The sequence below is a fragment of the Lycium ferocissimum genome, chromosome 3, assembly GCF_029784015.1.
Source record: "Lycium ferocissimum isolate CSIRO_LF1 chromosome 3, AGI_CSIRO_Lferr_CH_V1, whole genome shotgun sequence".
NCBI lineage: Eukaryota > Viridiplantae > Streptophyta > Magnoliopsida > Solanales > Solanaceae > Lycium > Lycium ferocissimum.
In genome coordinates, this window is record NC_081344.1 from 4,096,770 (window position 1) to 4,167,878 (window position 71,109).

At 35.0% G+C, this 71,109-nt stretch overlaps 5 protein-coding genes and 1 non-coding gene across 12 annotated transcripts in view; 4 read left to right on the top strand and 2 right to left on the bottom strand.

Annotated features, from left to right (window-relative positions):
• LOC132049345 (uncharacterized) overlaps window positions 1-2,800 on the top strand; it is a 6,622-nt gene extending 3,822 nt beyond the window's left edge. Inside the window, exons 2-3 of one of the 2 annotated variants that reach the window (XM_059440101.1) lie at window positions 1,121-1,633; window positions 2,221-2,800. In XM_059440101.1, the coding sequence (XP_059296084.1) occupies window positions 1,121-1,633; window positions 2,221-2,475 (768 nt within the window). In that variant the 3' untranslated portion in view covers window positions 2,476-2,800. Of the gene's footprint in view, window positions 1-1,120; window positions 1,634-1,862; window positions 2,187-2,220 lie in introns of those variants that run through there. The other variant, XM_059440102.1, reaches the window with a different exon arrangement.
• A 1,588-nt stretch (window positions 2,801-4,388) lies between these two features.
• LOC132049346 (DNA polymerase delta catalytic subunit) lies at window positions 4,389-23,656 on the top strand. Of its 2 annotated transcripts, none has more exons than XM_059440104.1 (30): window positions 4,389-4,674; window positions 7,670-7,780; window positions 8,376-8,482; window positions 8,602-8,761; window positions 9,625-9,820; window positions 9,914-10,049; window positions 10,133-10,270; window positions 10,940-11,017; window positions 11,423-11,514; window positions 12,147-12,213; window positions 12,317-12,388; window positions 12,955-13,041; window positions 13,592-13,711; window positions 13,775-13,873; window positions 14,190-14,297; window positions 14,448-14,543; window positions 14,621-14,686; window positions 15,943-15,999; window positions 16,166-16,253; window positions 16,364-16,443; window positions 19,319-19,432; window positions 20,270-20,384; window positions 20,597-20,769; window positions 20,886-20,957; window positions 21,338-21,412; window positions 21,499-21,588; window positions 21,663-21,823; window positions 22,448-22,521; window positions 22,682-22,769; window positions 23,020-23,656. In XM_059440104.1, exons 1-30 carry the CDS (start codon window positions 4,434-4,436, stop codon window positions 23,105-23,107), a joined length of 3,249 nt encoding a protein of 1,082 aa, XP_059296087.1. In that variant the 5' UTR covers window positions 4,389-4,433; the 3' UTR covers window positions 23,108-23,656. The 2 variants fall into 2 exon arrangements, with proteins under 2 accessions (XP_059296087.1, XP_059296086.1); XM_059440103.1 differs by lacking the exon at window positions 4,389-4,674 and adding an exon at window positions 4,952-5,081.
• Window positions 23,657-27,552: 3,896 nt separating this feature from the next.
• On the top strand, window positions 27,553-34,895 carry LOC132049347 (protein DETOXIFICATION 24-like). 2 transcript variants are annotated; one of them, XM_059440105.1, is made up of 9 exons: window positions 27,553-27,850; window positions 30,938-31,190; window positions 31,908-32,449; window positions 32,983-33,069; window positions 33,160-33,216; window positions 33,322-33,560; window positions 33,931-34,049; window positions 34,421-34,507; window positions 34,619-34,895. In XM_059440105.1, exons 2-9 carry the CDS (start codon window positions 30,942-30,944, stop codon window positions 34,694-34,696), a joined length of 1,458 nt encoding a protein of 485 aa, XP_059296088.1. In that variant the 5' UTR covers window positions 27,553-27,850; window positions 30,938-30,941; the 3' UTR covers window positions 34,697-34,895. The 2 variants fall into 2 exon arrangements, with proteins under 2 accessions (XP_059296088.1, XP_059296089.1); XM_059440106.1 differs by lacking the exon at window positions 27,553-27,850 and adding an exon at window positions 30,260-30,399.
• A 6,436-nt stretch (window positions 34,896-41,331) lies between these two features.
• On the bottom strand, window positions 41,332-47,973 carry LOC132049348 (uncharacterized). The gene is made up of 9 exons (XM_059440107.1): window positions 47,539-47,973; window positions 46,507-46,609; window positions 44,195-44,304; window positions 43,986-44,054; window positions 43,276-43,391; window positions 43,129-43,183; window positions 42,170-42,290; window positions 41,645-41,787; window positions 41,332-41,558 (listed from the first exon to the last, which is right to left on the bottom strand). The coding sequence occupies exons 1-9, from the start codon at window positions 47,677-47,679 to the stop codon at window positions 41,457-41,459; spliced, it is 960 nt and encodes a 319-aa protein (XP_059296090.1). The 5' UTR covers window positions 47,680-47,973; the 3' UTR covers window positions 41,332-41,456.
• A 4,315-nt stretch (window positions 47,974-52,288) lies between these two features.
• Window positions 52,289-59,902, top strand: LOC132049350 (uncharacterized). Of its 4 annotated transcripts, none has more exons than XM_059440108.1 (10): window positions 52,289-52,577; window positions 53,678-53,732; window positions 54,525-54,560; window positions 54,651-54,695; window positions 55,364-55,447; window positions 55,621-55,686; window positions 55,885-55,923; window positions 56,368-56,467; window positions 57,401-57,609; window positions 59,364-59,902. In XM_059440108.1, the coding sequence occupies exons 1-9, from the start codon at window positions 52,375-52,377 to the stop codon at window positions 57,562-57,564; spliced, it is 792 nt and encodes a 263-aa protein (XP_059296091.1). In that variant the 5' UTR covers window positions 52,289-52,374; the 3' UTR covers window positions 57,565-57,609; window positions 59,364-59,902. The 4 variants fall into 4 exon arrangements, 1 of the variants encoding a protein (XP_059296091.1); XR_009413075.1 differs by having other exon boundaries at window positions 52,290-52,577; window positions 57,401-57,666; XR_009413077.1 differs by having other exon boundaries at window positions 52,438-52,577; window positions 54,446-54,560; window positions 57,401-57,666.
• On the bottom strand, window positions 58,096-58,167 carry TRNAC-GCA (transfer RNA cysteine (anticodon GCA)). The gene has a single exon. It is a non-coding gene; the product is annotated as a tRNA-Cys (tRNA).
• Window positions 59,903-71,109: the final 11,207 nt, after the last annotated feature.

Below are 71,109 nucleotides of genomic sequence, written 5' to 3' on the forward strand. Positions count from 1 at the left end.
TTATGCCAAGAATATTATAACCGTCAAGCAGTGTTATCAAAAGCTAAAAGCATAAAATAGCTCTAAGGTCAGCTGGGGCTTTAAGCGCAAAGTGCTGGCTTTAACGAAAAAAGGCGCAATGGTGCAAAAATACAAATATATATATATATATATATATATATGTTTAGTCCAAGACTAATAATAATAACCATGATTAACAAATATATGGACAAAGAAATCATAAAAACATTACGATAAAGTGAAATATCAATTATCTAGTGTCACCTCTTCAAGAGAGGCTCATTGGCAAGGAAAAATATGTCTTAGAGCCTTGATGATGACACTGAAGCGCACATAAAGCAAGGCAAAGCGCTCATCATGTTTTGAGCCTCACTTTAGTGCTTAAGCGCGCCTTTGATAACACTGCCGTCGAGGCTGGTCGGTAACCTACTGCAATTTCTCTCTTCTATCAGTATCAGTGTTTACCGGCTACTCGCAGCTGACACATGCGGAGTTCATTTAAGACTCTGTATTCGACATTGAATATTGGCTTGTAGCTGCCCCCTTTTCCTTATCAAGAGTTATTTGCCTTATACTGAGTATAGATGACAATAGTTTTCCTCCAGCATGTCCTGGGTCTTGTTAGATATTTTTTTTCCTTCTGTATAGCATGCATATCTATGTGGGTTTATACAAATGAAAATAACATAATGTGTTTTTAAGCACCCAAGGGCGTGGTCTAGGGGTCAACGAAATGGGTGGAAAACTATGAGGTCTCTGGTTCAAATTCCAGCGGAGGCAATAAACACTGGATGATTTCTTCCTTCTGCTGAAGCCTTGGTGCACAAAATTACCTAGTATCTGTGTTAGCAGGTACGCCGTTGAATAGCTGAGGTGCGCGTAAGCTGACCCGAACACTACCATCACAAAAAAAATATAATGTGTTTAATATGTCTATCAGTTGGTTTCTTCATCCTTTTATATCATTTTGTGGGCATGTATGTTTTGAGTAAGCTGATTAGGGCTATTGTGGTTTACCTTTTAAACTTGAAACTTGACATACGGAGTTCCAAGTCTTCCATTTCTCTTACCCACTTATTGAAAGCGTAATGAAATGTGTATTTCCTTACCATTGAAACAGGAGAATTTAGATGGTGCTGCTGCTGAAGAAGCTCCAGATGAGGGCAACAATGCAGCTGCAGAGGAAACTTTGTCAGTTGTTGCAGCTTCATTGCAGTTGTACAGAGATGCTTTAGCAAATAATGACGATTCAAAAGCTGCAGAGATAGAAACTTCCCTCAAGTCCTTAGAAAATGAGAAAATTGAACTTCAGGCAAAAGTAGCCTCATTGACTCAAGAATTGTCAAGTGAGAGGGACCGGGTTCTTAGAATTAGTGCTGACTTCGACAACTTCCGTAAGAGAACAGAGAGAGAAAGAGCTTCTCTTGTGACGAATGCACAAGGGGAAGTTGTAGAGAAACTTTTGTCTGTTTTGGACAATTTTGAGAGAGCAAAAATGCAAATCAAGGTGGCAACAGAGGGAGAGGAGAAAATTAGTAATAGTTATCAGAGCATTTCTAAACAATTTATGGAAATCCTTGGATCTCTTGGTGTTGAGTCTGTGGAGACAGTTGGGAAGCCGTTCGACCCATTGGTAAGTTTCTGAAACCCGTGCCTCTATTTTAAAAAAATATAGATGTATTCCAACATAGAGAATCAGATGCTTGAATATTTTAAAGCTGCTCTGTTTTCTTGCACTGTGGTGCTTGTTTGAATAGATAGGTAGATATAGGTTGTATTGTTCAGAGAAAACAAAGTTTTGATCTGCCATCTTTTGTTATTCACTTAGTGATTCTTCTATTTTATCCTTGGCTTTAATGCAGGCCAGTTCCCGAGTTGGCTCAAAATTCAGTCGAATTATTGATGAACTTTTTCAAAAGCTGTATAACTTCTATTCGGTTTTTAGGAAGACCTCGACCTGATTTTAAGGTCAATCTAAACCTGCATTGTTTTGAGCCAACTCGGTGAGTTGCCGATGTATAGACTTATAGTATTCTTTCATCAAGGGATCTAAACAAGAATTTGTTTCCTTCAAGTTGTATACAGATCTAACATTGAAATCTGTTTGCGTCACACCTTGTTATTGTAATGCTGGAGAAAACTTTTTCTGTAGTTTTATGCCAATAGGTGAAACTGTATTACCTGTCTCTATTTAGCATTGACTGGTCTCCCCATGATCAGCTGCATGAAGCTATAATGCGTGAGGATTCCTCAGAATTTGAAGAAGGTGTTGTAATCGAAGAATATCGCAAAGGTTTCAGAATTGGAGAAAGACTCTTACGTCCTTCAATGGTGAAGGTGTCGGCTGGCCCAGGGCCGGCAAAACCAGAGACAACTGAACCTAAAGAAGAGGAGCAAAACGAAGTGGATGAGAAGAGTGAGGAAGATACTGCTGAAACACCACGTGATGAAGGGACAGGTGAGGAAGGTAACTAACTACCAGGTAATGATGTGACAAGTGAGGGATGTAACCCGTGATTTCGCTTTTGTACAAGCAAACAGAAGAACACGTTTCCGCATGGATTGAGGTTGGGCTAGGTTTTTGTTGGTATACCTTTTAATTACTGTTTGTTTGAGAGGACATCATTAAGGTCAGTTGGCTTATGAGTGCTGTCGTAAACATTATTTTTTTAGGCTTTGGATAGTGAGGATCCATATAGCTGACACCAACTATCTTGAGATCGAGGCATATTTGTTGTAACATTCTGGAAACAAGTAAGGCTGAATGTCATGTCCAAATGTGACTTGAATTTGAACTTCAGTCTCTCTAGCCAAAGAGTCCCTCCTTTGATCTGCTCTTTATAAAGAAAAAATTGCACTGCTCCAATTGATGCTTAGATATAATATATTATTAAAAATATCATCAAAACAGTGATCGATTTGCCATCATTATTTTAAATCCTTTATAATTTTTTTTTTTTTTGGAAATATTTTTCACTTCCAATCAAAGACCGGATAATATTTTTTCTAAAAATGTCTCCGTCATACCAAATACACCAGGTCGGACATTTTTATTGGGCAATATCCCAACAAATAGTTTAAGTACGCTACTTTTTAAAATACTTCTTTTACAATCCCATTCATAGACATTTTTTTCGTTTGACAAAAACTAATGTAACTACAAAATTGTACTGATTCTTGGCGAAGAAGAACGAATGTAACAAGTGTGTTTTACGAATAGAAAATGTCCAAGAGTTGGGACATTTCATTTAAGCTAAATTAAATTGCATATTTTCCTAGTAACCAGTACAAGGGCTAAGTTGATGAAAACAAAAAAGTAAAAGGGCTAAGTTTCATCTAGTCCCTTACATTTTGAATTGAATATATCAATTTGGTCATTAACCTCTCACATTTGACCAAAACGGTCCTTTACCTCATTGACCATCTAATATCCAACCTCGACTCTCAAGTGCATTGTGATGCTAAAGAAAGAGCATGAGTGAAAATGGAAACTGCAAGCTATAGCCTCTAAGTATGAAGAAAAACAAAAAATTAGTGAAAAGTAAAAAGCAAGAAAGAAAGAGTGAGAAAGTAAACAATTGTCTAAACAAACTAGTAGTACTTAATTAACACACGAGGAGAAGCAATAATTTTACAGAAAGCATAGAATAAAGAATTCATTCCTCTAAATTATATTCTATCTACTTCGTTGGCTCATCCTTTATTAACATCACTAGAGAAGGTTCACTTAAGCAAAGTTTGTAAATATACTTATTTTTAAATCATTTTATATTTAAAAAGAGGAAAAAATACAAATATACTCCTCCTCTTTGTGATTTATATACCCTCTTTCCGAGGACTAAATCAAAAGGGAAAGGGTCAAAAATATTTGGAAAAAGGCTAAAAATATCCTCCGAACTTATTTTGGGTCAAAAATATCCTCTCATCATTAAAGTTTCATATAAATTATCCCCAAAAATAATGAAATGCAACTCGCCCATCATTTAAAAAATGATGATCCCCTTGTTTCCCCAATACGTAGGTATGAAGTTTGAGGGAATGGGGAATAAGTGGGATCTTAGGGTTATTATTTAGTTGGCTAGTTAAATGATAGAACGGGGTTTAAAAAATGATTTCGAGTTATTTTGGGTAATTTGCAATATTTGAAAACTTTAAGGATGAATTCCCCAAAATAAGAATATTTTTAAATTTCCTTTTTCCAAAGTAGAGGGGTATTTTTGACCCTTTTCCCAAATCAAAATCCACATCAAACACTTTCCATATGTAGATGATTACCTTCACTCCTTGAGGGACCATATTGACATTCATAAGAAACTATAGGTACCAAACGTACAATTCCACTTCTTTCCTCTGCTTAGATATACCCCATGAAATGGCGGGAATTTGCACACAACTAACTACAACTTCTAAACCCTTACTTACGGCGAACCACCATGAACTCAAGGAAGAGATCGGCGGCAACGCCGTCACCTCAACAGCAGCAGAAACACCATGCCGCCATGGAAGAGGAAGACGTAGACGAGGATGTTTTTCTCGAAGAAACATTGCTTCAGTACGAAGAAGATTCACAAGTACTTCGTGAACTCGAAGAACAACATTCACTTAACGAGCGTCGTCAGAAATGGAAACGTCCTAATCTCTCTCAAGCTTACATCTCTCAAACACAAAGCATATGTAAGAAAAATTCGTAATTGAACCAAAAAAAAAAAAAATCATTTTAAATTTTCGATTTCAGGCGATTTTTGTTTCTTTTTGGTTTATTTATAGATTTTTTTTTGTTTTCTCGGAATTTAACTCATTTGGTGAATTTTGATGAGTCTGACTTATCGTGGTGATAATGTTTAGGGTTTTGGGGGGAAAATTACGCTCTATGTATACTGAGAGAATATATTTACACGTCTTGGCCCATATTTTGTGTATAAACACCTTTGATACACTATTATACAAGGTTGATACATTATGTATAATGCTTTCCCAAGTCCTTCGTGAACTCGAAGAACGCCATTTGCTAAATGAACTTCTTCAGAAATGGAAACGACCTAATCTCTCTCAACCTTACATCTCTCACACACAAAGCATTTGTAAGAAAATTGTAATTGCAAAATATAAAATTCTTCTTAATTATCAACTTCATGCCTTTTTTTTTTTGGGGGGGGGTTAATTTATAGGATTTTTTTTTTGTTGTTCTGGCATTTTTTTGTTTACTCATAATTTTAACTCATTTGGTGAATTTTGACGGTGTTGAATGTTTAGTTTTTTTTTTTTTTTTTTTTGCTCTCTTCAACAATGTGTGCGGGCGGATCTATAAAGGGATAATTGCGCTGTATGTATACTGAGAGAATATATTTACACGTTTTAGCCCATATTTTGAGTTTGTTACCTGGTTTAGCCCATATTTTGAGTTTGTTACTTGGTTTAGCCCATATTTGTGTATACACACCTTTTCTACACTATTATACACTTCCATACAAGGTTGATACATTATTTATAATGCGTTCCCCCCAGGTATAATGTTGTATAATATTGTATATTGGGCTACGTGGCGTAATAATTTTCAAAAGCTGTATGTTTTTGAGACTTTCCTGGATTTTAACTCATTTGGTGAATTTTGATGAGGTTGACTCAATTATGGTGCTGAAAGCTAGGGTTTTTATGAGTGTGGATCTTTTATTTGACATAATTTGATAATTATGTTCGGTGTGCGTTTAATTTAATTATACACACACACACATATATATATATATATATATATATATAAAACTTTACACTACATATAGTTTGACTTAAAAGAAATGAGTGAGCCTACACTCTTCGAAATGATAAATCTCTCAGACACAAAGCATATGTAAGAAAATTGTAATTGAAATGTATAAAATTCTTCTTAATTTTTGACTTTATGCATTTTTTGTTTCTTTTTGGTTGATTTTTAGATTTTTTTTGTTCTGGAAGTTCTTTTTTTTATGTTTACTCATAAATTTAACTCATTTGGTGAATTATGATGAGGCTGACTCAATCGTGGTGCTGAATGTTTAGGTTTTTTTTTTTGGTGAAAATTTCAAAAATATACAGCCCAACACAAAATATTTGCCACGTAGCCCAATATACAACATTATACCTGGGGGAAAGCATTATACATAATGTATCAACCTTGTATAAAGGTATATAATAGTGTGTAAACACAGGGTAACAAACTCAAAATATGAGCTATGCGGCGTAAATATTTTCTCCCAGTAGATAGAGCGTAATTTTCCCTTTTTTTGGTCTTAAGCTTTTCTCAAGAAGGATTTAAGTTAGCTGGTGCAGAGTAGCACTGTCCTGACTGCTCTCTTCAACAATGTGTTCGGATTTGTCATTTGATGTAATTTGATAATTATGTTGTGCATTTAACATTTAACTTAATTATGTATATTTTAAAAACTTTACACTATATAGTTTGACATAAAAGAAATGAGTGAGCTTACACCTGTTGAAAAGCTAATCTGCATTTGCTCTTTAACTTGGGTTTTTACAGTTGAGATTTAGTCCCTTCTATATACTTTTTAAAATAGTTAAGCTAAGCTAGGCTAATTGTTTATATGGGGAAGCTATTTTCGTTTAGCACTGGATCTTTCTTGTATATTATTCTTTCCTTGATTTGTAGTCCTGTAACTAAATGTTCTATACTCAATTAAGGACTATAACTCAACATATTTTTGTTTTCACTGTTTAATAAACTATTTCCTATTTATTTAATATCAGAAACCGAAAACAACTAAATTGGTTTTTGAAGACAGAATAGGAACAAAAGAACCTACTTTTGGAGAGTTCAAAATTGATATTAGTCTGACTCCTCTTCATTCTCTAAAAGCTAGATGTTTAGTAGTTTTGTTCAGTTGGAGCTTTCACTCCCCTGTTAATAGCATTGACAATAACCTGGACTTTGTTAGCTCCATGGTTCTTGCATAGTCTAACTTATTTTCCTCTCCAAAAGCTTACTAGCTTTTGTTTTTGCTCCAAAAGCTCCCAAGCTCTTGCTTTTGTAAAATGGCACCTTCCAGTTGCCTTTCTTAATGGAAACTTCTAACTTCATCAAAAAAAAAAAAAAAAAAAAAAAAAAAAAGCAGAAACCTGTTGTTGCTCCCAAAATTTTGAAGCTTTCTTTTACCAATTAAAAAAAAAAAAAAACAAAAGTTTGAAGCCTTTTTGTGCTCTTGGTATGAGGAACAACTATTTTAGTTCCTGAGCTCACATGGAATCTTATGTCGCAAGTTGATATATTGTCACACTTGCTGGAAAACGATGTATGATTCAAGCAGAGTCACATGCACGTCTCTTACTTATCTTTCAAAACTTACTTGGATGTTTACTAATGAAGCTTTTTGACTTATCCAAAAAGTTTGTATATTGAGTTGAGGGTAAGATATACATGTGGATCTATATAATAATACAACAATAACAACAATGTACCCAGTTCCCACAAAGTGGGGTCTGGGGAGGGTAGAGTGTATGCAGACCTTGCCCCTAGGTTGGGTAGGGAGGCTGTTTCAATATAATAATACAGTGAAAATTTTAAAGTTAGATATTTAGATAAAACAAAGAGGTTTCAAAATAGATCAATTAGTTTCAATGAGTTCTAACTTTCACGACCGCATTCTGAAAGTTTTGTTGAAATTTGGTGGTCCTTTCTCAGTGTTTCAGCAGCTGGAAATTGACTACATTATCGGAGACAGCCATAAAGAATTGTTGCCTAATTCTTCTGGTCCGGCTGCCATTTTAAGAATCTTCGGGGTCACCAAGGAAGGTTTGTCAATGTGTAATTCATTGTTCCCATATGCATTCACAATTCTCGTTGTTGTGTAGTAGATATGGTGCTATTGATCTGGAAAGAAGATATGATTCTGCCATTCAAGTAATATAATAGTCTCTTATAGGTGTAAATGCATGTCTTGAAATGGGAGTAGTTCAGTTTTTTTATTAAATACAATTAGAGTGTTCTGACGGCTGCAAGCTTGGTGAAGCACGCTGATACCAAGCACCATTTGGAGTGTAGATTTTCTCTTGACTGTATAAAATATATTGCTACATTTATGAGTTGAAGTTGCATCTAGTGGATTTCTCCAGTTGTAGTATTTTTTCTTTTTGTTTTTCTGTTTCTGTTTGTTTAAAGAAGTTTTTATGCCATTTCTTTATAGAAGGAAGTTATAGCATCTTTTTTAGTATTTGCCATGCTATCATATTACACTAGATGTTAGAAATCAACATGAAAAGGTTAAATAGATTGAAGAGTTGAGTTCAAAAGGGACACAATAACTTGTCATCCATCATTAATGTATTTGTTGATGTCGACGTAGCTTGTCTTCCACTTACTACGAAATGTCTGCTTATGTCCTGGTCAGGAAATAGCGTCTGTTGTCATGTACATGGATTTGAACCATACTTCTACATTAGCTGCCCTCCTGGAATGGGCCCTGACGATATCTCCCGTTTTCACCAAATTCTTGAGGTATGTTGAGTGTTGACCTGCTTGTTTGAATAAGCATGCGATGATTGAATTCTTCACCAGTTTGGTTTATTAGTGGCCAATGCTGTATTTTGCTATATTATTCTTGTTAATTGCTGTAGGGCAGGATGAGAGAAGCGAATAGGAACAGCAATGTCCCTAAGTTTGTCCGTCGCATCGAAATAGTTCAGAAAAGAAGCATCATGTATTACCAACAGCAGGCTTCTCAGCCTTTTCTCAAGATTGTAGTGGCATTGCCGACAATGGTTACCAGTTGCCGTGGTATGCTTTCTGTTTCACTCATTAACCCTTATACTGTATCTTTCTGATAAAGGTGCTTTTCTGATTTAGGTCTTCTCTTTTGTGCTTGTGGAACACGTGTGCACACCGACACATAGTAAAAGTTTTATTGATAGAAATATCAAGAGCTAAGACAGTGCTGGAAAGTACAATAGGATATTCTCCCCAGTTACAAAATCTGATCAATTTTGGTATCAAGCTAGTGAACTCTTATCATTTCATCCTCCTCATATGTATATTTTAAATTATAACAGAAATTAACAGGCTAAGTCATTCATGTTTCAAACTGCAAACAGCTGCAGTTTAGCTCTTTGAAGTTTAGCTGGCTCATTTCCTTCCAAACCACCCAGCACAGCTGAATGGTTCTCCAAATCATCCTCTGTTCATTCTCATTTTACATCCAGCCCAGCACCAAAAAGTTCTTAGGCTGTCCTTGGCATTACCTGTTTCGTCTGAAAAGTGTTTAAAAAGGTTTCTAAATTGAGCCGTAGACGTGGGTTTGTGGTATATTTAATATGGCATTTTGCTTGCCAGTCTTGCCTGCTCTTGCCATGATAACTTAGTGTATTACTTCACATTGAGCCATAGTTTAAAATAATATACCTGCATCTTATGCTTCCTGTAAAATTGCTCCTTAATCTTCTCAATTTAGGTCTATAATACAAAGTTTGTTACCTGTTCAAAAAAAATGGTTTATGTTCTTCAACATCATTGGATGCACAAGAGTTGCGATAAAATGAGACTTTTTTATGATTGTTTAACTTCTGATTGATTTTATAGAATTGATTCTATTACCAATCTTTTTCCCTGCTTTTTCCACTTGATTGAGATGTAAAATGTGGCAGGTATCCTCGATAGAGGTATTCAAATTGACGGGCTAGGTATGAAGAGCTTTCTGACCTATGAAAGTAATGTTCTTTTTGCTCTTCGCTTCATGATTGACTGCAATGTTGTTGGTGGCAACTGGATTGAAGTTCCGGTTGGGAAATACAAGAAAGCTGCAAGGATTCTCTCCTATTGTCAATTAGAGTTTGATTGTCTGTATCCTAATGTATGGATGAATCTATGACCTAAGGGTGCATTCTTTCTATCCATAAGGGATCATCACCCTAAACTTCCTTAACATTTTTTTAGCTATTCTGACTTGATCAGCCATTCTCCTGAAGGAGAATTTTCAAAGATGGCTCCCTTCCGCATATTGAGTTTCGATATTGAATGTGCTGGCCGTAAAGGCCACTTTCCTGAGCCTACACACGATCCTGTTATTCAAGTTAGTCCCAGTTTATTCTACATATCTGGAAAATATATATCGTCTACTTTCCTGTTGCTGACAAGATTTTAACTTCATTCTAGGTGGCCAATCTAGTTACCTTGCAGGGACAGGATCAGCCATTAATTCAGAATGTGATGACTCTTAAATCATGCTCTCCTATAGTTGGGGTTGATGTTATGTCCTTTGACACAGAAAAAGAAGTATTGCTGGCCTGGAGGGTAGTCTTTCTGCAGCTATTTTGTATTTTAATTGGATACTATTTACACCTCTTTTCTCTTCTTTTTTGTGGTATGTGAGCAGAGGTTTTGTATGCGGCTTGATTCTTTCAATTTGGCTTCATATGACGGCAGTATTTATCCTTATGAATGGTTTCTTTTAGCGCGAGACACTCTGTTACTTCACTATTTTAGTTTCACATTGTCCGTTTTGTTCTCTGCTCCAGATTGTATGCACATGCAGAAGAGTGAAGAGGGTTTAACAGACATAATTTGGACAAGTGAGAAGTTAGAAATTATGGAAAAAGGAGAAGTTAGAAATAAAAATGCAAATTAAACCTTCATGGGCTATTTACACTTTGCCTGGGCATATGAATCTTGTTTGATTGGTGCTGAGGAAATGGTGTGACTTGGACTTGCTCGTACTTAATATGAATATAGGGTGTTTGAATATGCCATTTCAGTCTTTCATACTTTAGTTTTCACGATTGCATAAAACTATCCCAGATTACTTTTCCGGAAACAAGTTTTATAAAAAAAGATGTCTACACTCTGTTACCTTCCTCAACAAAAAAAAAAAAAAAAAAAAGAAAAAAAGAAAAAAAAAGTCTATACTATTAGTAATACAAATGACCAATTTCCTTTTTCTTTTACCTTTCTCTTGACTTGCAGGACTTGATCCGGGAAGTGGACCCTGATATCATAATTGGATATAACATATGCAATTTTGATTTGCCGTATCTCATCCGGGTAATGAGCCTCTTTTCTTTTTGGTTGGTAAAAGATATTGTGTTCGGGGTAATGAGCTTCTTATGTTGTTCTATGTTTAAATAATGGCTTCAAAACAGTGAAATGAGAGCTAAAATGGATTAAGAAGTGCTGGGAAAGTTTACCAGTTGGCTCGTTAATGTAGTCATCAGAAGTGTTATTTTTTAACTATGAATTGGAGTAAGAGATGAGGAGTACAAAAAGTCCATAGGCAGAAGTAAAGCTATGCAGTACATGATAACTTGCGGTTTCGTTGTGAAGCTGATGATAGAACTGAAGTGGAAAAAGTTGTTTCTGCCCTTCCAAAAGAGATTGGGAAAGGCTAGGTCAAGTTCGTTTTTTCATGTGTATTGTTGAACTACTTAAGGCATTTTATCTTCATTTCAGAGAGCTGAAGTCTTAGGGATGGCAGAATTTCCTGTGCTTGGACGCATCAGAAACAGCAGGGTTCGTGTAAAAGATGCAACCTTTTCTTCAAGGTCATATTATATCTTTTCGTTTGTTATCTTCTGTTTGCTTAGAAGTATTTTTGGGTTTCTACTTTATCTGTAGATAGAAATATTATCATTACAAAACGGCGTTCTGTCACTTGGTGTCTGTTGACTATAACTTTATCTAACCATTGGTCTGTTCTGTTTGCATTCGTATGTTATTGCATCACTGTCTGTGGTTTCTGAAATATGGCACTGTATACAAACCTAAAACGTGTTCCAATTAGCTGCCGCTTATCAGAACCGTTCTAATATTTCTCCTTGTAATAGGTTAGTGAGATGGAGTAATTGGGATCTCCCATATTTTGCTTCCTAGAGCAGTGTTTTCATCTCCAAAGGTGGACCTTTTGCACTTAATTCAAACATTTCCCAAAATTTCACACTACTGAAACTCAAATATCAGTCTTCAATTAGTTGCTTGTGATCATAAAAGCAAATTCCCTCAAGTCTATACTGAGACCTTCATTTAATTGTTTGTGATCATCAAAATCTTAAAGAAAATATCGCTAGGGGTGACAAATGCACGCAATTGAGTTTTGCGGTTAGTGAAGCTGACTATCCAAAAAAAAAAAAAGGAGGCTTGAGAAGTTATGGACTGATATATGCATTTTGTGTTGCAGACAGCATGGGACAAGGGAAAGTAAAGAAATAACAATAGAAGGGAGAGTTCAATTTGATTTATTTCAGGTTTTGTTCATTATGGCTTTATCGATAACCTGTTCTAATTGCTGTATATAAAACTTTGCCCAGTAATGTATGTCTGTAAACCTCTTATACTCTTGTTTCGCAGGCTGTTCAGAGGGATCATAAGCTAAGTTCTTACTCACTAAATTCTGTCTCAGCACATTTTCTTAGTGAGCAGGTTGGATTTTGCCCTTCTATCTTTAGTTTCTCGTCACATACTCCTACATCTGCTCACAACCATGTCCCTGCTGCGAATAAATTTGTACATTATTTTGAGCGATGACCCTATTTGCGCTCTTACATGTTCAAACACTTCAATGCTGTTTATGTTTGCTTTATGCGTCCGGTATCTTAAACTCACTGGTCTAACTAATCCTGAGTTGTCACTATAGGGGAAGCACTCCCTACCAGGAGTTTCCCCCATGCTCGAACTTGTGACCTCTGATTAAAATTGGAGGGATCCCATCTATCCCACCTCTCGACTTATGTTGATAACCAAGTTTGAGTGATTCCACTAGGGCCATTGCTCATGTATATATAACATAAGTAGGCCTTGTGGTAATGCTATTAATTTCCTTGTGCACAGGGTTGGTTAGCTTGAATCATGTTGTTTGATCTTTATGACTAACAAATCATTGGATTCTGTTCATTTGTCTTGTTTCCCCTATCCTTATTTCCTTCTGAATATACCTGTCTTGTTTAGAGCAAGGAAATTTTTCTAATGCTACTGCTCTGCGACTGCAGAAAGAGGATGTCCATCATTCAATTATATCAGATCTTCAAAATGGGAACTCAGAAACTAGGAGGCGGCTTGCTGTATATTGTCTAAAGGTGTGTAACTCCATTCCGGTTGAAGGATATTCTTGAATTGGATTTAATTGTGTGCTGAGTATTGCTTATATTTAAGATTTTTTATGGATTTAGACATGCATACATTTTTCTTTAGATAGGTGATATACACGTAAGAGTTTGCTCCAAGAAAATTTAGTTTAAAATTTCTTAATGCCTATGGTGACACCCATTTGGTGTAAAATGCTCCACTCAAAAGACATTTGCATGTAAAGAAACCAAATATAATTTCATTATTTTCATCAAGAAAATACTGATTACAACATCCAAGGGTGTGGCCTAGTGGTCAATAAAGATAGAACTATTTTTTTATTTGGATTATGCCAAGCATTGATGCACCTCTGTCATCATTGTCCAAGTAGTTGGACCTAATGATCGTTTCATGTAGATAATGAGCAATTGGTAGTTTGGCCAATGGCTAATAGAATATAGTGATTGAAATTGTTGATGAATTCGGACGGAAAAGTGATTGGCTGATGTGAATATTCAGTCTCACTTAACAAGAAAACTGAATGCTTTAGTTCCATTACAGGATGCTTATCTCCCACAACGGCTTTTGGATAAATTAATGTTCATTTATAACTATGTGGAGATGGCTCGAGTCACTGGTGTACCTATATCTTTTCTTCTTTCAAGAGGGCAAAGCATTAAGGTTAGTCCTAAAGTTGCATCATTTTCCTCAAGTGGAAATTTAACTAATAGCCTCTATCTTCAGGTGCTTTCTCAACTTTTACGGAAGGCGAGGCAAAGGAATCTTGTCATACCAAATGCAAAACAGGCTGGATCTGAACAAGGAACGTATGAGGGGGCAACGGTAAGAAAATAAGTGTTTATCAATCATATAGCTGAATATTTTACCTTGAAAAGAAAAGCTACGTGCAAAGCTCCTGTTGTGTTAGGCTTTATATTTGGTATATCACTCTTGTTAAACACCAATGTTTGGAGGATTAATCGAGGTGCACGCTAGCTGCCGGACACCATGGTTATCGAAAAATAGCATAGATGGTTGGAGGATATCAAATCCTAACATCACACACCTTTTATTACGTTGATGTTGATTTCCTAGGTTAAAGGTACTGACTGCATGTCTCGTCTCTTGTGTATTTTTTCCTGTCAATATCTGGACACAGGTTTTGGAGGCCCGAGCTGGTTTCTATGAGAGGCCAATTGCAACGTTGGATTTTGCATCTCTATATCCATCAATCATGATGGCATATAATTTATGTTACTGCACGCTGGTAAGTGTTCTTGTTTGAGGCTTGACCATGATATTTCTTTTTTACCTGAATGTTCAATTGATGTTGGTGAAACCCTAGAATTAAGTGCTGAGCATTAAGATCTTCACGTTGCTCCAGTTCTAAGTTTTGGTCTTCTTGCCTCATGTCTAGGTAACTCCTGAAGAGGTTCGCAAACTGAACCTCCCTCCGGAGTGTGTCAACAAGACCCCTTCTGGTGAAACAGTTGTCAAGTCAAATTTACAGAAGGTAAATATAACTGTTGGTGTAATTCCGGCATTTATATTTTTGTTTTGATTATGATAATTTGAATTGTATTTTGTCAGGGAATACTTCCGGAGATTCTTGAAGAACTATTGGCTGCTCGTAAAAGAGCAAAAGCAGATTTAAAGGTGTTCACTAAATTTTTATGATTTATTTTATTCCTGCTATCCCGATTAGCATATTTGCTTTATAATTCTGGTGTTCAATCTTTGTAATTTGCTTCCGTCTAATGTTTGAAAGAATCTTCATCTTGGATTTATTGGGAGCGATTTTTGATCCATCTAGCTAGGGGATAATCAAGGCAATCCTCCAGATCTAAGATAATATGCAGTCGGCATACGCATATATCACAGATGTTTTACATCTATGGTAGAGGAACGAGAATTAAGAGAGTTAAATAAGGGTAGAGGATCCAAAATCTGGGTTTCTTGTTAAATCAGGATACGTGATTGTTGATTGTGAAGTAGGACTTTTAACTTCTTACTTGAGATCTCCTTTTGTTTGTATATATATAGAAGAAGACACACTTAATAATGCCTCCTTTCACTTGATTTAATGGCTCTAAAGTTTTCCTTCTTAATAAGTGATAAAAGGAATTCTTACTGTTTTCATTTGTCAGTGTTACACTACTGCAACCAAGCATTTTGTGTATATCTTTACATGTTCACATCCTAGCACTGACCATCTTATTTCCATAAAACCAGAATTAGATGCTATTGAATAATGCAGAATTCATGCCTTACAGTTAAAATGAGTAAATGTGAAATCTTTTGTACAGAAGTTTGATTGTCATGAAAACTTTTAAAGTGGCTCTGGGCCCTCGTGAAACCTGATATGTTATGGCAAGACGCTAGACTTATAGCTTTTGTTGTAAGATCCATAACTACTTGCAAAGAGCTTTTGATGGACACAATGTAATTTCATGCTATGGAGATTTTTTTAATCCTTAAGCCTTGCATTTTAATAGATGTGCATATTTATGAAATTATTAAACCAACATGTTCCCCCCATGTTATGTCATATTTGTCAATATTTGATGTAATACGATGTGTGCCTTGATTATAGCGTACAAAAGTTCCATTTTACCATTCTCTCTAAACTTCGATCCTTTAAATTGACGTTTGATCCAGGTGAATTCTCAATTTGCCACCGCCATGGCTCCATGTCCGGGTTCTATCAACTGCATTTTGTTTCTTACTTTTCTGATGCATCAAAAACTATAAAGAATACAGTATCTTGAAGTAAAACACATATCAAAAGGCTGATATTTTAACAAGAGTATTAGTCTCCTCACCCTGTTTTGCATATCTAGCAGATGGTGAGTAGATAAATATTTGAGTGATCCTCTGAAATTTGAATTATGACGGTATATTTTGGGTTTTAGGAAGCAAAAGATCCTCGAGTCAGAGCTGTCTTAGATGGCCGTCAGCTAGCTTTGAAGGTAATTCTTGTATAGTTAGTGAATATCCAATTTTTTAACTGTGTTCTTTCACTTTTCTTGGCAGATACATGAATCTGGTTATGTGTTATAGGTAATACAACTGCATTAGGACTAAAAAGAATTTAGTCAAGGTCAATTAAGCTACTGATGTCTTCTGGTTTTTCAGATTAGTGCAAATTCAGTATATGGGTTTACTGGAGCTACTGTTGGTCAATTACCATGTTTAGAAATATCTTCAAGTGTTACTAGCTATGGTAATGCAATTATACTAGCAATTTTGTTACATGACACTGAACTATTGAAACTTTGTTGTATAGAAAGCTAATTCAACTACTTGTTTTTTGAACGTGCTTGTTCTTCCTAGGTCGACAGATGATTGAGCACACAAAAAAACTTGTGGAAGACAAGTTTACAGTACTTGGGGGCTATGAACACAATGCTGAGGTACATTATCTGAAGTCATCCTTTACATTCCAAATCATATATTAACGAGAATTGCAATCAATATCTAAAGTGCATTGTTAGAGTGTCACAGGTTGGTTGAGGTATCAGTTGTTGTCTCCTTATGATGTGGTCTTGGGAAATCCTTACATCAGGAGCTAGCTTTGGAGCCGAGTTAGTTGCTCCATCACGCTTAGTGCATGCTACTACAGTTTTAAACATTGTTGAGGTCAAAGAAAAACCTAAAGTGCAAAATTACTCGAATGAGTGAGGTGGATAACATCAGACAGTTGATAGATGTTCCCAGTTATAAGGTCGGGATCTTAACAAATTAACTGGGACTATTTCTGGGAGTTTTTGGAGTGCATTGGGTGATGCCAAAAGATATGAAAAGTTCATTACAATGCCTGCATGGATGGATTGGTGATTGCAGGCAGAAGTAGATGTGGCAGACAGTTCACTGTGCATAATAGGAACTATTTGGCTAGAGAAGAATGAAAGTTTTTTTTAAAGAGACAAAAGAGCATTTATCTTTTGCAAAAGATAGATCCATGAATAATTGGTATGTTTGGTGTGAGTAGGATATCCTAAAATATTTAGAACAATTAAAAAATATAATATGCTAGAATATTTAGCACAGCCTCTAGACTTTATGGACTCCTTGGTGAAAAGGCTGTCATTGTAGGACTACCTTCTTAGTACTAGCTTTAATGCTATTATCTTACTTTATTTTCAATGAGGGAAAAACGACTTATCTGGGACCACCTATGGGCGTGACTCACAAGGACTATGCAGTATGAAAACCAGGCTAAAAAGGGTGACGAGAGATACTTATTATTAGGGGGGAAGAGACAGAATTAAGCTGAATTTATTTTTGTCTTTTCAATGCTGGTGTAAAGAGAACTATGTTGCAGATGATCTCTTGTAGATTTTTTGATTCCTTATAAGATACATGGCTCCCTTTAATTTGTAATTACTCTTAACTTCCAGTACCACCTTGGTGCTTATGAATACAAAGTTACCTTACTCAAAAATAAAAAATGCTTGTATGGGTGCTTATGGGAAGAAGGGTTGGAGCAATCACAAAGAAACATTTTTATGCCAGTAAGTTGGGAAGTGAGAGAGTTTCCATCTGATTAAGGTATGAGAGACTTGAGGATGTCTAATAGAGCTTTACTTGGGAATGGATCTGGAGAACTGAAATTATGGATATGTGTTTTAGATAAATGTTATTGTTGACAAGGATAAAAGCTACAAAAGGGGAGGGAAGGAAGGGTGGGAGGACCAATGAGATCCCATTTTCTGTATGGAGTGGCTCTTTTGGAAAGGCATAATGAATTTCAACAACAACAACAGCAGCAAACCCAGTGTAATCGCACAAGAGGAATATCATATTTAAAAAATGCAACTAAAGTGGATCAATTTTTTGGAACAGACGGTGATACCCCCTTATGTGAGCTTTTCCAGCCAATTGATATCGCGTAGTGTCTTGTTCTTCGACTTCTGGTACCACCTATGTTTCTTGTGCTTCGGTCATCGCACTATTCGTTGTTGTTACTATACTTTTTCTGTATGCTATGTACTCCCAAGGTAGAGGTAAGGTCTGCGTACGCTCTACCCTCCCCAGACCTCACTTTGTGGGATTTCACTGGGTATGTTGTTGTTGTATGTACTGCTTTCCATCTTCACTTTATTTTGTAGTTACTGCTTTCATTTTCGTATACCCTTTTTCAAATTGCCTTGAGATGCTTTACTTGAGCCGAGGGTCTATCGAAACAGCCTCTCTATCTCTACGAGGTAGGGGTAAGGTCTGTGTACACCTCTGCCCTCCCAGACCCCACTTGTGGGATTACACTGGGTATGTTATTGTTGTCGTCATGCAAAAACCGGGAGATATCTCCTTTTGGATCAGAAATGGTGCAGTGACTTCCCGCCCCCCCTCCCTCTTTTTTTTTTTTTTAAATGAATTTAAAAATTTGACGAAAGGTCAAAATCGTGGCCGTATACAAGAAATATACCCAAAAAAAAAAAAAAAAAAAACCTTACGAGCCCCTTTATATGATGCCATTTCAGCCAATTAATATCTCTAGCTATATAGCTGTATTTACCTTTGCCATTTCAAGAAAGAAGAAGCTATATAGCCATTTTGTAAGGTAAATGGAGAAGGGATGCTATGAGACCTAAAATTTAGGAGAAACATGCAAAAACTGGGAGATATTAGAATTTAATAGCTAGCTTGGATTATTATGTAAACAATTAATGTTTGCTTACGGTCTGAGATAATTAGAAATGGAGATATGAGAAGGGTGGCATGCTCACGCAGTTATTTTACAACAAATTGCTAATAAGGGTAGAAAAGAGATTTCCTCAAGCACCTAGTAAATGTTGTTTTGACATGGCCAGCAGCATGGAAGCCATGGAGAATCTTATGAGGACAATATAGATCTGATGGCGCTTCGTGTGTAAAGTGTGGAAAAAATTCTAAATTTGATACTTCATTGCTTGATTGCATATAGATTATTGTGTATGATGTGGGAAATGTTTGGAGTTGAATGGACGAGGTCAAGAAGTACAACATATCTGCGGCTAGGGTTGAAATTTAGAAGGAAGAGTGAGGGAATTAGCTCATTTGATGCTTGTCTGGACAATATGGAGCGAATATAGAAGAGAGTTTAAATGAGTAGAAAATACCAGTATACAGACTTGTAGAGGTATTTCGTTCTTTTTTGGCATAATTGCGGAACACACACAATAGCCTAGTCATTGTAGACTGCTTGATGATGTTCATCTTGTATGGCAGGATTGCCCCTTAACATCACGTGATTATTAAGTTTATCAAAAAAGTATTCCTCTAATTGTGATTATTTCGTGATGTCAGGTTATATATGGAGATACAGATTCGGTTATGGTGCAGTTTGGTGTGGCTACAGTGGAAGAGGCTATGAAATTGGGCAGAGAAGCTGCTGATTACATTAGCGGGACATTTATCAAAGTACGTCCTATCCTTCTCTTTTTTTTTCTTTTTTCTTTTTTCGTATTTTTGGTATCTTTCCTTGTCCTTTGATTTCATGTTTTTGGTATCTGTTATTTCTTTACGAATCCCGTTGATAATCTTCTTCTAGAAATTGAATTGATGAACATGATTTCCTTTTTCTGCTGAATACATGTCACCCATAAGTAAATGATATTTCATTGCTGGTATGGTTTGGGGTAGATAATCTGTGGTGCTTTTCTAAATCAGTAAATTTAATTGTATCTAAGCACCTTTTCTTAAATCAGTAGTATCTAAACACTCTTTCAGATAGATAACTTTAGTGAAATTTCTTGTTCATCTTTGTCTATCATATTCTCTTGAAACAAGTCTGAGCCTTCTTTAAACCGTAATACATGCCACAAGTACAGTTATGAATGAAGTATTATATTCTCTAATCAGTTGGTCTTGCTATTTGATGATGCCCATTAGGTGGTTTTAGTTTTTCATTGTTATGTCAAATTTGATTAGGGTATATATCATGAAGAGGAATAAGTGAAAAAGCATCAGAAACTAGAAAATTGTCTGTGCTCGATCAGTTCAACTTCTTTTGATAAGTTGTATCAGTATACTTGTTCAACTTGATGGAATTTTGTAAATTTATCATGGTTTATGGTATTTTAGTGAGGAAACTTGTTAACTTGTGAGATTCCTTGCTAAGAAATAGAATCCTAAAATGTTTAAATATTGAGATGTGTTCTCATCAGTGTATTGATGTTAGTCTTGATCTCCTCTTCTGCCAAAATTTCTTCTTTCTTCATTTCGCCCTTCTGCTGATGGTGGCATATTGATTTTCAGCCAATAAGACTAGAATTTGAGAAGATTTATTACCCATATCTGCTGATTAGCAAGAAGAGATATGCTGGCCTTCTATGGACAAATCCGGACAAACATGACAAAATGGATGCTAAAGGTGAGCTCTGTCGATGCCTAGCCTTTTCATCTCCAGCATATTTTTGGAACTTCTGTCACCCTTCAATGCCAACCTTTATTCATATTATTATCCTTGAAAAATTAGCAAACTAAATGTGTTACCTCTAATTTAATAATTCTTACTTTATTCAAATTATTCATTTCTGAGGTGCATATTGTGTTAATTGTTACATTTTTACCAATTTTCACCAGGGATTGAAACTGTTCGGAGGGATAATTGTCTCTTAGTCAAGAACCTTGTGACTGAGTGTCTTAATAAAATACTAGTGGACAGAGATGTTCCTGGTGCTGTTCAATATGTTAAGAATACTATCTCAGATCTTCTTCTGAACCGCATGGATCTGTCTCTTTTGGTTATTACTAAGGTGAGAATACTTTTAAACCAGGCGAACCTGGGGCTTTTGCTTCTTGCAACTTTTTTGAATATTTTAGAATTGTTAGTTTATGAGATTAGCATTTTCTAACTTCTGAAGGTTAATAGGGTCTGACGAAAACTGGAGATGATTATGAAGTAAAGACAGCACATGTTGAACTTGCAGAGAGAATGCGCAAGGTTGGTAAACTCAATTTATTTGTATATTTCTTAAAAGGTTAGTGGATATCTTCAAGAGGGTTCAATTACTTGTGTCCTTTGTCTGTGAAGATCGATGTGTAGCATCTCTTGCACACAAGTATTTGCTGGTTGAAAGTTGTTCGACTTAAGTTGTTAAGTTTCCCATCTAAATTATGTTCCCATTATTTGACATTCATTTAAGGTGCATTTTTCTATAGCGTCGATGTTTTGCTTGCTCTCTTGTAACAGTGTATTCAAGTGGAAGAACGATCTGCCCATATAGCTGTCGAGGAGCTCGCAGAAACCACATTTCTAGGATTCTTATGCTTTCAGTGCACCATAAAAAATGAAATTGATGAAAACTTTGTTTTGATTGACAGCGAGATGCTGCTACTGCACCTGGTATTGGTGATAGAGTACCTTATGTCATCATTAAGGCTGCAAGAGGTGCCAAGGTAATCGTCCAACTGATTTACTATGTGATTACAATCTCCACATTTTGTGTGCTTGTATCTGATCATGGTTATATTATGACAAGCAGGCATATGAAAAGTCAGAGGACCCTATATACGTGTTAGAGAACAACATACCTATAGATCCTCAGTACTATCTTGATAATCAAATTAGTAAGGTTAGTATGGCTTGATTTTCCTTTTAATTAACATACTCATTCTAACTGCTTTTAACGGAAGCGTTTTGTATCAGCCACTTCTGAGGATTTTTGAGCCAATACTGAAGAATGCAAATAAAGAGCTTCTTCACGGAAGTCACACAATGTCCAAGTCAATTCCGACACCTTCAAACAGTGGTATAATGAAATTTGCCAAGAAGCAACTCACTTGCATTGGATGCAGAACACCAATCAGGTGCTCTGTTGTCTTTCTTGTCCCTTTAGGTTTTACAAGAGAAGCTTCTGTTTTATTTATAAGGAAAATCATCCCGTCCTCTCAACATTCTCCTTGACTTGTGAGTTACTGACATAGGATTTGCTCTTCCAACCTTTGCTAGGAGCATGTCTGATAGTTTACATTCTCCAAGCTGTAGATCTATAATTATTCGGTTGCTACTTTTAAGTTCCTGTTGAAATCCTAAGATATCTTGGAAGAGCCAGTGTAGCAAATGTAGGAGCTATACTTGGCTGAATTTCATGCTTCGTCACTGACATGAATAATAAGTGGGAAAGTTGATACAAAAGACTACCTTAGAGTTTGGCAGTAGTTAATATGTTTCAATATGGATATGATGCCATTTTCTAGAAAAACTTGTTGTTGATGGACCTTTTACCCTTGTTTACTTCACCTCCAAATCGGTGCACCTGCTTTATGAAATGGTCATTTGTCCCAATTTATTCCTTTTGTATTTCTCGGGTAAAAAAGTTAAGGTGGAGTGGGTCTCTCTCTCTCTCTGAGTGGATGTATTGTTTGCTTCTTTCTTGGAAGAATCTATAGTAAATGTTGGAGAACAGCTTATTAACTTATCTGCTCCTCCAGTGGCTCTGATCGAACTATCTGCAATCACTGCAAAGAAAGAGAGGCTGAACTTTATTGCAGATCCGTGGCTAATGGTATGCTAGGAATTCATCTCACGCTCCTTAGTAAAAAGTTCTTTCATATTCTAAGAAGGGGGGGATGTGGCATTTCTATTCAGATGTCTCCAGTGAAGAACAGAGAGCTATGAACTCCTTGAACATTGTTTGATAACTGTGTTCAATTGTATTAATGCAGTGGCTGAACTAGAGAATCTTTTTGGGAGGCTATGGACACAATGCCAAGAATGCCAAGGCTCTCTTCATCAGGATGTCCTATGCACTAGGTTCGAGTAGCTTTCTACCTTTACTGATAGATGTTTGGCTTTTGGTATGATGGACATTTTTTTTTTTTTTTAAATATTTTGTGATTTCCTTGCAAATGCTGACTGCTATCATTTCAGATAAAATTTTCAATCCAGGCCCGAAAGCTCTATTTTTTGATTTCTGACGATAATAGACCCTTGCTATTGCTAGTTATTCATCTCATTGCTTCTCTTCCCCTTCATTCTTCTAAATGATCCTGATTTTGAACAGTCGAGACTGCCCAATTTTTTATCGGAGGAAGAAGGCTCAGAAAGACATGGCTGAAGCTAAAACTCAATTAGATCGGTGGAACTTTTAAATTTCAATGCGGGAAGTCTTCATTGCTGCAAGTCCGACCTGTCATTTAGCCACGTATTGTAATTCTCACATCTCTGGTGTGGAAGCAGCAGACAGTTTGGAAATGAACTGAATAACTGAGACTACTATGCACATGAAGAGGTAGCAAGTGCCTTCGAGAAGATGTCACAATCGTTCATGAGCTGCTTTGCTGAAGCCTCTGAACGTCTTCAGAGCCGATATGCGACTTCCTCAAATCCAAGAACCACTAATATATAAAAAGATTGTCTGCGTGTATGAGTTTAAACTCAAAACTGTTGCAAGGATGGGATTCGGACAAACTTTTGTACCTTATAGCTATTAGAGTAACTGGTCAGTGTAAACTTCTATTGATTTAGAGGTGTTCATGAGATTAGATGACTACGGACATAGTTGAGATGTAAGATACTGTTACCTGTATAGGCGTATCTGGAGGAATGTACTGTTTTTTTGTTCCCTTTTACTACTACCAGGGTGAATGCAAGTAGTAATTAAAATTCTTGGCATAGTAAAGCATGTAATGTAAAGCAAAGGGCCCAACAGTAGATGACACAATTAGTTCTGGTTGTTCTCTCTTCTTGGCCAAGCTTATTTCAAAGTGTTTTTTTAATTAGAAGTGATTTCCAAAAAAGTACTTGGAGAAAGAAGTAGATGCAGTCTGGTTAAGTTTTAAAGTGTTTTGGCGAAAAAAAGCTTTTTCTAGCTTATGAAAAATAGCCTGTACTAGTATTTGGAAGCTCTTATTTTATTTTTCTGAAAACACCCCTTTTGGACAAGGTGGATCCGCCATTGGTTGATTGAAAGGATTGACTTCAAACAAATTTCTTGTATTAAAAAAAAAAATCAGTATAACCGTACAAAAGCCACCAACAATATTGGTGTAACAAGTTGTATCAAATGCAAACAGCATGGTTTTTAAAACTATGTATCAAATGCAAACAGCATGGGTTTTAAAACTATGTACATATTTAGAGTTTGGTATAAGCGAATAACTAAGAACGTGCTTTCATTGAAGGGTAATAATGGACATAACTATACTGGAGGGATCATTTCTTAATGCTTGAGACCGAAAAAAAAGAAGAAAAACTTTTGCGTTCTTTTTCTATCCTAAATGACAGTATAAGAATAGGAGAGTCGACATATCTAACCTTTATATTTGAACTTATACATATATTTCTTAAATTTTTCTACTAATATTTATGTATATACAAGCTAGAGAAATAATCATTTTTAGATCATGAAATACTTGTTGAGTAATTCAAATCATGTAGTACAAAACCAAATGTTGGATTCAAAGTTCTTTTTGACAAAATGCAAAACATTCTGGGAATAAAGAGAATATAAAAATGGATGAAATCCATTGAAATAAAAAATGAAGTCAGAAAGCAGCCACGTGAGGTGACTACACCAATAATTTAGTTATTTCAGACAAACCAAATGCCGTGATTATGGCAATATCTTTGTCCACTTATATGTATTCCTTCTTTCTTTAATTTTCTACTTTCTCTCAAAAAAACTTTTATTCTGACAGCAACAGCAAGCCGCCTGTCAGCTCAGTGGAACTCTAAATCTATACCTACGTATCCCCACCTAACTCCATTTTTTTAAAGCTTTACTTATTCTCTGATATGAAAAAAGAAAAATATAGAGAGAATCTTGTGCAAGAAAGTATAGAGTGAATCTTGTGAAAGAATTATATAGGGAGAATCTTTGTTAATGCGGGTTCAGGTTCGAGCTTTAGAATCAATCACGGATGCTTGCATCATAATAAATTATTTACATCATACTCTCTTAGGTTGGGATTTTTCTCCAAACCCTTTGCGTATGGAAACTTATATTTTGAGGTGTAATTTTTGTGATTTCTTTTATTTTTTGTCTATTTTTCAAATTTGATGGAGCTTTTGAGGTGCATTTTCTGTAACGTACTCCCGCAGGTTCAAAATAAGTTTTCACTTAACTTTTAACACGCCCCTTAGAAGATACTGACTTCTAAAAAATTGTAGATAGTTTGATTAAAACTACACTTAATTAAATACTACCTAATTAATATAGTTCTTGGTTACATAAAAATTCACTTATCTAATAGGGGTAATTTGAAAGAAAACAATTAATTCCTTCTTGATTATGTAAGTACACACTTTTTTTGGATCAAAATAAAAAGGCTAAGTGCACACTTATTACGGAGTTATTTTTTTTTACATCTAGTGCAGTTTTGATATTGTGGTTTTTGAGATTTGAGGTAATTTTTTAGATGTTTCTGGTCAATTTTTTTCTACAGTTCCCTAAAAAATCTAACAGCCTACATTTGTTTGATATTCGATGAAAATTAAAAGTGCTCACTTTTGATAAACTTAGAAAATTAAAACTATTTTAAAGAACATTAAGGGATCATTTTGAACCTACGATTCAAAGCGACTATTTTTGTCAATTTCTCCAATATTTGAAGTACTTCTTAGATTCGAAAATCCTGAGATTCTTTCGAAGAAGAAAACAATCTCCAACAGTGAAGAAAAGTACGTGCATGTCCTGGAATCTAGTTGAAGAAATTTAATTAGTTTATGAAAATAGTGTAATAATTTAATTACACTTTGGCTTTAGACATAGACTTGTCGCCTTCATTGTAGGTTAATTAACTGAATTTTAAGTTATTAAATTTCATACAACTTATCATTAAGAAAAAATATTTTGATTGACCAGAGAGTAGGTGAGATCTTTTTGCTTTCGTCCTAAGTGGGAACTAATTTATAATTTGTTCGGAATAAAAAAATTATATTGCCTGTGAAGTTTTATTATATTAAAAAGACTTTTCGGATCTAGCAATGGAGTTTTTTTTTTTTTTTTTTTTTTTCCTTTCCCATTTGGTGGTCACTACTTGTTTTGAGATTAATAATTAGATCTATTTTAGGGGTAAATAATTCCTGCCAAGGTGACAATAGGTACTTAAAATTAACAGTTTCGGAAACTCTCCAACAGGTGAAAATTGTCTTTTGAGTTTCAAAAGTTACATTACAACTTTCTTACAGTAAATCCATAATTTCACACGTTCATAGGCCAAGTTTGTCTAAGTGTCAAATAGAGTATATAAAAGCAAACAACTTTTTCTTTTTCCATTTTGTCATCCTATGTTTGAAAAATTTGTTTGACTAAAGAAGAAAAAAACTAAAATCTACATACTAATATATGATTCGTTGTACAGTAATATATAACACTAAAGTTTGTAACTATTATTTACTTATAATATTATACATTTGTGAAAACTTTCCTGATAATTAATTCTATAAATATTCGTATACCTTTGATCACATGATCACTTTCTTATATGGAATTTACTATTTTTTTTTTTTTTTTTTTTATGATTAGAAGAAAAAGTTTATCTAAAGCAAGTTGCACTCACATTATCATATTATTATTTTTTATTTGTTTTGTCCAAAAAGAGGAGTATAGGTTTGTAGTAGTTTAGTAGGTGTCACATACACACCTAATGGTCAAAGTCTTGTACGCGTCTCAATTTTAGATTATGTGGGTGATAATTAAATAGTACTCCTTCCATTACTTAGAAAAACACACGGATATTGAATTTTCTTCTCAATTAAGTTGGTACATATTTTTCTCCTTCCTAACCTTTTTTTCTCTTTTTTGAGAAATTTATATCGTGCTAAACATAGGTTTCGTAAATAAAATACCTTCTATTCCTGTTCATACAGCATCAACTGATATAATATACTAAATCAAAAATAAATGTGAGTTTATCCAATCAAATAACATCTTATAATATATGACGAGCCCGTTAGCATAATATTTGGTTAAAGTTAATAATAATACCATTTGAAGTTAAAAATAGAAAGAAGTATTTGGAAGCGTTAACTATAATTTCACTTTGAAAAAAATGTTTGACATTGTGTGACTGAAAATCACTATTTCACAATTAGATACTTCATAAAACCAAATTTAACTTCAAATTTTTCTTTTTAATTGAAATTTCACCAAGTAACTACAAACAACAACATCTCAAATTAATAATCTCACAAGCCCACAAGTGGAATTCGGAAGATAAGTATATCGCACTTTATTCTTACCTTGATGAGAAGTTGTTAAAATAAGACTACTACAAATTTCAAGTGAAGCAGAAATACAGTCATGGATTAACTATAAAACAAATATCAAGTTGTAAATAATTATGTCATTAGTTACACATGGTATGTATATTCAAACTATCAATGTGAACACTTCCTCTGAATTTATATGGCACTATAAAATCACAATAATTAATAACTCAAAATAGTTAAAAAGCATATAAAAACCTTCTATCAAAAAAAAACTTCACTGACTTTCGAAATTTTACCGTGTCGCGTAAATTGGGACGGATTGGGACGGAGGAAATAGTTTCTTTCCTAAATAAACATTTGAGTATATTCAAATAAATTAAAATAATGAAAGAAAAGAGCTGTCTTCCTCAACTAAAAGCGCTATAAAAATATGTATATATACTATAGGACACTTCCCTTGGTAAACTGCAAGCTGCAATATCTACAAATCTGAGCAGCTACCTACTTTGCTCGGAGTCTGGTGGTTCCGCCACGTAGCTCCGCCCTATACACGGCGGCGACAGGTTTCCGGCAAGAAGTACAGAAACTTGTAGATATATACACTCCATTAAAAGTGAAATTACTTTAAGCCTAGCAAGAAGCAAAAGCACATATTATAGTATCTATTCATCAGTACAAATGTAAGTGCTTTTTCTCTTTTACTTTCATAAAGTTAAAAAAAAAATCTGCAGCATCTTTATTTCCTTTTTACTTTTTTTTTTTTTTTTAATAATTTCTTATTTGATCTATTTTTGGCAAAACCAATATGAGATGAAAAGTTTAGTCTTAAAGAATATCTTAAATGGTAGTAGTATTTTAGTTTTGATCTGTTTGATTGTGAAATTTAGGAAATAATCTTGGGATGGAAGATTTATGCTACTGGAAATGATTTTAAAAAAAATTAAGCTTTTTTAAACCAAATTATACTTACCTGTTCAAAAGAAACAAATCTTTTGGAAGCATTTTCGTTTTAACATTCTTTAAAGGAACTGCCACTCCTCCTTTCACTTTTTTTTTCCCCTTTTGATTGATCTGCTTTTTCTGTTATGTATGTATGAGAAATTTATTTGTCATGTAGTTTGTTCTTTTTTGTCTGTTTTTCGGGAATGGACAAATTTTTTATTACGTAAAGACTGTTTCATATAGTATTTCGTTTTGTTTGATTATAAAGTTTAAAAAAATGAGCAGATTTTTTTTCAATGGAAAATCATCAAAATCTTGCTTTTATTGCTGGGATTGGTTTTATTTTAAGGTTAGTGACTAACAATATTATGAGATTTTCTTTAAAAAAATAAAGCGAAAAGTCTTTTTTTGAGTTGTTAAGACTAGACTAGATGGGTCTGATCTTGGAATTTGTGGTCATCAACACGAGTAAAGAAAAAGAGGTTTTTTCTAGGCCAGAGTGTAAGTATTTTCTTGTAATTAGATATTCATTGGTTTAACTATTTGGGACTACTGTCTACACATAGTTTGTATACGTAGAGTTGTCTTCCCTCTTTCTTAAATGTTGTATCCAGTCAAATGGGTTCACATAAATTGAAACGGAGGGAGTATGTTTTGAATATTTTGAATTATCGATTATTGTGATTGATAGTACTATTTACGTAGTTTTTAAGTATGTAAATTTTATTTTAAAAAACTTAAAGATTTCATGGCTGAATTTATGGTAAAAATTAAATTGTTTGACCTCTCAAAATTCAAATCGTTTCACATAAATTGAGATCGAGGGAGTAATAAATAAATAAAATCCTTCCAAAAAGAAAAAGAAAAAAAAAAGTGGTCCCAGTGGTAAGTATAATGGGGACGGACAAGGGCGTTGACGCCGTTGAGTAAGCATATTCTTAATATTATGGCGTTGGATGTGGACGGTTTAAAATGTGGACGGTTTAACTTTTTTAACATTCAATATATTTTAACTTATAAATTTTGTTTGGTACAGACTGATGCTTTAAAAATTTACTACTTTATAAATGATCTGATTCTACAAGAAAAAATCTAAAGTAACAATAATTAAAATTATAATAATAGTAATGCACTCAATGATATGGCCTAGGGACTAGTTATGTTGTTCGGATTTTTTATAATATTGATGGGTGTGTGTTGGGTTCTCAAAAATAGTGTATTTTGAGAATTTGTGAATGTGTCAACATTTTTTAAGAAATCCAAGAACATGGGTAATTTATCAACAACGAAGTGAAAGGAGAATCGCTTATGCCTCATGAAAGTAAAAAATACGACTAGTTTATTTCTTCTCATTTACCTTAGTATTGTCGGACGGAGACAAAAGTTATCGGATAATTATCCTGGTAAAAAATACCAGGTGCTTTATGAAATAATTGAGATGTGCTCAAATTAACTAGAACATCAGTGCCATAAAAAATTAACAGAATGGAGAGTGGTCCAAGCATTAATAGAAAACGCTCCTACACCATTTATGATATATGTGTATAAAATTAAACATACTACCTAAGAGCAACGTAATGATTTTAGAATTCAAAGTAGTTGAGATTCATCATAATTGTAGTAGGGTCATAGGTATCCAATTGGATCTTTAATGTCAGTTTGTCATCTATAAAGTCTTTATGGCTCTCTCAATCTTGATATATGGTTGGCATCACGTGACATCTGTGTGACTCACGTGGCTTCCTCTACACCAAGTTTTACTTTTTGCTTTTCCATTCTTAAACTATCTTGTTAATGAGTGGTGAGCAATGTTGCTCTGGTATTCATTGAGCTCGTCACCAAAATATTAGTCACTCTCTTACAGCTGTTCTGCAACTTTATATGGCCCCTGACAATTTTATTTTAATTAATATTCTGTTCGTTTTATTTTAAACTTATAGATGATAACATATCCTGGATTTGAAGCTTATGGCTTCTATAACAATATGGAGTTAATATAAAGTAATACTTTCGCTCACAATCAAATATTTATAGATGATGTTTGAGGGTAGAACTTGTGGTTTAAAGATGTAAGATATTTCTATGCCTATATGAGTTTCATATAAAATGGAATAAGATGGAATCAGGGAGTAGTACATTATGGAATCAGGGAGCAGTACATTCTTTTTTAATGAGTTAACAGAAATATATACACCATTACTTCTAAAGCCTTGCTCTTTATGATAATTGGACTCTGCCAATTTACAGAAGTGTACTTCAAAAAAGCAGAACCCCTTTAATTTGAAAGGTAAACGATTTAACATCTGAAAATTCACTTTGTAACAAGTTATTAATAGAAAAATTGTTGGTATGGACTGCCATATGACTAAAAGTCAACTTTTCTTCTTTCTTTCTTGTCTGGCCTAGTTATCTTTTACAATCAATTTTTATGTTTGATCATAATTATCCTCTTTATCTTTTTCAGATACCATAGTATTACTTTTAGCAATTTGTCGCTTTATTCTCATATAATAAACGGTGTTTCAGAATAATGAATGTGATCACTTCTCTTCAAACTTTCTTGCTTAGAAAGAGCTCCTTTGGTTGAGATTGTTCTGTTGCACACAGCACATTGAATCTAATTTTCTGTAAACTTTCCTATTTGCATTCAGAGCTATATTCTATCACTCAACTATAATGTAAATATGATGCAACTCTGAAATGCCTTCGACATATGCTCACAGCAAAAAAGAAAAAACATACATTTGTATAAGAAAAGAAACCATGCTAGTTTCCTCTTGTAACATTACCTAAAAATCTGAGCTTTTCTTTTTAACTTCCTTCAGAGCCATGGATAACGGTGTGGAAGAGAGGCTACTTGATTCACAATTAGAAAAATTTGATGATGACTTAAAAGGGAGGATTTATGACGAATCTAAGAAGATATGGAGAGTTGCATTACCAGGAGTACTATCAAGAGTAGCTTCATTTGGAAGTATAGTGGTCACACAATCCTTCATCGGACACATTAGTCAGTTAGATCTTGCTGCATATGCACTTGTACAAACTCTCACCGTGCGATTCGTCAATGGTATACTGGTAAGTTTGCTCCTATTAATTAGATAATAGCAATGGTTGTTTGTCCATTCTACCATGTACATCATGTATCATGTTGTTGCATGAAGAGATTATGCACTACATTGAGTAAATGCAAACATACACATAGGAGTCTTTCGCTTCACCAACTAGTAATGCAGGGTTCATGTGGCGAATAACAATGCAGGAATTGTTACATGGTGAATATTAGCATGGAGATTGTTATGTCAGGGTTGATTAATTTGAGGTTTGTTATGTCAGGGTTGATTAATTTGAGGTTTTTTTGTCTATTAACTCTTTATCATTTATACTAATACATGTATTATTATTCATATTCGATTAAGCATAAAATAATACATAGATTTTCGCATAACTTATATGAGTATTAGCAGTGCGGAGTCCAATAAAGTCAAACCCAACGTCATATTAGATTATGCGACAATTATTTTTTCTTGTACAGCCAACCAAACATGGTATTACTTCTGCAAAATCTTATGCTGAGATTATTTTTGTTAGTGCAGTAAACCAAACGACCCAAAAATAGAGACAGAGTAAGTGAGATGTTTGTGTAATGCAGGTCAACATATGTAAGATTAAGCGACAACCACATGACATTTGGAGTTTTGACTTAGAGGAATTCAGACATGCCATAGGCTAGTTTATATCTTTATATTGTATTTACTTTTCCCATTTTCTTGAATTTTGCATTTATTATGGCAGATTGGAATGTCGAGCGCGACAGAAACACTTTGTGGTCAAGCATATGGAGCAGGACAATATCATATGATGGGAATCTACTTGCAAAGATCATGGATTGTTGATTTAATTACATTGACGATCTTGCTTCCGTTTTTCATCTTTGCCACTGCAATCTTTAAGCTACTCGGTGAGAATGGATCAATCGCGGATGCTGCCGGATACGTTTCCTACTGGTTCATTCCCTTTGTCTACAACTTCGTATTTAGCTTGACGATCCAGATGTTCCTTCAAGCACAACAGAAGAACATGATTATTGCATGGCTATCAGTAGCGCAATTTGTGATCCACATTCCGTTGTCTTGGCTACTTGTTATTAAGCTAAACTATGGAGTCCCTGGTGCCATGATAGCATTGAGCATATCCTCGTGGTTCGTAGTCGTTGGGGAGTTTGTGTACATCTTAGGAGGTTGGTGCCCTAACACATGGAAAGGATTCTCATTAGCAGCACTTAAAGATATACTACCCGTCGTAAAGCTCTCAATATCCTCCGGTGTCATGGTTTGGTAAATCCTTTTCCTTAACCGTTTTCTTCTCAATTTGGGGAGCAAACTTGATAACTGTGATTTTATCAATAGGCAGTCTTGATGTTCACGAGACTCCACCAAATTCACTTTATAATCTGAAATTAACTTCTATCGGAGGGGTTGCCCTTATTTTCTTACCATATTAGGTTATTACCGTTTCTTGAGGGAAGGCAAAGAGTGTACCTTAATTGATTTTTACTTTTTTCAAAAGAAAAATATAAATCTTTCATATTTGGATAACCCCTTTCTTGGAAACAAGTTTTGGCCTATCGTTAAAGGAGTTTTGTTTAGGGGGAGATTATTCTCTCCAAGTTCTATATTTTCTTTTATATAAATTTTATCATATGTGGGACAATTGACCAAATTATATCAGAGAGTATGCCTCTTTTAGTAATTTTTTTGTTGTTGTCTCATTTATCGTCGTTTAAAGTTTGCAATTAATAGCTTCCGCATGTCGCCTTGTTATTTCGATCCCAACATTAATTGGTTCTTGTTTTTGGTTGTTTTCACAGCTTAGAGCTATGGTACAATGCTGTTCTAGTCCTGCTGGCAGGATATATGAAGAATGCAGAGGTCGCTATATCTGCCTTCTCTATTTGGTGAGATTTTCTTTCTTTCTCGCTTTTTTCTTTAACTTCAATTTGTTTTCCGCACAAAGAACATACTGATCGGTTAAAATAATTCTGCAGCCTCAATATCAATGGATGGGAGTTTATGATAAGCCTAGGCTTCCTTGGAGCTGCTTGGTATGCGACTCTTTCCCTATGAATCGTCGATATCTCGTTCGATCTCTTGTTGTAGCCGTTTCCCAATTAGATTTTTTTGTTCCTTACGTTGTTTTGCTCGTACAGTGTCCGGATTGCTAATGAGGTCGGGAAAGGAGATGCTAAGGCTGCAAAATTCTCCATCAAAGTCTTACTGAGCACTTCACTTGTAATTGGAGCGTTCTTCTGGATTCTATGCTTGATCTTTGGCAGCAAGCTTGGATACTTATTCAGTGATGAGAAGGCGGTCGCTGACAGTGTGGCTGACCTTTCTACTTTACTTGCTTTCTCGATTTTGCTCAATAGCATTTATCCTGTACTCTCTGGTAAGTTATCCGAGCTAGCTAGAAGTCAAGAAAAAGTTAAAAGTTCAACTGAGGCGGAATACATCAACAACCCCTTAAAATTGTCAGTTTATTTTATTTAGACACTCGAACTACAGCCTATTCCAATTGAGCATATGAACACATGATAAAGTGTTCCTAATAGACACTTTCTCAGTTGAAGTGTCTAAACAAAATATAATGTCAATTTTCAGGGGATGTTGGATGTATCATGCTAATTACTGAACATGTTCATAATGTTATAGAGAATGTATAATTGTTAGAATTGTTAGTCTTTAGGCTCCAGTTTATCTATGATCCTTTTATGTGTTTTTTTTTTTTTTTTTGACACTTGGAAAAAAATTGTGATCAGGTGTGGCAGTAGGAGCAGGTTTACAAAGCAAAGTTGCAATCATAAATCTGTGTTGCTTCTATTTGATTGGAGTACCTGTTGGAGCTTTGCTTGGATATTTGGCTCATCTTCAAGTCAAGGTAAAATTTTCACTTATATCAAAGATTCGATAGGCCCGAGGCAGATTCAAGATTTGGAAGTGTATGGGTTCGGAATTTTAGCCCTTTTGAGTTATTGGATTCTAAATTGCTTAGGATATTTGTTGCCTTAGCATATGTTTGGGAGATAAGATTTCATTTAACGCCACGGGTAGGAATATATTATCTGAAAATGTTATGTCTGTTTTAAGGTTAAGTGAGAGATTTAGAGCGCCTTTAAGAACTCCTAATTGGCTTTAATAGACAAGATTATTTAGTATTGGAATGAAAAGAACCTGAATAGTGTCAAATGGATACCAAAGACTCGTATATTTAATCCAAAATCATCTCTTTGATTTCTTTTTTGTTATCAGGGTATATGGATTGGAATGATATGTGGAATAGTTACTCAATCAGCTGCATTATGCTACATGACATGGAAAACAGATTGGGATGGAGAGGTAAATTCAGATCAATCAAAATTTTAAATATATGCAGTTTTTCTGTGTATAATAATTACTTACTAACATTATACTAATATCTATTATGAACATTTAAAAATCATGTTGCAGGTAACAAAAGCCAAACACCGACTCAATCGATTCTACTTGAAATCTGCTCAAGAATCTAATCACAATGATCAAGCTTGAGAATTTTTTTGCCTCCAATTTTTCACTTTTTGTTTGTATTAGTCTTGTTATTCTTTCCAGCTTTGACTTAAATTGTTGTAATTTTTTATTATGAGCTCTAATTTTCACCTCTAATAGATGATTTAGTGATCTTTCAATCGTTATTGTGGAGTTGATAAATTATACTCCATTTGGTTGAATCATGTGGATTTAACTTGAAGACCGACCCTCTTTACACCACAAACATTACCAAGAGAAATATGTTTCACTTAAAAAACTTTAGTTGGTGGTCAGATCCAATTATTTCTTATTGGTTTTTTTCTAGTCCTCTTTAACTAGTTATTGACCGTGTAACTTCCATTTTGTTTAATGTTAATGTAGACTCCGGACATACAAAGTTCAAATAAATTAATTGGCTTTGATTTCCCTTATAGATAATACTTAAACTAATCCTCAATAATCATTGTAAAATGGCGTTCACTTTGGAATTAAGGGGTTGAGAATTGAAGAGAGTTCGAGTATGTTAATGTCTCACATTGATTAAGGCGATAGGTTATTAGCTCTCTATATGGTCTTTAGCCAATCTCATGTTTGGAGTTGAGTTAAACTTAATGTTCATTTTCGTTCACAATATAATCAAAGTGGAGTCTCATGCTATATTGTTCACGCTTCAAACATCCAACCTCTGGCCGTGCAGAGTAGTACTTGTGTGTCCAAATTCGTTGATAGAATGAATTACTGCCTACTTATATGATATTAAAGGCTCCAAGTGAGGCCTAATGTCCATGCTATGTGTTAAAGATAAAACAAAAACCAAATCATCAGTTGCAAGATTACAAATTGGACTAGACCTAACTCACTCCAATTCTCTAAATCACCACCACATGACTAAGTTGGTATTTGGCAAAAATATAGAAATTAAATCTAATAAGTGGTGGAAAGATGGGCTACAAGAATAATAGCTGGTTCCATATGTTCCTGCATTGAGAAACCTCTATGATGAAATTCTGACCTAATTTTGCACAGGATCTCTATGATGAATTTGGAAATCTTTCATAATGCACTTGTTTTTATTTCCAAGTGAGAGAATCTTAACATGGTCTATAACATATACAATGGTTACAGAGGGGTAAAAATTAGAAGAAAAAAACTAACATCTTGGAGTAAACAAAGCTAAATTTTCTCCTAATTATAAGCAGGTAAATATTTACAGTACTGGACGTATCTTCGAGAGTGAGCTCGCGCTCTAGCTGCACTCTTGTAGCCTTCAAAACATCCTAGGGAAAGGAAAGGAAAAGGAGCATCTGTTGGTATAGGTAAATATATGAAAAGAATTTCACGGGACAGTAAAATGTTACCAACATTTAATTAAATTCCATATATGATGGGCGCTTGGCTAGCCATTGTGCATCGAGCATTTCAAAGGCAACACAAAAGATGTTGTCAAAAATATTCACCACCTATTTCTCAGTCAAAAACATGATAGACACTAGCTTCTAATTGTTTATTCCCATACCTGATTGAAGATCCAACATTTGGACCAACATTAATGATATATTAATGGCTGCTACAGCAAATGGATACAACCACCCAGATCTGTTCCCATTTCTTTTGTGCAACAAGTTCTGGAATGATTCCTGTAATATAGCAGGTGGCAAGGGAGAAACGATTAATGAAAAACTTAAAAGGGAGGATCTACGACGAGTCTAAGAAGATATGCTTGCTGCACATGCACTTGTACAAACTCTCTACGTGCGATTCCTCAATGGTATATTGGTAAGTTTGCTCCTAATTAATTAGATCATAACAATGTTCTTTGTTTTGTGCATTGTACCATGTACGTACATCATGTATCATGTGCTTTTTCATGTTGCTGGGCGAAGAAATTATGCACTACATTGATTAAATGCAAACGTATACATAGGGGTCTTTCGCTTCACCAACTAATAACGCAGGGCTCATGTGGGGAATAACAATACAGGAACTGTTTCATACTGTGAGAATATTAATATAGGAGTTGTTATGTTGAGGTTGATTGCTTTGAGGGATTTTTCATTTTTTAATAACTTTTAGTCATTTATTGACTAATACACTTTGTATAAAATAATACATAGATTCTCGCATAATTTATATAGATATTAGCAATGCAAAGTTTAATAAAGTCAACCAAATGCCATCTTAAAGAAAAGGCTACAACAACAATTTTAAGATTCTGCATCATTCCAAATAACATCCACCAGCTCAACTTCAACGACCAGCCATGAATCCGGTGGTACGACGCCATGATGACCTTCATGACCTTTAGCCCCATACCTGTGAAGGAAAAAAAAAAGGGGGGGGGGGGGGGGGTCATTGTTCAATTATGCATGGTCAACCGAAAATTGGGAAAACATGAACTCATTAGGCAAGAGAAATTCAAAGGATGTGGTTGTTGCAAACCCAAGACAGGCTTTCGTGCTCTTGCACTGAGAGATGAATAATGACAAATGATGATTATACACAACATTGCAAACAGAATAGCAACTCAAATGCATACCCCGAGTCTGGTGGGATTGTAATTCTTCTTTTGTCCCCAACGCGCATGCCTGTATAACATATGTTAGTCCTCAACAGTGGAAATGTAACAATAAAATCAGAGACGATCAGTTCAGTCATCCAAGAAAATTATCGATTACACCCTCTTCCAAACCCCGTACAACATCAGCACGAGCTGCAAGCACGAAAACCTAAGCTTAACACATCAAAATAAATAGAAGCCATATTCTCATAGATCAAATACAGCACAGCACCTATACGAAAAACAAGAGGGTCTCCTTCCCCAATATTGGTATCGAATATTTTGCCATTATCCTTCAGCTTGCCGGTATAACGTACAGCAACCTGTTCAGTGGCATAATCCACAAGTTTATCACAGAAAAGAAGCTTAAATCCTGGTTTACTTGATTGTGAAGTTATACCAAGATTGAGTGAGAGAAGAACTAATTGCAACACATAATCAAGAAAGAAAACCAGACCTCATATGAGATGTAAGCTTTTTTCCCACGTGGCTTGCCCTTAGACAACTCCTCTATGACCAATCCGGGTAAAAAGGACTTCACAAGAGAACTTTTCTTCTTCTTTTTCTTTTTTGCCTTCATCTCATCTGAGATTAATAGTGCTGGCAGTGTACATAGGTGAGAAGAAATAACACATTCTAAAATAGATCTAAGTTGTGCATGTATGTATTCAGGTAGTAGTTGTTCTTAACACATTCTAAAATAAATCTAAGTTGTGCATATATGTATTCAGGTAGTAGTTTTTTTCATTTTATTTTTTTAAAGTGTATTTAGTAGAATCTGCACCAAATGCTCATACTCGTGTCGTCGACATATAAATAGATGGAACAGGGCTTAGTAAATAGCAAAGGACCAAATGACCTTCAAGATAAAATTGGTGATTATGGGGGCATAAGTCGCTAATACTGAAGGAAAAAGCAGTTCCAGCCAGTGATAGATGTCTCTTGTTTGAATTGATATGTGTAGTAATATAAGGTGATTTACTGTAGGAGATAGTGGTAAAGAAGAATTTTAGCATCACATTATTTATATTTGTTATTTACATATAGAATACTACATATATACATACATCCAATAGAAGCGAGTGAAGTCTGTTAGGATAAATTCATGAGATGTGATTATTGTGTCTTTGATAGCTGCAGAGTAGAGAGTTTACCTTCATTACTTAAAGGTTTCTTAAGCCTGCAAAAATGCAGCACCTTGATGTTTCTATCGGATTCATGCCACCACTTTGCTTGAAAAGTCTTAATAGCATCAGCAACATCAACAGTAGTATCCGTGGCTTTACAGGTGAAGTAAAGCATCTCCCCACCACCATATTGTCTATTTACCAATATTGACAATTTCCTCGAACGCATACATTGTATCCTAAATAGAAGACAGCCACAATCAATTAAGTACAATCTATATTATGAGATTTGATATAACCATTAAAGAACAAGGCAAGCAAGCACTTACATTTTTTGAATTGAAATCATTTATTGCCGATTTGCACATGTCAGTGTATGCCTGTTTTAACTCAGGATCCTTCAGTTCATAATTTATTGACACAAGCCCAGCCATAAAAGAAGTACCGGGGTGGACAGAGAAATCAAAACCCTATTATTGCATGCACAAAAGTAATGTCAACAAAAAGTTAAAAAAACATACAACAATGAGCATAAATAAGTAGGCTGGCTAGGTACCTCGCTTTCATGCCACTCCCTGAGATACTGTTTCCAGACGTTGATGTCTGCCTTACCCTCCAATATTTCATATCTAGGATCATCAGGATCATCGGACGAGATAGACTCGTATTCGCTTTCCACAGAATCATCATGGGAGTCGTTGATTATACTATCCTCAGAATCATACGTCGAGTCTTCGCTTTCCTTATAAATCGAATCATCATTTGACTCTCTTGTCCTTCCACGAGAAGGAACAGCTTCGCAAGGGATCTCCGGTTTCGCCATCGCCATGCAACAGATAGGGGCAAATCTAAATATAGTATTAAATGGGCAAAGGTGCAGATATACCCCTCAACTTTCCGATTTAGAGCAGATATACCCCTTATTACAAAAGTGGTGTACCTATACCACTGCCATTACAAAATGGTGCAAATATACCCCTGCCGTTTGAAAATGGTACAAATATACCCTTTTCGCTGACAGGATTTTAAAAAAAAAAAATCATTTCGGTTATTTTTTTAATTAAAAAAAATGTCACGTGACTTTAAAAAAAAAGTCTACCCATTTTTTTTTAGTAGACATACTTTTCTAAAGCCACATAGTAATTTTTTTTCTAGTAAGTAGGGTCTGGTTCGTTTAAAAAAATGGGTAGACTTATTTTTTTAAAGTCACGGAGATATTTTTTAAATGAACCAGATTCGATACACCAGAAAAAAATTATCATGTGGCTTTAGAAAAATATGTCTACTAAAAAAAATAGGTAGACTTTTTTTTTAAAGTAACGTGGAACTTTTTTTAATTAAAAAATAACCTAAATGATTTTTTAAAAAAATCCCGTCAGCGAAAATGGTATATTTGCACCATTTTGTAGCCGCAGGGGTATATATACACCATTTTTGTAACGAGGGGTATATCTACTCTAAATCGCAAAGTTGAGGGGTATAGTTGCACCTTTGCCCATTTCTTTTTTATGGACACTTATTTTAAATCAAAATAAAAAGGCTGAAGTAATATTTTACTTTGTTACTAGTGTTTAAATTTGCTTATAGAAAAGATACAATACCTTTTTTCCAAAAATAAATTTTAAATTAGACAGTCTTGCATCACGAACTGTAATGTGTCTCATATTGGTTAAGGCCTCGGTGGATAGGGTGCAGCGTTTTAAAAGGCAGTTTTGCGCCCAGGGTGGGATACAAAATACCTCGAGGCACACGTGTGGGGTTTAGTTATGTGAGGCTTACATCCTATGTGTCCGACTGTACATCCTAAACATGCCTAACATCCGACGCTCGGGCTCACCTAACAATTCTTACACAATTATGTGTCAAATTCCTTAGTTAACACTGTTGACTCTCATAACTCTTTAATTAATGAATGATGCTTAATAGTTATTTTTCATCTATAGAAACAAAAAGTTTGAGAGTAACTCAAATAACAAGTCGCAATATTGCATTTTTTTTTTAGGTTTTGTAAGTATTGCATATTTACTATTTGAGAACACCGTGAGGGTGAATATCTCTTAACATTTCCTTTAAAAATACATAGGCGAATTTTACATCTTCACGTGCCATGGTCTTCATGTTTTTATCCTACGTCTCAAAATTATCATATTTTATTATTTCGCTATTTGAAAGTAATTTTAGTTTTTTTCACGAAGGAGAGATGTTTTAATATAATACTGGTAAATTTTTATTGATTATTTTCTGGTAGGGAGGTATGCATAGTATGATAATAATATATTTTAAGAAATTGTGATTCTTTAATTGTTTGAAAGTTAAGAATGTTAGAGTTGATTTGCATCCCATAATAGCGTTTATATCATTGCATTATTTATAATCGTTAAATCATGTTAGAAGTTTTCCATGAGTTTCTTTAATTTTATTTTTAAATATATTAATGTATTTTTTTAATATATTTTTGCATTATTATACTATTTTATTACATTAAAAATTCATGGGGTTGACGCCTCATGTGATGGGACTTGCGCTTCGCCTTGCGCTAAGTAACACTCCCCACATCAAGCCCCCGCCTTTAAAACACTGATAGGTATTGTTTCCTTATATGGTTATTTAGACAGTCTTGCATTACGAACTGTCTTTTGAACTTAAGTTAGATGCAATGTGATGTTCATTTCCTTCACAATGATATTAGAGTCAAATTCAAACCCATGCATATTTATCCAATATTGAAAAATAAAAAAAGGGTGCACAATACACCCCGCGTTTACATAGGGTCCGATGAAAATCCGCAGCCCAAGGAGTGTTATGTATGCTATATTGAACCCATTGCTATATTGTTCACGCTTCAAATGTCACATGTTAGTGAAACATGGGCTACAAGAATTATAGCTGGTGCCATATATTCCTGCACAGAAACCTCCATGATGAATTTCTGACCTAATTTTTCACAGATCTCTACGATGAATTTGAAAATCTTTCATAATGCACTTGTTTTTATTTCCAAGAGAGAGGATCTTAACATGGTGTATAACATATACAGTGGTTACAGAGGGGTAAAAATTAGAAGAAAAAACTAACATCTTGGAGTAACAAAGCTAAATTATCTCCTCAATAGATTAAAAGCAGGTAAATCTTTTACACTTGAGGTATCTTCAAGAGCGAGCTCGCGCTCTAGCTGCACTCTTGTGGCCTTCAAAACCTCCTACGAAAAGGAAAGCAAAAAGAGCATGTGTTAGGTGTAGGTAAATATATGAGAAGAATCCAATGGAATAGTGAAGTGTTACCAACATTAAATTCCATATATGATGCACGCTTCGCTAGCCACTGGGCATCGAGCATTTCAAAGGCAACACAAAAAATGTTGTCAAACGCCATGTCATCTTCGCTGAGTAATTCTAGAAAGCGGATACCTGCAACAGTGCTAGGTGTGCCTGCCACTCAAACAAGAAGTGTGAAAATTAATCAGAAAGAGAGGACAACCACATATCAACAAAATCTTTTCTTATTCATCAAAAAGAACATACATGTGAAGGAATGACATATCGGAAGACTTTTCTAATATGCATGCGGAGCAGATCGAAGACAGAGATCATACACAAGACCAACTCATTGTTCCTATGCCGTTAGAAGGAATGACGATGCTAAGAGCATATGATTACACAATAGATTATCAGAACACCTAGTTCATGACGATCTAATTACCACTTAATTTATTTGAAAGGATGTACCGGCTGTTGACTGTTTAACTATTCACCACCTATTTCTCAGCTAAAAAAATGAAAGACACTAACTTCTAACAGAATATTACCATACCTGATTGAAGATCCAACATTTGGACCAGCATAAACGATATATTGATGCCAGCTACAGCAAATGGATACTCCCATTCAGATCTGTTCCCATTTCTTTTGTGCAACAAGTTCTGGAAAGATTCCTGTATTACAGCGAAAACTATTAATGAAAAACTTACTTCCTTGCTCTACGGACAAGAGAACATTGGTCTCAAGTGAACTCAATTATGCTTTTCTAAACAGTTATATAGATCTACCTTCATGAAACACAAACCAAGTGCCCAAACATTAAGAGTCTGATGAGTTACTCCCCGGGAAACAAAATTCCCCAAAAAGAAAAAGGATCTATCAAAACTACGAACTGCCAAAGAACATGGTTTGGTCCATGAAATGCAAAAGGATAAAGGGTCATAAGTACCTCTCTACAGTACGAAAACTTATTTTTACCCTCAGTTATACTTTGAATCATTCATACCCTTGCCGTTAACAAATTCTCTCATATAAGCCCTGGACCTCAACAGAGCTCTAACACGAAGTATAACATAGACTAATGTTAACCTTAGTCAAAAGTAGGGGATAAAGTTGGACCTTTTCCTCGAAGTATTTAGACACATGGAATCCACCGAGTCCACGTAGGAGCACTGTTAATGGCCAAAATTATAACAGAGGATAAAACTAAGAAATTTCGTATAGTAGAGGGGTGAAGACGTAAAGTGGATCTTTTCCCAATACCAAATAACAATCATCTAGCATTATTTGTACCAAGATAGGCTTCAAAACATGCAATGAGCATGGACGGGAGGAAGGTAAAAGGAGACGAAGAAAATCCTCTCTCTCGGTGTGTTATTTTCCTTCCTGCAGATTCTAGAATTCAACATAAACATAACACTTTCATAGATATCATATAATCTAATGTCTTCGAACATGATTGAAAAGCCAATTCCAATCAGAATGGCCACGTAAATTAGATGATGTACAAACCGGGTATGTCTTGGCAAAGTAGATAAGGTTCTCCAATGATATGAATCCTCCACCCCTGGACATTTATGCTCATAATCTTAGTATAAGCACCAACAGCAAAAAAAAAAAAAAAAGAGAGTGAAATTAACTATACATTGCCTCATATACCTGAAGTCTGTTGAAGGGTCAGATCCTTGCCAACCCATTTCTTTCCAAAGCTCAGATTTAAGAGATGGAAGTGCTCTATCAGGATAAGATAACCTCCACAGTTGCCTAAGAGCATCCTGGCACCAAATTTGGATTTTTAAGTCCAGTTTCTTCACAAACATATAAAACAACAAGGCGCAAGATGTAGGTTCCCACATGTACAAGAGACTATATTATCTTGCGAAACATGTTTAGGAGATATAATTATCTCCTTCCTCAAAAAGAGAAGATATATGTGATCAATTAAAGAAAGCAGTTTGAAGCTCTCCTTTCTATTTTCTCATCACGAGTCCAAACTAAGGTAATATGCTCTTTGCTTGGTCTCATTCTACTTAGCTGTTCTTTCAATCACAAATGAGTACCATATATATGTAGAGGAGAAAAACCTTTCAAGTAATTCGAAGTCCCCGGGAAAAAAAGTCATAGTAAATCATGGTATCTTCTCATAACAAATAAACCATCTAATGTGTAAAACTTGAAAAGGTTTGTATGGACACCTTAAATAATTTTGACAAAGAAATAAACTTGAACCGTCCATTGATTAGAACCACACAGCATTAACTATACAAGTCAGTATCTCATTCCTGTAAATGCTGCAAACTCTTCCACTGCTAAAGAAGACGAGAAAATAAATAAACATTTAAAAAACACAGGACACAAAGTTTACATACTTGATGATCCGAGAAAGAACCATCAAAAGGGATTGCTAGCCTTTGCTTGAGATGTTTGAGCCTTGCTTCCTGCAATCAAATGTCAAAGAATTTAATGACAGGTATGACTGGAATTATGTATTCAATAAATGGAGAAGTTAAGATCATATATCTGCAAATGAAAGGTGGGCAGAGTTTAGAAATTTTGCTCTTCAATCCTCATGTATTACCTGTAAAGGGCTAAGTAAAGGAGGTAAAAGATTTGCTGTTGGTCCGGTTTGAGTTGAGGCAAAAGGAAAAATCCGTCCAAGAAGTGACCCGGACACAAAGACAATATTTGCTGCAAGATAAATAAATGGAGAGTGAGTCAGATGTTTCAAAGTCATTAAAATCGAAACAAAACAGAAGGTATTTTTTATTATTTTAATTTTCTAATAGTATGTATAAACAAATAGGTACTGATACAACAAGAATAGATGCTTAAGAGTAAGGCAAACTTTGCAAGAAAAACAAGCAATACAGTCTACAAAGTAATGAAGTAGATCCGGAATAAGTTAATGTACTTGATCATACATTCTAATGAAGGGGCCTCGATAAAGAGGCTAAGATTCCATATTCTTAGGATTTAATCAGTCAAAAAGTTGTTTCTGAATTAGTTTTGTGTTCTAGTTAATTAAATTGTGTTTGGCTTATCCACAAAAAAAAAAAAAAAAAAAAAAAAAAAAAAAAAGAACAGTTAAATCTATTTAGTTGGAGTCTTGCAAGGACAAGAATCGTTAGTCCAATGTTGACTCAGATATAGTCTTACATATATACTATAACATTTCCTAGGTTGTAGTAAAATGTTATATTTCAGCCTTGAACTATATTCCATCAGAAGTATTTCCTTCCTCCAGACCAATCCCATGTTCAGTATGGGGAATTGCATTTACTTAAAAAAACATATGGGAAACAGCATAGAACAGAATCCTCATAAACCTATCCCCCTTTTGAGGTTTAGTATGTACAGAAGAGTGAAGATGCTGAAACTTAGAGAAAGGCATTTCACCAAGCCCACCATTCTTGCTTTCTTCCACCACATGAAAACTACAGATTGTCCTCTTGAGTTTTCTACTTCCCTATGGCCCTTGAATTTTTTCGTAGCATAGAATTGGTAACAAGATGCCAAAAGTAACAGAAGGTTCTAATTCTCCAGCTATTCTTACTGCTTGCTGCACCATTCCACTTCTTCATTGTTTCTTCTCCCCACTCTAACCTCTCACATGATGCCTCTTGTTACTCATTCAGCTTTTGTCGTTAATCCATAAGGCGAGGGAAAAGATATAGACATACTATAATGTTGTGACTCTCCTATCTTTTAAGTAGTTTTGGCAATCATCTCCGCACTATATCCCATATTAGTCAAGACAACCCAGCCCTCAACATGCTATTTACTACTGCAACGTCTCAACAGCAAGCTAGCTTGGATTAGAACAAGACAAATGGCTCTACTAACTAAGAATGCCCATGAGAGCTCGCAAACTGCCAATCCTGATTATTTATAGACTTAGTAAGTTTCCCCGTGATGGGTTAAATTGAGCATAATTGCATCTGATCCCCCCCTTTTTTTTTTGGGTAAAGTAATTGCATCTCTGATCCTTCAACGTGTATTGAAACTCTCAACCTTGAAATAGGTTTTCTGGTTTCAAATGTGGATTGGTGGTCATTATACTTAAAATATCAAATTTCCTTTTTTGGGTGGTATACTATTAATTTTAAGGTCCTATCTCAGAGATTAAGTGATACCTACTTCTTCTTTTATGACAAACAGTGGTGTCTACCCACATTATTACCAAGATGCCTTAGGTCGTAAATAGTACCATTTGCCTATAAGGACTACCGTATATGAATAACAAACACCTGATATATTAAGGTATTCACTTTCTGAGAAAGGAAAATGGCAGAATAGATAAATTTAGGCTTGCATTTCGCAAGCACAAGCTAAAAACCTTTACTTTAGATACAGTATGGGTATCCTAAACAGCTTCTGTAGTACCCTCAGGCCTCAAATTTGAGAATATGCTAAAAACACCATAAGGTTTAGGAAATTAAAGCTTCGCTCATTTAACAACAAAAAAGACCGAATGGGTTAAGTGAAACACTTTATCACCATTGATGATTGACATAATAATGATGACTCATGCGCATGTGTATCTTTCGCCAGAGAGACCTAACAAGTGATGACTACTAACTGCTCACGTCTCCAAATGCAGTATGCTTATGCATTCAAGGCAAGATAGGAGGTATCAAGTGGAAGTGAAGAATCATTAATGTTGGGATTTTCATCTGGAAAATGGTCCACTTTATCTCCAAAACTTAGGGGTTAACTAAATCCTTATGGAGAGAAAATGGTTAACTATTCAGCAAAGAATATAATACTATTCCCGTGTAATTAATAGTCATGCTATATGAATGATTCAACTATATATGTGGATGAGTAATTGCATTGCACAACATGCACAGAGAGGATAACAACAAAATTTACAAACAAATGAAATCACACCTAACCATTGTGCCCATTCAGAAATCAGATGAGAAAATAGCAGCGTCCAGTGCAGACGTTCTCGCCTTCGTCCCTCATCCAACACATCTTCAAGCGTACATACCTATAAATACAAAATAATTCCCATTTCACAATCTGATCCAAATCTTCTCTATCAAAACACAAAATCCCAAAAGTTCAACCTTTTAGCAACATAATTCAAAAGATTATCAACAAAAGCCTTAAAAAGCAAAAAGAATTGAAACCCCCAAAACTTATCATAAAATAAAGCACAAATGTTCCAAAAAGGCAAACTTTCAGCAAGATAATTCTAAGGATTATCAATAAACAGCCTATAAACACAAACAATATTACAACCCACCGAAAAACAAGTATCATGTTATCAACAAAAAGCCTAAAAAAGCAAAAATAAATTGCAACCGACAAAACATATCATAAAATAAAGCACAAAAAATGCAAACTTTCAGCAAGATAATTCTAAGGATTACCAATAAACAGCCTATAAAACACAAACAATATTACTATCCACTAAAAACGCAAGTATCATGTTACTAAAAAAAGCCTCAAAGAGCAAAATAAATTGCAACCCACAAATCTTATCATAAAATAAAGCACAAATATCCCAAAAAGGCAAACTTTCAGCAAAATAATCCTAAGGGTTATCAATAAAAAGCCTATAAAACACACCAACACAAAAGTACCATCAAACAAACCAAGAAAACAAGAACATCAAAATTAGCAAAAACAGAAAATTTACCTGATCACTATCATCATATTTTTGGTATCCAAGTAAAGGCTCATTCAAACCACAAGTATCATGTTATCAACAAAAAGCCTAAAAAAGCAGCACAAAAAATTGCAACCCACAAAACTTATCATAAAATAAAGCACAAATATTCCGAAAAAACAAACTTTCAGCAAGATAATTCAAAGGGTTATCAATAAATAGCCTTTAAAACACACCAAAACAAAAGTATCATCAACCAAACCCATAAAACAAGAACATCAAAATAAGCAAAAACATAAAATTACCTGATCATTGTCATCATACTTTTGGTACCCAAGTAAAGGTTCATTTAAACCATCATCAGACCCCAAAGAATCAAAATGTTCATTCTTTTTGCCACCAACATCTCCATGATGTAGCCTTCTCCTTAAAGTTGTTGATGTCATGAGTATAAATATAATATATATGTATAATCTTAATTATTCCTGAACCTAAAACCCCACTTTGAATTCTTTAACTGAAACCCCAAAAAAATTGAAAAATTTCCCAAATTCTTGATTTTGGGAAAATTCAAAACCCTTAAGATTCAAGAAAACGCCAAGAAAAACCTCTTTCTTGAATATTTGTTTCTTTCTACAGTTTATTTATAGTAATAATAATAATAATATGCTGTTTTTATTTTTATTTTTATTTTTTATGTATGTTTATTATTTGTCTCTTTCTTGGGAATTAAGGGAGGAAATAGGTGATGAATGTAGGCCAATGAGAAACCTTTAACGAGCTGAATAGGTATGTTGGATATTAATTAATTGCTGAATTGGAGTCCTTGAGATCTAAATATCAGGCTTGAGCGGTGGGTCAACAAATTTTAATATTTTTCCTATCTCCATTTGTATTTTAGTATGTTTAAATAGAAGGGGAAATTTCAATTAAGTACCTCCGGATCAAAAAAGAGAAATTAAAATTTTTTTTCTGGATAAAAAAAAAGTCCACTTAGCAAATCAAGAAAGAATTAACTTTGTTTTTTCATATTTGCCCTATTAAGTGTTATATGATCAAATCTCAATGCCTATTTAATTAAGGGTAATTTAGTCAAATTATCTATTTTTGTCTAGGAGTTAGTATTTTCTTAAGGGGTGTGCAAATGGCTAAGTGGACTCTTTTTTTAATCCGGAGGGAGCACAAGCTAGCATATAAAATTACATCCACGTATTCATATTTTTAATATATCCGCGTAGTCATTTTTTCATAGTATATAATATTATACAACTTTATTCACTTATTGTAAACAATCTATCAACCTTGTATAATAATGTATAAGAGGTGTTTATACACCTTTACACTGGTATATAATAGTATACAAATATATATACAAGAGGTGTTTACACGTAAGAGATACATGTTTATACACACTTCTACATTATATAAAATTATATAATAATGTGGATCTGGATAGGAGATCTGGATAACAAGATCCGGCAACCTCTCCAGCGGATCTGTATCGCAAGATCCGGTGCCGGCGACCTCTTTGGCGAATCTGGATAGAAAGATCCGGCTCCGGCAACTTCTTCGGTTGATTTGAACAGCAGGAGCGATGACCTAGGATGAAGGAGACGACCGACTAACGCAGGTAAAAAAAAAAAAAAGGGTTAATCCGCGTAAATATTTTCTTTAAATTGTCATACAGTGTTTTTTCCTAAATGAATATGTCATTTTTTAATATTTCAAAATAATTCAGTTTTCAAATTTCATTTAATAAACCCTTCCCTCATAGGAAAACCAAGCAATGGACGAGCGCTAGCTAGTGGCGAGAAACATTTTAAAGAGTGTTCAAGAATTGATGTATATGTATAAAAATTAATATTTGACTTATATATTTACTATTATATTATATTATATATAAGAGAGGATGTTAAATTTTTTTAGTCCTCACAGGCCTACTTTTGATATTTCACAGTTTTTACTTTTTGAGGTCTTTTCGTATTTAATTATTATTGTGTATAAATTATTTTTTTCTTTGACAGTTGGATAAAAGAGAACAAACCATTATTAGGACACTGGTATAACTTTCTAAAATTGTCTTTGTGCCCATGAATCAGTTCTTTATTACCTCAATATCCTAATGGGTTCTATGTAAACTAAGCAATTTTACTCAGCTATTATTCCCTTCGTTTACTTCTAATTATTCACTATATTAAAAAAAAAAAATCACTTTTACTTATCCATTTTAGCATATCAAGAGAAAAACATATTTTTTCATATTTTACTATTAACGTTAATTACTTATTCCCCAAATCATTTCGCAAGACTTAAGACTATAGAATAATTAATATGAGTATTATGATGAATACATACTTCATTTACAATCTCTTAAAGGAGTTCAAAGTCTATTAAGGAAAAGTAAAAGTTAATGAAGGGAGTAATAAGGACTTCTTATATGCTACAAAAAGTAATGATGTCATGGAAAATGTAATTGAGACACCACAAAGTATATACTCCTCTTGTTTCTATTTATGTAACACTATTTGAATAGGCATAAAATTTAAGAAAGAAAGAAATACTTTTGAAATTTTGGACATTTGTGTGAGTATATATCTTTTCATTAAGGGTTAAAGGAGAATTTTTAAGTTTAAGTTGTTTTTAATCATAGAAATGTGACATTCTTTTTAGAACAGACTAAAAAAGAAAGTGTGCCACATAAATTGAGAAAAAGTAAGTATTAAATTGAAATTGTCTAGAAAGAAAAAATTATTAAATTCAAACAAATTTAAAAATAAGAAAACAAATTATTTTCAAGAACTTCTTGAAAAAAATCGTGTCGCTAAAAAAGTATTTTGCAGTACCATAATTTGTAATTATCTAACTTAAGCTTCTATATTTATTTATTAGTTAACTTCATCAATTTCATTATATGATAATATTTGTAGCGTTAAACATTTTTGACATTATTTGAACATCGTAACATCTTTTTGCGAAAAATATTGTTAGCCAATATGGGTTTAATTCAAAAAAAAAAAAATGAAATTAATTTTACATATGATAGAGCTCAATTTGGATCATTAGAGATTATAGTCTCATAAACTTTCCGCAAAATAGAAAATGGAAGAGCATTTGTACATGCTTTTGTTCGGAAATGTTTAAAAAGTCTAAAATATAAACTAAGAAAAATGTTCTCCTGTAACTTTCAAATACCTTTTTAATCTTTTAGAAACAAATAATTAGGAGTAGAAAAAATAAAAAAATAATTACAAATAAGTAATTTTTAATGTTGGTTTAGCCCGGGCCAAATGCCACTAGTATATATATATACACCTTTTAGACCACCGTTCCTTCATTTCATAGCGAAAGCTTAACTTTTAGATATTAAATTTGTAGTGAGACAAAACTAAGCTTGAAGATCTCATTACATATTAAAAGCTGAATGCCGTAAATGACTTATTTCGTTGGACTTTATTGTAATAGCTTGATGAGCTAAACCAACAAAAGATATTCATGTTCTACTTCTACTTGGTAAGTGCCAACTTTCGATCGCGACTGCTCGCTTCTAGTCGGGCATTATTCTATTGCAGGTTCTATACATTAAGATTTGCAGCACCTATTCTGAGTTGGGGAATAAACTTACAAGAAAAATCTTGATTAAATGTCAATATATCTCGATTTTCCCTCTATCTTCGGCTAAAAAATAATGTATGTGTCAATGTTTCATAGTTACACAAATATCTACAATTTATTTTAGACTAAAAAATTTAAAAATCTGATTTTCTTTCTTAAACTAATGTCCAGTCAAAGAATATCACAAAAATCAAAATTAAGAAATACTGATTTTTACATTGCTTAACTTTGTTATTAGACAAAGGGGCTCAATTTTAATTATTAGTTAAGGGGGCATAACAATAATCTATCAGCGGAATGCATTGACAACCTCTTGAATTTGTCAGGAATTTTATTTAGACACCCGAGCTACGAGTTGCTTCAATAAAGTATCTAAACATATGATAATATATTTCTATTAAGCAGTTTTGACTCAAATTCTAAAAAAGTTTCGAGCATGTTTTCAAGCACATATTATGCAAATAAATTAACAATAAAATATGTCACCTCATTTAATTATTCATAAAGCCTCAAGAAACAAATGTGATGTTTTACATGTTATTGAGGTATAAGGGAAGTGACATATTTGAACTAATTAACTTATATTGTACATACATAATGAGCGCTTGAAAATACTCAGCATTTTTTTTTTAAAATTTAAATTAAAAGTGTCTAATAAAAATATTTTATGACATGTTAATGTGCTCAATCAGAATATATCATAATTTGAGCGTCTGAATGGAATTTTGTGATAAATTCAAGGGCTCTGAATATATTCCGCCAAGTTAGATTAGGATATGTAAACAACTATCCAAACAAGCAATAATGAATAACATAAATTCTACTCCCTTCATTCACTTTTACTTGTCCAGTATTCTAAAAATAGATTTTCACTTTTACTTATCACTTTTAGCATATCAAGAAAAGATAATTTTTTTTTCTTGTTTTACTCAACATTAATTACTCATTTTCAAATCATTTTTCAAATCTAATGAGACTATACACCAATTAATATAAATATTATAATAAAATATATATTTTATTTATTAATTCTTAAAAGACATGCAAAATTAAAAGTGGATAAATGAAAGTGAATTGTGAGTCTTGACAAGTTCTCTCCAAGTGGCAATGTTGACTGACATTTAGTGGTCGTTTGGTAGGTAGCCAAATTTATTCCATCTCTTGGGATTATTTTATACCATCTAAAAGATGGTATAAAATAATTCCGGGATAAGTGGGATAAGAAGGGATATCCCACCCTTAGGATTATGCTTCATTTTGTACCGTATTTGATAAGCGGTATAAATTTATCACAGGATAAATTTATACCTCCTACTAAATACGGTACAAAAAATTAGTGCTGGATATCCAGCCTATAGCATGCACCAAACGACCCCTTATAGTACAATTTTTTCTAAAGGTTACTACTAAAGATATTGGCACGTATTTTAACGAGAGAACCGTCTGTAAAAATTGTCTTCTTGTTTTATAATTTCATCAACTCTGTCTTTTACAGAACAATTTTCACCATTGCAGTGTCTTGAGAAAGCATGGCCATTGCAAGCTTTAGTTTACCTCTTACATATTATCCATCACAAACAAGATGGATAAGAAACAAATCACCATCTTATTGTTGTTGCAGCAGCTCATTTGAGAAGCCAATTGTTGCTCCTTCTTCTTCCAATTGTATAGCTAACAAAGCCTTGCAGGAAATTCACAATTCTGGTGTTATTGCTTGCCTTAGAGCCCAAAAGTAACTCACTTTTACCATTATTTATCTTTTTATCCTTCAGTTTCGATAAACAAAGCTAATGCTTAGAGATATCAATAGTCAGTGTGAAATCTTAACTGGGTCTACGCTGAATACAGTTTGATATTTCTCCCTCTGTAGTCTGTCCAATAACATGAAGGGTGTTAGGCGAATCTAGTATTTCTAGAATATCGGTACACTATTAAAGAAAGGAAATGAGAAATAAACTGCATTAAGTGGGAATTGATCCTTGTATTAAATAACTAAGCTTTTAACCAAGTACACCATTAATCTATTTTGTAGCATGGTGCCATCATGTAATATTAGATCAATTCTTGAAAATATGTACATAAAATATCTAATTTTGAGGAAAGACCATGGGTTCACGTGCCCCAAAATTGATACATAAATTCATCCCTTTTGGTTTATCGAGGGTCAAAACAGTTAATTTTGGCTATGAATTCGATTATAGACTCTTCACTTTAAAAAAAAAATGAAATTATATATTCTGAAAATTTACAAGAAGTGCTACAAGTAGACGTAGGTAATAATTCAAAATATTTTTAAAAGTTTGAGAAAATTATTGTCAAAGAAAGAACTTTTTTGATTCTCCAAATAGTAACACCTTTACATAAAATGGGACGGCACTTCAGTAAGTTTGTGTTAATCCCACTGACCCACCAAATTCTTAGGTAGAGTTACTATAAGCTTGTTATGTTTATCCCTACAACTGCAGTGTTTCTGTTATTTCAGCCACATGTTTGCTTTGGCCCATTATGCATGAATTGCACTCTTTAAATTTACGGTTAAAAGTGGTTCCGAAAAATTGTAAGTGATGAAGCCAACTAATGTAGATTTAGGGAAGAAAAGCTTTTCGCCATGCTATTATAGGGATTTAGTTCTCAATTTCAGATTGTTGTTTGGTCATTGAACTTTCTGGTATAAGAGTATTTTAATTTGGATATTAGCAAAGTTTATCTTGTATGAAAGTAGTAGTACTTTCTAGTTAATTCTGTTACTTCACCATTTCTAGTACAATTTTTTGTATGTTCCGAATGTTTTAAAAGACATGCAAGTGAAGTGCACTTTTCCATATTGTTTAGTGCAGACCTGGCGAATCGAGCTGCACGTGCGGCATTGGATGGTGGAATATCAGTTGTAAGTTTGAATCTGATTTGCTTACCCTTCATCCCAAGTTCAATGTCCAAGTTTAACTAGATGTTGGTATAAGTGAGAGTTGTGAATCTATAATTTATGGAATATGAGACAAATCTTTTCCTTTTCGGCAAGTGGAAAATAGTATTTTATGACAAACCAAAAGGAAAAAGCTGGACACTTAACTTGAACTATTATATTCTGGGTAACTACTACTAACATATGATTCGTTTGTTAGATATGAAAGTATTGCATCTACAAAACCAAATTCTCTTTAGTGAAGTATTCTGATGTTTTTTTGATTCTTCCATAGTTATTGCATTATGATAAAAAGTTTATTAAGCTCTAAAAGTTTTCTTTCTATATTTGAAATGGCCTTGACGTGGAAAAATGAACATCACGGTGTGTTTTTCTAGACTTAATGCCGTATTCATTAATTATTTGATATAGGGAAAGTTCCCCTACACTTATTTGTATTGGATGGCTGCAAAGTTGGAGAATATAGGGGGGTAGGTACGCCATTTTCATTTTTTTCAACAAAAACACAAGACTAAGATCTTGTTGCTTTAAAGGTTTTTAGGCTAGAGAAGAGGTAGGGCTTAGCAAAACCTAAAACTCAGGTAACAACATGTTCCTCCATAGGCCATGCTACCTTGCTATGCACACTACCTTCTTTTCCTTAAATGCAAATGTAATTACTCTTTCTCTGTTACAAGGATATTCCAAAGTTTGAACGAATATCTCAATCAAAGTATAAAGAGGCGCTCTGATAGTCATTATCTTCTAAAACTGCAGCTGGAAATTGTGGTGTCCACTCCAGATGCCTTTGAGGTACTTTGAGACATGCCGTTGCTTGCTTTTCCTCGTGCTGGAAAGCAGTAAACATTTGGTTGACTCATGTGCTTCTTTTCCTTTATGCAGGTGTTAAGAAACCTAGTACATGATTATCCCACAAAAACTTTCGGAGTAAGTATTCACTAGCTTCTTTTATTAATTCACATTATTTTTGGTTCAAGAAAAGGTAAGGGAGAGGAAAGCAAAATAGGAACGTGTTACTTTACCTCTTTATGGGGAACTTCCCTTGTTGGGTGTCTGCTGTAGCTGAAAGAAAGTAGAAGACATTCATTTCCCTCCCTTTTTTTTTTTTTTTTTTGGTTTGGTGGGGGGTTGAATTGCACCCCCTGACTTTACTTCGCCTTGTCTTTTACTTCCCGAAGGAGGGAAATAAGTCTTATTCTTCATTGGCTTTCCCTCTACCATATCCTCCCTTTATTCGCGCATCAAAATGTGGTGTAAATTGAGTCCCGATGTCCTCAAAGAGTCTCTTCTTGGTAGCTTTTTATTTCCACTGTTATTATATCTGTGAAAGTTTTTGACTTTTACCTTGGCTTAAGTGCAAATTCTAGTTTCTTTAGTAGTTTCCCTTTATTTGCGATTTACAAGACATTCTCTCTGGAGGCATGATAGTTGTATGTGGATAAACAGGTATGCCAACAGTAAGGGCACATCTTTATCCAACAAAGAAAGTATCTTAATAGGATAATGTGAACTTTGTGTATTGTGGGACTGTGTGTAAAACATAATAAGGACAGGCACCAATTGTAATTGTAAACACACTTTCTCTATGTTTGCAGGTTGGAACAGTGTTACAGGCTAAAGATGCCAAAGATTCTATAAAGTTTGGAGCTAAGTTTCTTATGAGTCCTGCAACAGTTATGGTATGTGCTGGTGTTTCAACCTTTTAGATCTTATGCCAAATTCAAATGTCTATATACAAAGATCAGTTCCTGTTACCTGCCAATGTCTTCAATGGATAATATAGTCATGAATGCGTAAATGGTAGTTGTGATTGTGACCATGGAGACTGCTATTTGTTTTTTCTTTATCTCAGGATATTCTAGTTGGTGTCTCAGAGATTGATGCTTTGTATATACCTGGGGTAATGACCCCCACGGAGGTACTGGAATATCTTGGTCTTCATTTCATCTTGTGATCTTAGAATAGAAAAAGATATCAGGATTTTGCCACCAAGAACTTGGGAAAGGGCAGAGGCCCTGCCAATTACTGGGCAGGCTTATTTCTTGACTATCGACAAGATTTCTTCATGTATTATAATGGCAAAAGATAATAATTTAATTATTTTATGATCCTGCAGATATTATCTGCTTTCAGTGCAGGTGCCAAGATTGTCAAGGTCAGTCATGACTTTTTTCAGTCTGTCCCTTGTTCTATGGTTTACCACTATTAGCTTTCAGGATTCTTGTGTTTCTAACCTATGAAAGGATGTGATGGATATTGGATAATGCTTACTGTTTAAATTCCTTTTGCTATGTAGTTAATATTTATAGGAATTTTGTTATGTATAGTAAACCACAGGAGCCTGGTACTTAGTTACCCCAGGTATATCCTGTTGGAATTCTGTAGAAGAGACATTTTTACTTATATTTCCAATCCAACCAATCATACAAGTATTCCCCGGAAGATTGTATTGGACAATTGACGGAGTACATGTGATGTATATCATGATGTTTGTTCCTTCGACCGAAATGAATATATTTTGTCTCTATGGAGAGAAGCTTGATAAACAATTGTGTTCATCGTGATCCTTTTTACAACTTCCTTTTTTTGCTTTACATAGGTTTATCCAGTCTCTGCATTAGGTGGCGTTGGGTACATTTCAGCTCTGAAAAGGCCGTTCTCTCATATACCTATGGTTGCATCGCAAGGCATAACAATAGGTTGGTTATCTGAATAGGGATTTCTTGGTTATATTCCCAGGCTCTAATTATTAATCTTTTCTCTTAAATTAATCATCAGCCAATTTTCAAAATTTATCTCAGGGACATTTCAAAAGTTGCCAAGTTCTTTTCATTTAGGAGATGAATTGAAAGATCTGCTTCACCTGTTCGTACTAATAATATTCGAGATGTTGTTTTTGCTAAAATTTGATCTTCAAGAAATTCGTAGGGGGATCAGCGTATGTTGGTAGTGAAAGGAATAATCCAAAACTTAAATGAGTTCCAGGAGCTATGGACTGTAAAAAGTATTCTGAAGAAGAGTGTAAAAGTGCCTAAATCATCATACTAATCAAAGTTTACCATGTTTCGAACTGATTTAAGGACCCGTTTGGCCATAAAAGTTATTCACTTTTTTCCAGAATAATTTTCACATTATTTGAAATCAGTGTCTGGGTATGTTGTTCTTGTTGTTGAAATCATTGTCTGGCCATGAAAATTCCTAGTCCAACTTGAAGTTGTATTTCAAATCTGAAAAACAACTTATAACCTGTTTTCCAACTCACTTTTTACTTTTGAAGTTGTATTTAAGTACATTCAAACATGAACATTATTTCAAATAATTTTTGCATAAGGTATAACCAAACACAACTCTTATCTTCAACACCAACTCAATAAAATTTAAATATAGTGAAAAATATTTCGAATCTATGGCCAAAAACCTACTTAGAATGTGAAAAAGAACTGTCTGGATTGATTTTATTAGCTAACCATCTGTATTTTTCATTTATGAATGCAGTATCTGATTTATACTTATGGAGAATCTGTTGTTTCTCAGATCTGTCATATCTCTCTTGCATATCTTAGTTTTCCTTAGCAGATTTATTATCTACTACATTTTATGTGAAATGATGGATAGCTGTGCTTTTGGTACAGATTTGATTGGGCAATACATTGGTCATGGAGCATCAGCAGTTGTTCTATCCGATGCCATATTTGACAAAGAGGCAATGAATCAATGGAATTTTGATAAAATATATCAACGTGCGAGCCATGCGGCTTTGCAGGGTAAACAAGCTGTTGAAAGGCCAGAATGTTAGGTGCTGATGCATCTGTCTATTTGTTAAAACCTCATGGAACTGAAGGTACTTACAAGAAACGAGAAATGAGATTAGCACATCCGCCATCCTGCTTGAAGTTTGGTACGCAATCATGTGCTTTTAACTTTTAAAGTGACTTTCTATACATGCACTGGTTATGTGGCCCAATTATGATGCATTAGTCCCTAAACAATGCTATCTTCCTCGTTATTTTGTTGAATACACTCATGATTCTTGGACAGAAATGTCTTAAATGCTGCAGAAATCCGAACAGAAAGTAAGCACTAACTTTGACTCTTGTTCTATATGCAAGTTTGTCATTATGTGCGCAGAATTGGATAGAGAAAAAGAAATGAAATGGGAAATTGTAGTGAACGGAAATGATTTAGTCTGATCATTTAAAACACCTACTTGAGAAAGCTCGTTATTTCTGTTATTTAATTTATTTTTTTATAGACTATTTCTGTAATCTTGGAGCTAGGATAATCTCTCCAAAACCACGAGATGCTTTAAAAAAAATATATGAAATAAAGGGCCCAACCGGGTTCGAACCGGTGACCTCTTGATCTGCAGTCAAATGCTCTACCACTGAGCTATGGACCCTCTTTGTGTAGCAAATCAAATAAAGTAAAATAAAATTATATCCTCTTTTTTCTTGCCTATTATATTTATCATATATATGTAATTTCACTATTGTGAGTCCTAGGGACAATGATTGACCAGTTGCCATGGTCACTTGTACTCACACACAAAGTGTCCCTCCATATCCATTAATTGTTTACTTGTCTCCATCAAACACTTGATAATAACTCCCTTTTTCCCTTTCTAACCTTTTCCTTTCTTCTTATTTCACCCTTCTTTCCATGTTTTTCTATTACCCTTTGGTCTTCCACTTTAATGTTATTATAATTATTTACTTTAATAAGAATAAAAAAGATTTACGGAGCAAAAAGTTAAGGAAGGGTCAAGAGATTGATACAAGAATTTGGCCAAAATTAGTCTACTGTTGAATTCTACTGTTGGAGGGATTCCTTTGTATCATTTGTCTTTTCTTTCTATCTAAGAAGAGATAATTCTATTTTCTAGATAATTTTTAGTGTATATAAATTAAGATTTTCGAGAAATAGAAGTATGTAACTGTAATTAAATCTCATAACCATTGATTTTTTTTTTTTTTTTTTTTTTTTGTGTGTGTGTATATATGTCCTTTCTAATATGATGGATCAAATAACTTTGCTTCAAGAATGCCTGATTACAGTTACTCCTATTAAATTTAAAGCAGTATCATGAATCTGTAGATTTAATTTCTCTGAATTATTAACTTAAAATGTATGGGAGATCAATCTCCGAAGAAGGACAAATTTCCTATGGAAATTGAATAAGTTTTACCAACTATGTTAAATTAATAAATTAGATTTTAGTTGGGTTTCTCACACAAGTAATCGAGGAAACCGCAAATTAAATGCAGCTATCATTTTATCGCTTGGGTTGCTACCAATTGTTGCCTGTTTCAGAAGCTTCTGTCTTTTGTTTAGTACTTACCTTTTAGAAACATTCCCCGCGTTCATTATATCTATCGGCTTGCTAGTATGGTTGAAAGATTACGACTGTGGAAATGTCTCTCAAATGTAAAGAATAGAGGCCAGGATTCACGATTGAATATGTCCACATCAAGTGTCAAAAATACGTTTGATTAATGCTCAAACATGGAGCCAGACACAGCATACCTTTCATTTGAATGCTGCATCTCATGTGTCTAAATTTGATTCTTAGTATAATCTTGACTTGCTGTTGTGCAGGAAAATCTGTTGTGTTGGTTTCGGTTGGCAAAGTTTTTCCCCCTTTAGTGGGCCTTGGTCGAATCTAGATTAGTTATGACCCGTAGACTTTTGATATCAGATGGTTAAACCGAAAAGAAAAGTTGTGTTGGTTATTCCATCAAGTTCTCTAATCTGAAGAAGGGTGCAGGCAATGCAGATTACAAGCGATTGCAGGTTGCTAAATGAGTGCGCTTTCACAACTTCATTGTTGTTTTCGTCTAACCATTCAGCTGATGATGGCAGGCTAACTGAACTCTTAGTTTCTGTTACATATTTAGACAACATTTTCCCAAGAATGGTTATCAAATTCCAAAAGGAACTCTAGTTGGTCCCTTACCTTTAGAATGGTTTAACTGATGAAGAATGATGTTCTTTCTTCAGCTTATGTATTCTATCTTCCAAATTTATTTGTGAATTTGTTAGATACAAGTATTGTAGTTTAAGATTAAATGTTATACACTGATGGTGTAAGTATATTTACGTAATCAGATTAATTAAAAAGATAATTGCAGGTTACTTTATATGATGATTCTGTAAATTGGATAATATTTAGCAACCTTGTTAAGCAGGTGATGTTATAAAAGCAAGTGTACATAACTTCAGATTAACCCACAACTAGTTAGTCATCATGTTACTTCAACATATCATGTTCCAGCGACACGATCAAATTAAGTTTGACAAAAGATTCACTAGTTAACGAGTGAAGACTGCTCAATTAGTAAAAGATTCACGAGTTAACCCGTGTATTACCCTTTTTTTGGGTTTTAGTTTAACCGGTGTTCGAAACTCAGTAGGTCTGATTAATTCAAATTGCTCCTAACAAAGAGAACTTCGTTCTTAATTAAGCTACTCGAGACCTTTGATTAATAATATAAACATTCTTATCAATTGTGAATGGTTGAACGAGTTAGTATAATCACTTCTTAAATGACTTGGCACTTGACAGTACATAAATTTTATACAGTTTTGTCATTGAAATTAAACTAGAAAGCAAAACACCTTCGTCTTAAGTTAAGGTTCAAAGTGAGAAAAATGACAAAAATAGTCCCTTATGTTTGATTGTAGGTTCAAAATAATTCCTAAAATAATGTTTTGAACATTTTTGGTCTTTTAAGTTGCCAAAAGTTAACACCTTTGGTCTTTATCAAATATTTAACAAACTATGTCGGTTAGATCTGAAAGGAACTGTAAAAAATAAATAAATGCGGGAACTCACATTTGGAGGTACATTTTTTTTTTTTTTTTTTTTTTTTGTAGTTTTTGCTTATATTTGTCTCTTTCTAGAGTCTGGTATAGTTTTCTAGGTGCAACTTTTGCTATTTTCAGTCTATTTTTTTTTTTTTGTCTCTAGTACAGTTTCTTTTGTTACAATTTCTAGGATTTGATGAAACTTTACTAGTGTTTTAAATTAAATCTTAAAAGGACCAAAACTGTTCAAACCATACTTTAGAGATTATTTTAAACTTTCTCCCAAACATTTGGAAGTCCATTTTTGTCATTTTCTCGTTCAAAGTAGCATTTATGTGGAGGGACAATAAAAGGACAAAAAACCTAAAACAAGATACTCCTATAATCCTACTACTATTGAAACTATGAGATGAAATCAGTATTTGGACATCACTAAAAGCCTTGTAAAAGCCTAAAACCTCCATAAAACCAAGGGAGCTAAAAAAATCAATAGTAGGTGTTTGGACATGCGATTTGAAATCATGAGATGAAATCAGCATTTGGACATTCACTTCATCTCATGGTTTCAAATCATGGTTTGAAATTCTAAATCATCCATAAAGGCATGATTTGGGGTTTCAAACCATAGTTTCAAAATTTTTAAATATAAAACTTGACTCATAAATTTGTGGGATTCACTGGGTATGTTGTTGTTGACGACTCATAAATTTATATTTTGTAAAAAAAGACTAATAACTTGGTAGATATTTTTAACAATTACTCTCACCAACTATTTATGTCTACCATGTGGGATGATTATATTAAAGAGTAGTTACATTACTATTCATGTTAAATTTTCTTTTTTATTAAACTAAATTTTGATAAATTGATGTTGTATTTTGAGAAAGGCCTTCTAGCGTATTAATTTTATTATGAACTATGACTTGCTAATTTGATAAGATTGTATAAAAATTGAGAATATTTTGATAGTTTTCACAGCTTGCGAGTTTTATATAAGGAAAAATACCGCAAAACTAGTCTTATTCTACCTCAAAAGTCCAACGTTCAGTCCCTTCTCAGCCTTTCTTCTGTCAGTGAAGTCAACTCAGTTAGTAATATTCTACATAAATATGTTAAATTTGCCATGGTTAATTGATGGTTAACCATAATTATGCGGGAAAAAGTGTCGAGCCGAGCATTTATTAGTTTGGTGGTGAACATAGGGCGTGGGTAAGTTTCTTTGGTTGGGGGGATAACCTCGGATTTCCATGTAGGCGGTAGGAACACATAATTTTTAGCAAGCGATGTCAATATTTAAATAAGCGATCAAATGAGCAATTTTTATTGTAATGATAGTCTATTAAAAACACAAAATCTAGGCTATATATTTGTAATAAAACTAAGCCTTTGAGGATTTATTTAAATTAAAAAGACAAAATCTAAAGAAGATATATTTAGTAATAAAACACAACTAAGTATATTGCTACAACTCTTTTCGACGAGTTTTCACCTTTTACCTCGTTAGGGATGCTTTCTTGAATAAGTCATTTGTTTTTTCATTTTAAGACACCAAAAAGAGCATTAGCATAGTGGTTTAGTTGATTGTTAAGTGTGAGAAAATTAAGTTTGATTTCTTATGACCTCGATTTTTTTTTTTATTTTAACAAATGAGGCTAATAAATGTAAGACATATACATTTAAGCAGAGGCTCGAACCCCTAACCGTGATTAAGCGAAGGATGTGTTTGACCGATTGGACTAGGAATTGCATAACATACACTTAGTGCCAATTTATAGACCTCTACATTATTATTTTTTTTGGGTAACATATATGTGAATATTACCATACCAACCAACTCAATCATTTACACACAAAGAGCACCTCGTACCGCGGATGGGCCTCGAAACGGAAGAAAAACACCAGCTATATAAAGTTCTATAGTACTCTGAAAACAAAAATGTACGAAACTATCTAAGTACAAATTCTCTGTATAAATCCCGCTTACGATTGCTAAATGTTTCCCTCTTTCTTTGATATCGTTTTTGATTTGTTGAGCTAGTATCTACTACATGTTGTGTTGTTTAAAGATTTTGTCATTTCTTGCGATCCGCGTATAGTATAAACAAACTCCCAACAACCACTGTGGAACTTTTTCCAATGCTTTCCTGGATGTAGAGATATCCGCATCATTCGGCCCAAGTACTAGCATCCTTAATTTCTTGCTCCGAGCACAAATAAATGGTAAAGAGAGGAATATAACAATTCCCAAGTAAAAATCCAAGTTTTATCTATCCTTAGTTAAGTCTATGTTGCTTTATAAGATCACGCTATGTTTAGGCAATATGATAGGACTCACTTCTCCGCTGTTTGTTCCCACTAATGCAATGTGACGGTAACAACGTATCTCCCGTTAGATGTCAATAAATATCTACCAACGACAACAACCGTTGTGAGCTTCATTTTATGGAGCCTGAATACCCACAATCGAAGGTGGGATGTGAGAGAGTCGGTTTTCATGCCACCCCATGGACCCGTTTGACCCGTAAAACATCCTTTTTTTCGGCCCTAGGGTCCAAATTAATTTCCTTAGAGGCTAAATTCCATAACACCTTTTAACATTAGAAACATAAGGCATACATATCCGAAACATGCTATCTTTAGGTTTTGGCATGAAAGCGCCCCAAATATACTCTTTTTATCCACGGAAATATGGGAAGGACAAAACGGAAAAATTATGTCTTGAGAATAAAAACGATTAAGAACATTTTGACGTAACAAGTGCCTTCCATATCTTTTTGTAATCTTCAGAGAAGTTGGTTTGCAATCATGTTTATTCCGTATTTTTTAGAAAAAAATATGGAAATTCTCCTAAGGAAAAACCGGTATGCTCTATATTTACTTTAGTGTAATCATCTACTCATACTTTGAAGATACTAGACTTCTAATGTTGCTAACTAGCTGTTGTGTTTCAAAGCCTCGTTGATCTTTCCGAAGCTAAGGATCCTTTACGAAAAAAATCCAAAAATGAGTAAGTTGTAGTCCTTTACTGGCTTGGAATCTAAAATCCGACACTCTTTCTTTTATAATTTGTGAAGTCTCATAACACAAATAGTAGGGGAGATATGGGGTCGCCTGTCATTTTACCGTCAAAATATCCATGTCCCTGACTTACAACTTTAGTGAGACTTGGTCAGGTGACATACTCATGATGGTTCTTGCACTTTGGTAGGAACCAGGAAACATCTCTTCACATAAACTCTGAAAATGATGCCTTCTTTTTTCATCTACATCGAGGGATGTCTTCCTTTTATAGTACCTCGTCAAGTCATGGCACATAAGAACATTATAGACCAATGCTGCCGCCCGTGACACAGTATTTAACTAAAGTTGGTAATATCCGTCTCAACACCTTTTAGATATGCCTTTATAGATCACGTTTTTGAAATTGGGGAAGGAAAATATTGGATGAGGTACCTTAAATCGGTTAATCAAGTTTGATTTTAAGTTTTTAACCGTTGAAAAACTTAAGTATAGCCTCGATTACCTCTTGTTAATAGTATCCCGAGTTGCACTAGTAAACCGCTCCAGCCAACCGTGGTCTAGGGGCTCTTATTTTTCATTAATACCAAACATAGCTTCCTTAACCTCCTTCATTGTGAAATCTTGTAAGATAGCAGTTGTTCATTGAAATGGCTTTGTGCCTCAGTAACATCTGACGGCCCAGGCTTGACTGGGTCCCAGTGTCGCTTCTGCATTGAAATTCATGAATGTTAACTTTGTTCGGGTTCGTTTGAACAATTTGATTCTCATCTTGTAATTGAGTAACCCGCATGCATTAATCTTCTTTGCTTCATTCTGAGAAAAAATACTTGGTATTATAATCATATCTAATCCAAATATGCTCGCTTTGAAGCAAGGATTCGATTACGGATTGTGAAATCGCTAAATGCTACTCTTTCTTCAATTTGTGCACTATCCAATGGACTTGTTAATCTACGTTGCATAATAGCTAGGTCATCTTCAACCTAATCGGTAATAATACTACAATGTCCAGAATGCAATATTTTCAAACTTCAAAAACTTACATAGGACACTAACTTTACATAGACACATCCCATTATTTGTGTTTCCACCACTCCACTATATCCTGGGGTTATGGATGACTTAGAAGTTACAATATTTGAACTTCCTCTCCTGGACTCAAATGCTAGCTTTATATCGGATCCCCCGCATTCGGTCGGGAATGTAGTCAGTTTAATATTATCAATCCATTCCCCGTTTACAAACACCCGATCTATTTTAGAGTATGTTTACTCTTTTATTTATCACTCCGGGTATATATGACATCCGGTACAAAGGTAATTCGATCAAACTACATCTAGAACAATCTTGGAACTTCCGGCATACAACGGGGGTTGCCCCAGATTCGGGTTTCGGGACGTTGTTAAAATCCCCCATCACCACCCAAGGAGAGAACAACTAGAATTCACCTCAAACTTACTCCACAATTCCACTTCTTTCTTAACTTTAGTGTTGTAACCATTTTCCTTTAACTAATTGTGTGTGGGTTACTTGACGGGTAATGCATTCAGAACCCGTGTAACCTCGCATCAAACACATCGATTCTCTCACCCATATTCTCCCGTTATAATAGAATTCTAGGTTAGTAACATACTCCCCGCCGGAAACATCTGTTGAGCAAGCGAATGTATGTTATTAGTTTTGACATTGTTGAATAGGATAAAATCAACGTTACTAACGAAAAGATTAACCTCTTCTTCAGGCCATTTAGGCTCCTCACATTCATAAACAAACTATTCAATGCCTGCTAACCAAAATTAGATTACATTGTGAATCATCTAAATTAGTAAGTATCGGTATCATTTGCGACCTAATTATCCACTTTCGTTGGTTAATCATCTAAGTAACCACTCAGTTTGTGCTCACCTAATGTTATCTCCTACGATTATACCCGTCGCTTCATAAAATTTTCATTCTTGTCACTAATACATTGGTGTTGGGTCACAATCTTTACTCCATTAGTTTGAGCCTCTTTTTGTACCACCTTTTCCTGGGATGTTCGGTCTTTCACACAGTGTTACCCTTCACATTGTAACTGGTACTCTGCAGCATGTACATTGTCTTTTGGTTCGTTTTATTCTTCTAAAATGTCTCTTGTGTGCCCGATTTTATGGCCCGGACTTTACAAGTAGAAGGTTTCCGTTTATACTACCTTTTGAGTCGCAATGGAGTCCCTTTCATTTTACGAAATACTGCTTCTTTTGGCAATGCCTCCCATATTTACTTCACTTTGAATTCGGCAAAGTTAAGGCCTATTTATTCTCTAGTATTTCTATCCACCATTAATAGTTACCCGCGGGAGCTTATTTTGCTCAACCCTTTGCCCATTTAAAATTCGATCTGAAGCACACCCATCGGGCCCGTATATAATTCTCTCTCGAGAATTCCGTATCGGATTCATTGCCTTGCGATGAACGTCTTATTGTCAAAGTGATAAATCCCGCTTTAGCATACCTCGTTCTTCCTTCGATGCGAATCGTACCCGATACAATCTTTTTTTTCAGCGTTGCGATCTATATGTATGCTTGTCTTCGTATGTAACCACTAAGTTAACGGAGGATGCATCTGTATAACGCCTGACATTTTCCGTTAATTCGTTGTGATGTCTTCAAATTCAATCTCCCCAATCTTCTTATCTCCTTTCGTAACAGGGCTCACATATTCGTGACAATGAACGGCTTATTTCTTATTTTTGCATAATGTATATTTAGTATAATTTTCCGATCTTAATTCGAGTGACAATTTACCCTAAGGTGGTTACGTTCTGGATGTAGGTGCAATAAGTAAGTCATCCTTAATTTCTTTTAACAAAAAGGGGAAAAGAGAGGAACTTTCAAAGTAAATTATCTTCCTAACTGTTGTTATTACTTCTTTGCATTGAGTTTCTTGTTTCATCCACTGATTGACTGATAAATTGTGAAACATAACCAACGACAACAACATACCCAGTGTGATCCCATAAGTGGGGTCTGGGGAGAGTGGTGTGTACGCAGACCTTACCCCTATCTTTGTCGGGTAGAGAGGCTGGTTCCGATAGACCCTCAGGCTCATATTGTGAAACATAACTATATCCGAATATGACTTTAGGTTTTGGCATGCCTTCACTTGTTTATCGGAAAATGGGTGCGTGAAAAATATGGTAGCAATGATATTTTGAAACTCTTTCCATCTGATCTATCACCGGAGCTGCAACACATGCTTATTCTGTTACCCCCAAAATATGAAACACAATGAAAAGTGAATCTCTCCAGTGCCCAGGTAATTTTCCCATACTTTGCAAGATGGTATTATCTAAATTGCTAACTAGCTGTTGTGTTGTGTTGATCGAAAGTATAGGAAAAAAAAATCCAACTATAGTAATTGCTGTGGCTTCTAAACTCTTTCTTTTATAATTAGCCTAACACAGATTTCACGCTTCATTTTCGTAAACTGTGGACTTACAAAGGTTAGGCTTCAAATACAGAATGGTGCCTTTGGTGGATAGCAAAGATCTGTTGCACATTGGGTTATATCCCCTTGCGTGGCTTTATATGTTTGAGTCCAGATAGTATTTATTACGGGAGTCACCATATTAAGGTAATTTGCACCACCACTATATTGAGGGAATGACTTTGATATCACATTTGTCACGATCTAAGACATTACACATGTTGTTACCGAAATCGGATAATCAATTGAATTTGTAAGTGGGTATAGGATATGTGCTTTGTTCTTGATGTATGTTAGATAAAGGAAATAGAAATTGGAAGGCTCACTAATGAAGCGGTAAGATGTAAACGTTTGTGAACAATGTATTATATGATTAAATAATTCTAAAAGAAATATGTTGCATTGCATGAAACATAAAAATATGAGATTCCCATTTTAGTTCTTGAAAAAAAAAAAAGGAGGAGGGTGTCCATTTATAGATGGGCTTCATACAATGTGAACTAAAATAAAATAAAATAATAATAACAAGGACAACTGCGAGCGGATTTGGTAGGATTAGGCCCGCGGCGCCGTCGGCATTTGCACGGTTGGTGGTTGACCATGTCCCTTGCGTGGCTCGCGTTATATGTTTGACCAACGTCCAAACGGACTAGTATTTATCTGGACAAACGGTACATCACCAAATGGTGTCCTTTCGGTCGAAGCGCTCCCCTCTATATTGAGCTCGGATGCCATCGAGCACGTTCCCGATCTTCCTCGCCTCGGTCCTCGTTTCATCGGTTTACGTTATGTCCGGTTTTCACCGTACACAATATTATCTGCTCTAGCCCCTCAGGCCTCACAAAAATTTCCTCGATCCAAAAAGCGCTCGTACCATATAAATTTGTGTTATGTCTTATAAAACTCTTCACTTTCCTCTCTCATTGTATTCCGATGTGGGATTCACTTAAGGTATCATATGCACTCCTTTTTTAGAAGCTTGCCAACCTAGATACCTGTCGTTCCTCTGTGACCTGCCGTAGCTTGTCGGTCCGCCCTCCATTATATTATGGATGTCATAATAGTATCCATGAATTTTAACATGTGATTGCAGAAAGATCGCGTGGGTGCATGCGGAAATTAAAGGTCTTTGCATTTCATGGTAGAGAACTAAATTGAAACACTCTTTTACTTCACGTGTAATTCAGTAGATCTTGTTTTCAGAAAAAGACTTGGAACAACAACTGGTGGCCGGTTAGATTCCTTTCTGATCAGATCATCTTAATTTCCAGTACTTATTCAATTCTTTTCTTTTAAACTTGAAACTTTAATTTATGGTTAATTATGAATGAGCATTCAGGATCTTGTAGACCTGATTCTGAGATCATAATATGCTATGTCAAAGGTGAATAGGAAAAACTTCCTTCTAATAAAACAGTAGGCCTAATTACTAACTTAATTGATCATGCTTAATTCTTTTAGTTAGGCAATCTCAGCTTCGTTGGGAAAGTGACAAAAAGAGTGGCTAGAATTAGAGAAAGATTCAAAATTTTAAAATACTGAATACAGAGTGGCACTAATCTCTCGGCAAATTAATGGTCCTACTTAATCAATATGAATATATATACTACTTTATAATTGTTCAACCATATATTTATGGTTAGATGAAATGATGGATGCAAAAAATCACGATATGTCATAAATATTACTGGCCCTACTATAATTTATGTAAACTTTATCATAATATTTAGGAAGTCATATAGTGATACTATTTGTATTTTTGGTTAGAAGAATTGGTGGATGCAAGACAGTCACTGTGTTTACCCCGAAATCGGATAATCAATTGAATTTGTAAGTGGGTATAGGATATGTGCTTTGTTCTTGATGTATGTTAGATAAAGGAAATAGAAATTGGAAGGCTCGCCTAATGAAGCGACCGAAGATGTAACGTTTGTGAACAATGTATTATATGATTAGCAATAATTCTACAAAGAAATGGCTGGCCGAATGCATGAGAGGGAAATAAAATATGAGATTCTTCAATTGCAAGTGTTCTTGAAAGATAAAGGGAGCCAACCCCTCAGAAGGAGGAGGGGTGTCCCATATATATAGTCTTGCCTCGTGGGCCTCGTACGATGTGAACTAAAATAAAATAAAATAATAATAACAAGGACGGCTACGAGCGGATTTGGTGGGATTAGGCCCCGAGCGGCGCCGTCGACACACGCACGGTTGGTGGTTGACCATGTCGGGGACGCTGCGACGTGTGGCTCACGTGCGACGGGCATGCGGGACCAACGGCCAAACGGACCAACGCGGACAAACGACGGACCGAACGTACATTCGGACCAAATGGTGTCATTACTCGGCTGGGTCCAGCGCTCTCCGGTTTAGCTCGGATGCCTTCGAGCACGTTCCAATCTTCCTTGCCTCGGTCCTCGTTTCCTCGGTTTACGTTATGTCGGTTTATCCGTACACGGATGGCCACTCATCCCGTTATGCGGATCCGTCGGGATAACGGGGAGTGATTAACTTCTAAAACGGTGACTCGACGACTCGTTCTTATCACACATTTTGGCGGGAAATGACTACGTAACGATGGCTGCCTCTGACCGCCTTTTGCACGTCGTGTCACGTTGCCTCTCGTTAATGATGGGGACACGCGGCGCTGGCCCTTCGACTTAGTTCCTTCCGTACCTATATAGGCCATTTACTTATTCGTTTATCATTTTTCACATCCTGTTCTCTTGACCTCTCTCTTCTCTCCATTCCTTCGTTCCCGCCAAATTGTTATCTGTTGCGTTCGACTTCTTGTTTAACTGCGCTAACTCGAAGTGGTGCCGAAGAGTTGACTTTGCCAACTTGTTGGCACAGTGCATCTTCGTGTTTCGTCATTCACGAATTACCGGTTCCTCCACTTCTCTTTCGCTTTCGGACTTCTTCTCCTTTCGTTCTTTTGAGAGATGTCACTGAATCCCGCTTTCGAAGTTCCGCCGATGTCACCCAGGATCGGTCCCCTGCGGCAAAATCGAGCTCGCCGGTGTCGAGATATTATTAGACGAAGTCCAATTTTAACAAAGACCTCGAGGTCGACAAGCGTCCTCCGTCTCGGACGGGGGGATACGATGTGAGGCGATACCATCGTGGGTGCAGAAAAAACTCGACGTGGTCGGGCAGGGAGGATGGGACACTAGCCGATGAGGTTTTTGCTCGGGCCGGATGAATGTGTCCGTCCGCGAGAAGGGTTCTTGTTCGTATATACTTACCCTTTTACCCTCGAAATCGATGCTCCGATTGGTCAGGGTCATCCTTGATATGTCTGGGACCTACGGTGTGACTTTCGCGCCGGAGGTCGGTCCGATCGTTTGGAGGTCGTTGCGTGTCTCCGGTTTTTGGCCAACAACGCGAGAAGGAATTCACGGCGGGGCCATTTGTCCTTTTGTATTCCCAGGGTCTTCGGGGCGGCGTAATAAAACTTGTCAGCGCGGCGGAACCGTTCTTCTCGAAGATGGACGAAGAAGCCGGGGCGGCGGATTCGAGCGATATGTCGAGTGGCAAGGGATATCATCCATCTGCCGGCTACACGCCCTTCCGGAGAAATGGAACGATAAGCGTGAGTTCGAGCCTTTTGAGCGACCGTTTTTATGCATTTAGCCGTTCTTTTTGTCATAACCGATTTCGTTGCCTCGCTGCTTCCTCTTTGCTTTGTTCGACGGATACGTTCCTCACGTTATTCGCGATCTTAGCGAATGGGTCCTTCATGCTCTTGCCGGTACCCCGAGAATCGGACATGGGCTCGCCTGTCTTTGTGGCCGGTGGGTGGCCCACACCATGGTAATATTTTTCATTCCTTTCATGTTTGTTGTACTTTCCCGCTTTCGTGGCACTTTTGAATCCACGACCCTCGCTCTTGCCTTTACCTTTCGGAGTTTGCCCAAGGGCTCGGTGGCCTCGAGGAGCGAATCGGGAGACATTTCGTCTGCGCCGTCATTCGGGTTCGACACGGCGGGTTTTCCGTGTCCTTGACGATGCCGCCAAAAGAAAAAGGACCTCACAGAGAAGAAGCTGG

Excerpts from the sequence above, each read along its gene's own strand:
- LOC132049346 (XM_059440104.1), top strand. The coding sequence starts at position 4,434 with ATGAACTCAAGGAAGAGATCGGCGGCAACGCCGTCACCTCAACAGCAG. Across the intron at positions 7,781-8,375 it reads CTTCGGGGTCACCAAGGAAG|GAAATAGCGTCTGTTGTCAT; the intron begins GTTTGTCAATGT and ends TGTCCTGGTCAG. Across the intron at positions 9,821-9,913 it reads CAATTAGAGTTTGATTGTCT|CTATTCTGACTTGATCAGCC; the intron begins GTATCCTAATGT and ends ACATTTTTTTAG.
- LOC132049348 (XM_059440107.1), bottom strand. The coding sequence starts at position 47,679 with ATGACATCAACAACTTTAAGGAGAAGGCTACATCATGGAGATGTTGGT. Across the intron at positions 43,392-43,985 it reads GTTCTTTCTCGGATCATCAA|GATGCTCTTAGGCAACTGTG; the intron begins GTATGTAAACTT and ends ATTTGGTGCCAG. Across the intron at positions 42,291-43,128 it reads ACTTTGCCAAGACATACCCG|GAATCTTTCCAGAACTTGTT; the intron begins GTTTGTACATCA and ends GCTGTAATACAG.
- LOC132049350 (XM_059440108.1), top strand. The coding sequence starts at position 52,375 with ATGGCCATTGCAAGCTTTAGTTTACCTCTTACATATTATCCATCACAA. Across the intron at positions 54,561-54,650 it reads CCACTCCAGATGCCTTTGAG|GTGTTAAGAAACCTAGTACA; the intron begins GTACTTTGAGAC and ends TCCTTTATGCAG. Across the intron at positions 54,696-55,363 it reads ATCCCACAAAAACTTTCGGA|GTTGGAACAGTGTTACAGGC; the intron begins GTAAGTATTCAC and ends CTATGTTTGCAG.
- LOC132049347 (XM_059440105.1), top strand. The coding sequence starts at position 30,942 with ATGGATAACGGTGTGGAAGAGAGGCTACTTGATTCACAATTAGAAAAA. Across the intron at positions 33,070-33,159 it reads ATATCTGCCTTCTCTATTTG|CCTCAATATCAATGGATGGG; the intron begins GTGAGATTTTCT and ends ATAATTCTGCAG. Across the intron at positions 34,508-34,618 it reads AAACAGATTGGGATGGAGAG|GTAACAAAAGCCAAACACCG; the intron begins GTAAATTCAGAT and ends ATCATGTTGCAG.